The sequence below is a fragment of the Schistocerca serialis genome, chromosome 9, assembly GCF_023864345.2.
Source record: "Schistocerca serialis cubense isolate TAMUIC-IGC-003099 chromosome 9, iqSchSeri2.2, whole genome shotgun sequence".
Lineage (NCBI taxonomy): Eukaryota > Metazoa > Arthropoda > Insecta > Orthoptera > Acrididae > Schistocerca > Schistocerca serialis.
The window spans coordinates 293,022,426-293,083,373 of NC_064646.1; the positions used below are offsets into that span (position 1 = coordinate 293,022,426).

General features: G+C 41.1%; 1 long non-coding RNA gene across 1 annotated transcript; it reads right to left on the reverse strand.

Annotated features, from left to right (window-relative positions):
- Positions 1-49,455: 49,455 nt before the first annotated feature.
- LOC126419287 (uncharacterized) lies at positions 49,456-49,794 on the reverse strand. Its single transcript, XR_007575957.1, has 2 exons — positions 49,679-49,794; positions 49,456-49,583 (listed from the first exon to the last, which is right to left on the reverse strand). It is a non-coding gene; the product is annotated as an uncharacterized LOC126419287 (long non-coding RNA).
- Positions 49,795-60,948: the final 11,154 nt, after the last annotated feature.

A 60,948-nucleotide genomic window follows, 5' to 3' on the forward strand; every position in this document is an offset into this window, starting at 1 on the left:
TGCGGCCCCCCCCCCCCCCCCCATGAACCATGGACCTTGCCGTTGGTGGGGAGGCTTGCGTGCCTCAGCGATATAGATAGCCGTACCGTAGGTGCAACCACAACGGAGGGGTATCTGTTGAGAGGCCAGACAAACGTGTGGTTCCTGAAGAGGGGCAGCAGCCTTTTCAGTAGTTGCAAGGGCAACAGTCTGGATGATTGACAGATCTGGCCTTGTAACAATAACCAAAACGGCCTTGCTGTGCTGGTACTGCGAACGGCTGAAAGCAAGGGGAAACTACAGCCGTAATTTTTCCCGAGGGCATGCAGCTTTACTGTATGATTACATGATGATGGCGTCCTCTTGGGTAAAATATTCCGGAGGTAAAATAGTCCCCCATTCGGATCTCCGGGCGGGGACTACTCAAGAGGATGTCGTTATCAGGAGAAAGAAAACTGGCGTTCTACGGATCGGCGCGTGGAATGTCAGATCCCTTAATCGGGCAGGTAGGTTAGAAAATTTAAAAAGGGAACTGGATAGGTTGAAGTTAGATATAGTGGGAATTAGTGAAGTTCGGTGGCAGGAGGAACAAGACTTCTGGTCAGGTGACTACAGGGTTATAAACACACAATCAAATAGGGGTAATGCAGGAGTAGGTTTAATAATGAATAGGAAAATAGGAATGCGGGTAAGCTACTACAAACAGCATAGTGAACGCATTATTGTGGCCAAGATAGATACGAAGCCCACACCTACTACAGTAGTACAAGTTTATATGCCAACTAGCTCTGCAGATGACGAAGAAATTGAAGAAATGTATGATGAAATAAAAGAAATTATTCAGATTGTGAAGGGAGACGAAAATTTAATAGTCATGGGTGACTGGAATTCGAGTGTAGGAAAAGGGAGAGAAGGAAACATAGTAGGTGAATATGGATTGGGGGACATAAATGAAAGAGGAAGCCGCCTTGTAGAATTTTGCACAGAGCACAACATAATCATAACTGACACTTGGTTTAAGAATCATGAAAGAAGGTTGTATACATGGAAGAACCCTGGAGATACTAAAAGGTATCAGATAGATTATATAATGGTAAGACAGAGATTTAGGAACCAGGTTTTAAATTGTGAGACATTTCCAGGGGCAGATGTGGACTCCGACCACAATCTATTGGTTATGACCTGTAGATTAAAATTGAAGAAACTGCAAAAAGGTGGGAATTTAAGGAGATGGGACCTGGATAAACTAAAAGAACCAGAGGTTGTACAGAGATTCAGGGAGAGCATAAGGGAGCAATTGACAGGAATGGGGGAAATAAATACAGTAGAAGAAGAATGGGTAGCTTTGAGGGATGAAGTAGTGAAGGCAGCAGAGGATCAAGTAGGTAAAAAGACGAGGGCTAGTAGAAATCCTTGGGTAACAGAAGAAATATTGAATTTAATTGATGAAAGGAGAAAATATAAAAATGCAGTAAGTGAAACAGGCAAAAAGGAATACAAACGTCTCAAAAATGAGATTGACAGGAAGTGCAAAATGGCTAAGCAAGGATGGCTAGAGGACAAATGTAAGGATGTAGAGGCCTATCTCACTAGGGGTAAGATAGATACCGCCTACAGGAAAATTAAAAAGACCTTTGGAGATAAGAGAACGACTTGTATGAATATCAAGAGCTCAGATGGAAACCCAGTTCTAAGCAAAGAAGGGAAAGCAGAAAGGTGGAAGGAGTATATAGAGGGTCTATACAAGGGCGATGTACTTGAGGACAATATTATGGAAATGGAAGAGGATGTAGATGAAGATGAAATGGGAGATATGATACTGCGTGAAGAGTTTGACAGAGCACTGAAAGACCTGAGTCGAAACAAGGCCCCCGGAATAGACAATATTCCATTGGAACTACTGACGGCCGTGGGAGAGCCAGTCCTGACAAAAGTCTACCATCTGGTGAGCAAGATGTATGAAACAGGCGAAATACCCTCAGACTTCAAGAAGAATATAATAATTCCAATCCCAAAGAAAGCAGGTGTTGACAGATGTGAAAATTACCGAACTATCAGTTTAATAAGCCACGGCTGCAAAATACTAACACGAATTCTTTACAGACGAATGGAAAAACTAGTAGAAGCCAACCTTGGGGAAGATCAGTTTGGATTCCGTAGAAACACTGGAACACGTGAGGCAATACTGACCTTACGACTTTTCTTAGAAGAAAGATTAAGGAAAGGCAAACCTACGTTTCTAGCATTTGTAGACTTAGAGAAAGCTTTTGACAATGTTGACTGGAATACTCTCTTTCAAATTCTAAAGGTGGCAGGGGTAAAATACAGGGAGCGAAAGGCTATTTACAATTTGTACAGAAACCAGATGGCAGTTATAAGAGTCGAGGGACATGAAAGGGAAGCAGTGGTTGGGAAGGGAGTAAGACAGGGTTGTAGCCTCTCCCCGATGTTGTTCAATCTGTATATAGAGCAAGCAGTAAAGGAAACAAAAGAAAAATTCGGAGTAGGTATTAAAATTCATGGAGAAGAAATAAAAACTTTGAGGTTCGCCGATGACATTGTAATTCTGTCAGAGACAGCAAAGGACTTGGAAGAGCAGTTGAATGGAATGGACAGTGTCTTGAAAGGAGGATATAAGATGAACATCAACAAAAGCAAAACAAGGATAATGGAATGTAGTCGAATTAAGTCGGGTGATGCTGAGGGAATTAGGTTAGGAAACGAGGCACTTAAAGTAGTAAAGGAGTTTTGCTATTTGGGGAGCAAAATAACTGATGATGGTCGAAGTAGAGAGGATATAAAATGTAGGCTGGCAATGGCAAGGAAAGCGTTTCTGAAGAAGAGAAATTTGTTAACATCCAGTATTGATTTAAGTGTCAGGAAGTCATTTCTGAAAGTATTCGTATGGAGTGTAGCCATGTATGGAAGTGAAACATGGACGATAAATAGTTTGGACAAGAAGAGAATAGAAGCTTTCGAAATGTGGTGCTACAGAAGAATGCTGAAGATTAGATGGGTAGATCACATAACTAATGAGGAAGTATTGAATAGGATTGGGGAGAAGAGAAGTTTGTGGCACAACTTGACCAGAAGAAGGGATCGGTTGGTAGGACATGTTCTGAGGCATCAAGGGATCACCAATTTAGTATTGGAGGGCAGCGTGGAGGGTAAAAATCGTAGAGGGAGACCAAGAGATGAATACACTAAGCAGATTCAGAAGGATGTAGGTTGCAGTAGGTACTGGGAGATGAAAAAGCTTGCACAGGATAGAGTAGCATGGAGAGCTGCATCAAACCAGTCTCAGGACTGAAGACCACAACAACAACATCTTATGCGGAGAGGTATTTCAAATTTGTGACGCACTGTTTGTAATGGAAGTTTTATAAGCCTGTGTCCTTATTGATTGGACATGATAGTTTCCGTTTCGTGGACGATGGAGGAAATGTGCGTTTTAATAGAGCTAACGTGGGAATTTTACGCGCGACCGTTGAGTAAACAGTGTGATTTCCGAACTAGAAATATCCCTCAACCGCCACTGGAGTGCGTTGCGATCGAGTATACCACGTTGGGGCCCACGTACCGTGTGCACAAGTCGCATGGTTCCTGAGCGTTCAGCAGCACGTTGAACTAGGCACGCTCAACGTTAACGTTCGCCAGCACGGTCCGTGTGCCGACGGCTTAACCGCCGGAGCAGCAGACCCTTGCGCCGTAGTTGTAGGACCAAGGTGTGGAGGCGATGGATCTGCCATGTTAGTTAAAGTCAATCGCGCCTCACAAGTTAGTAACAAACGAAACAAAGATGAAAAGTTCTCCAGACTGCAAGCAGAAAAGTCTTCAACAAATAGAGTTAGACCCGGTTAGGCGCGAGCATTGAGGAAATGGTGCACGAAGTGGAGTATGATGAGGCGTGCAGGGGTGATGGCGGCGTCGGAGAGCGAAGTCCAATCGCGACACAGCAAAAGTGAAATAGCCTCGTCGCCACTTTTATGTCTGCCTGGAGTGGCAAACATAAGTTGGAATTGGTAGCAGGACTTGACCGGGGTGAGGCGCAAGATCTGATGGCTGAGAAAAGATTAGTCTCAAAGTAAGGCGCCAGTGATCAGGAAGGTTACTTATCTTTATTCTCCACACTGAAGCAGGCACCGTCTATTGCTCTCATAGCAAATAGCTACGTAATTAACTTCACAATACAATTCACAAATCCACAGTGCAATCCAAATCGTAACTAAGTTCTAAGCCCAAGGTTGTCATATAAGATCTGTACAATAACACTTCGATATTAACACAGCTAGCGAGCAAGAGCGAGTGGCCGTGACGTCAGTTCCGTGCTCCCGTTATATCTTGTGGCCATAGAGGGAGCTGCAGGCAAGAACTATTGAATGGCGCGACGTCTTCAGCCGGAGATAGCGCCATGAACCTCCGGCGGCTGCGACGTGAAGCTAAGGCCCGTCACACGTTCCGGTATACCTTTCAGGTAAATTTGCACAGGTATACCGGAAAGGTATACCTGTGCAGGCTGGAGCACACACACGCTGCGGTAAACCGGAAGATTTTAACTCAGTCAGTCGAGAAATGGCGAGCAGACAAGAAGACGACGCGATCGCGTTAGTTGGTTTGTTAGTGGCCACGTAGTGTAAAAGGAAGCAAAAACAAAAAACGTAGTGTAAAGAGTTGCTTGCAAAGAGAAATGAATACACTCATACGAAATTACTAAAAGAGTTATGTTCAGAACCTTCAGATTATCGTAATTATTTGCGGATGACTGAAGACGTCTACCAAAAACTATTGTCGCTTGTGACTCCTTTAATACAAAGGAAAAATACAGTTATGACAACTTCTATTTCTGCCCATGAAAGACTGAGAGCTACTCTGAGGTTTCTTGCAACAGGTACATTGTATGAATGTCTCAAATATTCTACTATAATATCACCCCAAGCTCTTGGCAAAATAATTCCAGAGACATGTGATGCCATCTACAATGTGCTGAAAGGAGTGTATCTTCAGGTATGTATAATAAATACACACATTTTTTAATTCTTTTATTCTTAGTAACTCTTTTTACAATTAAAAGACAAAATTTCAACTGAAGCATAGTAATGAATAATACATGAAATTCTAAAATAATTGAAAATTTGGTATTATTTGTCAATTAAAACCATAGAAAAATTAAAAATGCCCAAAAATCAAATATTATTATCGGTAACTAAGTAAGTAGCTGCTGAGTGTGGAAGTGGAAGCTCTTGATTGGTTACGAATTCTGCAGGCGTGGTTTGTTGCGTAAACTAATCATATGAAGTAGCTGCGGTAGGACTTGGTGAGCTCGTACTTGAGCTGGGACTGGTTACATATTCGGAGCTGTATGAACTCGTTGGCACTCTAAGCATTCCCATTTCAGCTTCATATAGGAGAGCATTGGTTCTTTTTTCAACAATCAGATGCTGGCGTTTTTCCAGTGTCCTCATTCTCATTGCAATAGATTTTCCCAGTAGATCATACCTATCCTCTTGGGGCGAAGGCTTTTTAAAATGATCTCTCACTGATAGCAGAATGTCATTGGTCAGTTCCACACTTTTCCTCTTTTTTACCAAATTTGTTCGTGATATCGGGAGTTCTTTGGAATTTTGAGGACTCTCGTTTGTCTCTGAGGGTTCTTCACTGCTGGGTGTCTGTGGGGCAACATCATCGATTCCATCATGAAAGAAGCATATTATTAGACCCTAAAAGTCATTTACTCTGGTTTTATTTTTTATATCAGGAATATAATTTAAAATAAGACAAAACTATAAGATAAAAGCAACAGAAACCTTATTTGTACTTCTTTTAAACAGATAGTTTCACTGTAGTATTTTAAAATTCTGTTTCTTATTTTCTTTATAACCAAACTTTTTAAACAAGCATTGGTTCTGTGTTATTTTAAATATTATTTTCATTTTGCTTATAACAGTAAATTTATAAAGCTTGTTGCAATCAACACCGCTATACATCCACATTGTAAAAAAAAATATTATTCATTTGCTATTGTTTCAGCTTCCTGACTCGACTGAGAAATGGAAAGTTATTGTTAAAACATTTGAAGATAGATGGAATTTCCCACATTGTCTTGGTGCCATGGACGGTAAACATATAGACATAGTTCCCCCGGCGAATTCCGGATCTTTTTACTTCAACTACTAAGGCAGACACAGTGTGGTACTTCTTGCTGGATGCTAACAATCGGTTCCTTCTCGTGAATTTTGGAACTAATGGACGTGTTTCTGATGGCGGCGTTCTTCAGAATACCAAATTTTATGAAAAGTTAGAGAGTAATGAGCTCAAACTTCCAGAGCCATGCAATGTTACAGAAAATTTCGAAAATGTCCCTTACGTTTTTGTAGCTGATGACGCCTTTCCTCTTACACTTAATATTATGAAGCTTTCACGACAAGCGCAACTAGATTCAGCTCTTAAAGAAATTTACAACTACCGCATCTGTACTTAAAACTGTACAGTTTGTTTTAGAATCTACACAGATCCACCAAAACACTATGAGCACTTCCCACTGTGATATTGGATGCAGTCTGGTGGCGTTGCAGGCACATGACGTTGTAACAAAAGTACGTAAGTGGAGCAGACACGGCCAAGGGAACGCCCTAGCGAAGATATGGGCTGCAAATGGAGAAATTCATTATGCGACTTTGACAATGGGCAGATTGTTATTACACTAAGCCTTGAATGATATCTCGAAAACGGCGAAGGTGGTCGAGTATTCACATACTACTGTCGTGATGAACATCTACGGAAAGAGGTAGAAGGACAGTTAAACTACCACTAGGCGCTAAGTGGCTACACGTCCACGACTCTTCACAGAACATGAGCCACACGGGGTAGCCGAGCGGTCTGAGGCACCTTGTCACAAGTCCTCCCTCGGGCATGGGTGTGTGTGTTGTCCTTAATGTAAGTTAGTTTAAGTTAAATTACGTAAAGTGTAAGCTTAGAAACCGATGACCTCAGCAGTTTGGTCCCGTAAGATCTTACCACAAATTTCCAGAACGTGAGACTTGGAGGCTTGTCTGCTCTGTAAAGGACAGGTGGTGACCCATGGCGCTGCTGCAGAAGGAGCACAATCCAGGTGCTTGCACAAGTGTTTTGCAGCACACTATTCATCGTACAATGTTGAACATGGAGCTCTATTGCAGCCCACCCTATGTGTTCATATATTGACCCAACAACATCGTCAATTACGATTGCAGTGGACATGAGCCATCGTGAATCGATAACCAATCTATGGAAACGTGCTGGCCTTTTTAGGAAATCATATCTTTGGACAATAGGTCGATGGTCGTCTCCACAAACGCTGTCATTGAGGTGAACAGTGGCTCAAAACGTGCAGCACGCCATGGACGCAGACAGGTAGGAACAGTATTATCCTATGGGAGACATTCTCCTGCACTTGCATGGGACCTGAGTAGGGAAACAAGGCCAGCATGAAGACAATTTGTTAGTGTGAGTTGCGTACATCAGGGGCAAGTATGCACTCAGGGGCAAACCTATTGTTCTCTTTTCATTGACAGGTCATTAATCTATTGTTAATCTAAGAGGATTAAGACCCCCTCAGGATAATCCTTCCTTTCGATTGACAGGTCCTTAACCTATCGTTCCCCCACCCCTCCCACTCCCCCTCCTCCTCCCACCCACTTAGGAAAACTCCAACCCAGTCCCCTCCCCCTTGCTGATACAGGTACACTTTCAGGTCTGAGTTATTTTAATAGCCCCCTCTCACTCTTATCAGTTTGTTTGCTACTTAATTAAATTGATCAATTAATTAATCCCTCTCCCTCTGGTAAATCGTACATCCCTCCCCCTCCCATCTCCACCTCCCCTCCTCTACCTGGAAATTGGCGGCTCTGTGGTGAAGGATCTCATGACAGGAAATCCAAGGGTATATTATTTATTTACAAAAATTCAGTTTGCCCACCATTCTCTGTTGTTTGGGAAGATGCAGGTCTTGTAACAAGTGATTAAATCAATCGCTTTTTTTTCATTCTGATAGCGCAATGAATACCATCATGAAACACCCATCACACTGTTAAAAATTTTCAATCGCGAAGCATGCGCCATCCACTGGACCGTAGAGAACGCCACCCGCACAGACTGCCGGCAGTTGGGGTGCATCGGTGGCTCCCGCAAGGCGACGATTCGGCCGTCAGCTGTCGGGTCACACGCAGGTGTCCGTCTGAGTGCCGCAACTGGTCAGGCGGCGGCATCCCTTTCGAACTTGACACCTGAGAAATTTCCATCGAATCACGTGATCTTTCTTTGTTTCTACTCGTGTCCTGCTGGGCCAGCACGCCTGTCGATCGCCGTCTGGCCGAAGCGCAAGCAAAACAGCGTTTACCCTTTAAACCTGATACGGGGTACTGACGCACACGAGAAGTCTGTCCTTCCAAGGCAAAAGTCTATTAAAGGATCGATTCCGCCATGGACTCTTAAGCTCCCCCGGCCTGCTGGTGCACTTTCATGGGTTGTATGTCACGAACTGCTTCAGGAATTATTACACCTGATGTTTCCGAATATTGTTACATGCATAACCTAGAGAGAGAGGAAGAGAGAGAGAGAGGAAGAGAGAGAGAGAGGAAGAGAGAGAGAGAGAGAGAGCGCGCGCTTTGCAGATGACGCGAGAATATTTAAACAGTTCCGAGGAATATCGCCACCGCCACACTCGAACACGAACTCGAAAAGAAAAAGACCACGACACAGTTGTGAAACCGTCCGACAGAAACTTCGCGCGCTTTTGTGGGAAATACACTTGCCTTCGAGCACGTGTTGGTTGGTTGTTTTGGGGAAGGAGACCAGACAGCGAGGTCATCGGTCTCATCGGATTAGGGAAGGAAGTCGGCCGTGCCCTTTGAAAGGAACCATCCCGGCATTTGCCTGGAGCGATTTAGGGAAATCACGGAAAACCTAAATCAGGATGGCCGGACGCGGGATTGAACCGTCGTCCTCCCGAGCACGTGTTAATTTACTAGTTACGAAATCCAACTGAATATGTCTCTAAATGCACTTTCAAGAAGATCGATGCACAGTAGTTTGCTTCAATTTTGCGATGTATACCGCCACAGACTCTAAAAAAAACTGTTGCACGCTTGTGAAACCTCTCAGTCTACGTCCACTACTCCAGAATATTTGCGCACTAAACAAATTCGGTAAAGTACTTAACGATCAAATACATTTGCAGTTGTTGCTGTAAACAATTTGTGTTAAGTACAATCACACACGTGAACGTGGAATGGAAATACATTAGGGCAAAATACATTCGAAAAAAATACATTTCTAAAATAAATGAAAACAAATCCACTGCGTCGAAACTCTCAAGATGATGCTGCAAAATATTAGTAGACACACTATCACAGTAGTTTGGTGCACGAAGCACAGTCTTAGCTGGGGACTGGCAAAGCGGCGGCACGTCCGTCCACGGGCGCAGCTCACGACAGAGAGTTGTGCAGCCCGGAAGCTGGGGCTTTCCCGACCGGATCCAAGAGCGCACGAAAACCGCAGCCGGCCAGACCAGCACCAACTTGTCATGCGAGCTCAGACCAGTATTCATCTTCAGGCGGGGTAAAATGTCGCACTCCTATTGGTTCCCTGGGTAAAATGGCGAGTGGAATGGTCAGAGGTTATACAAATCCTCGTGGTGGTACATTCGATAATCTGCTATCGTCCGCCGCGGGGTCGGCTCGACTGTGTTGTTCTCGCTTGTGCACATCAGTTTGCTCTTTCTTTTTGCGTGTGTGCTACCGTTTTAGCCGAAAAAAAGGAATGTTCAGCAGCAGATCAAGCACCGTTGGTAGTGTCAGTGATGGCAGACGCCCGACGCAACGAGAATTACCAGCTAAGCGTATACTTAATTTAATAGATCGAGGTCGGATTTCGCACTGTATATTTCCATAAAAAGTTTCGCAGTATTGGCTCAGATGGCTCTGAGCACTATGCGACTTAACTTCTGAGGCCATCAGTCGCCTAGAACTTAGAACTAATTAAACCTAACTAACCTAAGGACATTACACACATCCATGCCCGAGGCAGGATTCGAACCTGCGACCGTATCAGTCACGCGGTTCCAGACTGAAACGCCTAGAACCGCACGGCCACAACGGCCGGCTTCGCAGTATTAAGTTCAGGTTTAGTTGTTAATTTTTTTTTCTTTAGCATACATCCACCAAATCATAAAATACTTGGAGGCAGAGGTCCAACAGCGGCAGCAATATCATCGTATATATACACTACACTACACCCCGAAGATGACGTGCTACAGACGCGAAATTTAACCGACAGGAAGAAGATGCTGTGATATGCCAATGATTAGGTTTTCAGAGCATTCACACAAGGTTGGTGCCAGTGGCGACACCTACAACGTGCTGACATGGGGAAAGTTTCCAACCGATTTCTCATACACAAACAGCAGTTGACCGGCCTTGCCTGGTGAAACGTTGTTGTGATGTCTTGTGTACGGAGGAGAAATGCGTACCATCACGTTTCCGACTTTGATAAAGGTCGGATTGTAGCCTATCGCGATTGCGGTTTATCGTATCGCGACACTGCTGCTCGCGTTGGTCGAGATCCAATGACTGTTAGCAGAATATGGAATCGGTGGGTTCAGGAGGGTAATACGGAACGCCGTGCTGGATCCCAACGGCCTCGTATCACTAGCAGTCGAGATGACAGGCATATTATCCGCGTGGCTGTAACGGATCGTACAGCCACGTCTCGACCCCTGAGTCAACAGATGGGGACGTTTGCAAGACAACAACCACCTGCACGAACAGTTCGACGACGTTTGCAGCAGCATGGACTATCAGCTCGGAGACCATGGTTGCCGTTGCCCTTGACGCTGCATCACAGACAGGATTGCCTGCAATGGTGTACTCAACGACGAACCTGGGTGCACGAATGGCAAAACGTCATTTTTTCAGATGAATCCAGGTTCTGTTTACAGCATTATGTTGGTCGCATCCGTGTTTGGTGACATCGCGGTGAACACACATTGGAAGCGTGTATTCGTCATCGCCATACTGGCGTGTCACCCGGCGTGATGGTATGGGGTGCCATTGGTTACACGTCTCAGTCACCTCTTTTTCCCATTGACAGCACTTTGAACAGTAGACGTTACATTTCAGACGTGTTACGACCCGTGGCTCTGCGAAACCCTACATTTCAGCAGGATAATGCACGACCGCATGTTGCAGATCGTGCACGGGCCTTTCTGGATACAGAAAATGTTCGACTGCTGCCCTGGCCAGCACATTCTCCAGATCTCTCACCAATTGAAAACATCTGGTCCATGGTGGCCGAGCAACTGGCTCGTCACAATACGCCAGTCACTACTCTTGATGAACTGTGGTATCGTGTTGAAGCTGCATGGGCAGCTGTACCTGTATACGCCATCCAAGCTCTGTTTGACTCAATGCTCAGGCGTATCAAGGCCGTTATTACGGCCAGCGGTGACTGTTCTGGGTATCGATTTCTCAGGATCTATGCACCCAAATTGCGTGAAAATGTAATCACATGTCAGTTCTAGTATAATATATTTGTCCAATGAATACCCGTTTATATTCTGCATTTCTTCTTGGTGTAGCAATTGGCCAGTAGTGTATTTTTCATAATTTACTTAATACGTTGTTGTTGCTGTAGATGCTTTCGAGGACCAAAATCGATAAACGTTACTTCGTTTTTCATTTCACTAAGAATGTCGTATTGTTTGATTAAATTTCATTGTATTGTAATACGGTTTTTTTTGTGAGTGTATATTCTAAATAAATAAATAAATAAATAAATAAATAAATAAATATATATATATATATATATATATATATATATATATATATATATATATATATTCTTTGTTTCCTGTAGCTTCTTTGTGTATATGATTTTACTCGTATTATTAGATTATTGTGTTGCAGACGATATGGTGGAGATGAATAGATGGACCCTCCCCAATTCAGGTGAGGGCGAAATGCGACACTGGGTGGAGGAGATGGAGGAATACCTTTGTCGTAGTGAGGAGATGAGGGAGATGTCAAGGAGCAGAGTGAAACAGATAATACATACTAACTCTGCTTACAAATAATCAGTGTTCTTTCTTTCCCTGCAGCAGCAGCGACAGCAGGCAATGTCTAGAATGTTGTACTTTTTTTTCGTTATTCTACAGCGGCTGCGTCAGGGGAACAATTACCGCAATACGCCGTCAGTCGCTCTGCGAGAAGCAGCTGCCGCCGCCGCCGCCGACGACGACGACGAGCCTACCTCCGCCGCCTCTGCACCGCCCGATGCAGCACTGCTCTGGTATCCATGGACAGCCATCCCTCAGGCTACCAGGTCAGGGCTGCAGCAACCACGCTGCTCGCAGCGGCCCGATTTCGCAGCATCTCCTCCTCCTCCTTCACCTCCCCCTCCTCCTCCTCCGCCGTCACGCTCTCGCCGATCACGTGAAGTGCGGCACATACCCCTGTCCACCTCGCCAACTCCATTGACTAGTTGTAGTTACAATATCAGTGAATCTGGTTATCGTAAGTTCCCTCTCCAGTCTTTTAGTGAAGGACGTCAGGTCAGTGACACCATACGGCAGAATACTTAGTGATTGCAGACGCCTTTGAGGAGTGAATCTCGTTCACGAGGTTTGAGAATCCGGCAGGAGGGCACCGCGACCCTGTTGGTTTTCTAAGGATATGCCTTCCTCACGTTGAAAAGGAGGTCCTCAAAGAAGTCAATTATCCCCAATATCCCGCCATTAAATGCAGTGCAGTGCTGTGCATCAGACTGTCGCATCCCCCCTGAGTTGATTCTGGACTGAAGAGACAGCTCTTCATTATCTTTGGGGGGGGAAATGGTGTGATAACGCGAAGCACGTCAGTCGCCAAGTAGTTTCGTAAATCCAGCTTGAGTGCCACACTAGGCCGGTTTTCCATGATGGAAGTCAGAGGATCAGCTAAAGTACTCAGCCGAATACTAAACCTGGACGTTCATACACATGTTTATGACCGGTAAATGGAGGATCTAGCTATATCAAACAACCTAAAGATATAGCTACGGCAATAGGCAGGCATGTATTAATGTCAAAAATAAAACCGATCAGGCTTGTTTTGCGTGGTCAATCCTGGCTTGCGAGAGAAATTACGGTGTATATCCAGAGTGCACATCTCAATATGGTAGATACCTTGACGTTCATAAGTGTTATAACTTCGATGGTGTCGAGTTCCCCTTCAAGATCCAGGACAAACCTAAATTTGAGGCACAGAATACCGGTATAACGGTTCATATTTATGGCCTGGAGCAGAAAAGCAAGTCATATGAGCAGGACAAGCATATTGTCACCAACTCCCTCCATTTTGCAAAATTTTCTGGTGAGCATGAGTTGCATGTAAACGTGCTGCTCTTGGCTCTAAGCGCTATGAGACTTAACATCTGAGGTCATCAGTCCCCTAGACGTAGAACTACTTAAACCTAACTAACATAAGGACATCACACACAACCATGCCCGAGGCAGGATGCGAACCTGTGACCATAGCAGCAGCGCGGTTCCGGACTGAAGCGCCTACAACCGCTCGGCCACAACACCCGATGCTGCTCTTGTCTGAAGGTGATAATTATCAGTATGTTTGGATCAAAGACGGGTCCCACTTTCTCGCTTCCAAGATGAATCAACATGAACATAAACAGCATATTTGCTTAAGGTGTCTCAATTATTTTTCCACAGACAAATTATTAGCGGTGCACCTAGTAGATTGCACTTCCAAAGACCCAGTACACGTCATTATGCCTACTGAGGAACACAAATTCATACAGTTTAAAAATGCTCACCATCGGGAGCAATGCCCATCTGTAATGTGCTCCTCCTCGCTTCTGTGACCCACAGTGAAGGTGCCCCCATTGCCTCACAAGCCACCTTTACAGAAAAACATGTACTATATGTGTCAGCGTACCAAACTGTATCGTCCTATGATTCAAGTCTTAACCGCTCAAAATCTTATGTCAGGGATAATCCTGAGCTCACTGAGCTTTAGAAACTTTCATAGACATTGATAAGCTTTTAGCAACAACGTTCCCATGAGCAAATCGAAGAAGAATGAAGATTTGTATAATAACGCTGTTGGCTGTCATATTTGTGGGTTGCCATTAGACATAAAAACGGGTACTGCTCTTAGAGACCACTTTCATCATACGGGGGAGTCCTGTGGCACAGCTCACAATACGTGCAATTTGAAGTACCAGTTACCAAGGCATACACACGTTTTCTTCCATAACATAAGCGGGCATGATGCTCACATTCTAGTTGAGCATTTGGCTGATATCGGAATGGAGAAAACTCAGTGTCCTACCTGAGAGCATCGAGAAATACTAAGGAAAGACGCCAAGAATTACACTCGACATCCTTGATATGTTACGTTTTATCCAGGCACCACTCCAGAAACTCGTTGAACCTCTACCTCAGGAGGATATGCAAGTCACTCGAGCTGCATTTCCCGACGGGGAAATGTTTCAGCTTCTGATTAAGAAGGGGCTTTTCCATACGAGTAAGTGGATAATATGGCGAAACTAAACGAACCAGGCTACCTGACATAACTGCATTCTCCAGCAACCTTACAGGCAATGCCATAATGGATGCAGAGTATGAGCATGCCGTGAATGTCTGGCAGGAATTCAACATCTCCACTTCAGGAGAATATGCACAATTTTACATGGACATGTATGTGCACTTGCTTGCGGACGTTTCTGAGAAATTCGGTAGTCTGCGCATGGCCATATATTCTCTGGATCCTGCCTTTTATTACATGGCTCCTGGGTAACCTTTCGACGCAGTGCTCAAGAAAATGAAATGCAGTATCGAACTATTGACCAATCCTGACACGCTTCTTTTCTTTGTGCGAGGGATCCGTGGGGGACCTCGCCATTGTGACCATAGGCACACAAAGGCAAATAATCCACAGATGGAGACAGGCTCAAAGCATCCGTTGATTCGAGTTACGGACCTGGATGTTAATAACTTATAGGGCCATGCCATGCAGCAGTCACTGCCGATTGCTGAGTTTCGATGGGTGCCTGAAGACGAATGTAAGCGATTAGGAGGAAAAATCATGGGTGGTATGGCAGCTGATTCTGATGTAGGGTATGTGGTGGAGGAAGAACTCACGTAGCACAACGATTTGGTGCTTCATCCATGGCAACTAGTTTCACTAGAAGGCTTCATCACAGAACTGATAACAACACTGGGGAATAAGCTGAGATAGATTACTCATTATCTTAATCTCCAGGAGTGTGTCTGTTTGGGGATGGAGTTGGGTAGAACCTCCCAGGCTATCTCCTTCAAGCAGTCCTCCTGATTGAAGGAGTATATTGATTTGAATACGAGACAGAGAGCTTCTGCAACGTGTGACTTTGAGAAAGATTTATACATACTGATGAATAATTCAATTTTCGATAAAACAATGGAGAATTTGATGGAATGGGGGAATGGATGAGAGGGAGAGAATGAGAGAGAGAGGGATAGTGAGAGTGTGTCCTAAGAGTAGTAGTATGACCCTTTTATCATAGTGTAAGTAATTTTGAGTACATGTGTGTGTGTGTGTGTGTGTGTGTGTGTGTGTGTGTGTGTACACATAAGTATTTATGCATACTATGTACACATGTACGAGGTGCGACAAATTAACGAGACTGATTTTCTTCGCAAGATGTTGCAACCCTGCAGGCTTGTGTAGGCACAATATCTTTGACCTTGGTCTACAAGCTGCTTCTAGTCCAAGGTGGTACATCGATGCAACTGCTCAGTCGTGAGTTGTGCTGTAATAAGTTAACACGTGTTTGTGTCTCTCGTCACGAAAATGGAACCGCATAATATTGCGCAATGGTATGCCATTTCTTTTTGCGTTAAATTGGGTGAAAACGCGACAACTTACGGTAAGCTTCAGAAAGCTTTTGGAAACGGGGTTATGTCAAGAGATCAAGTTTTCCATTGGCATAAAATGTTTAGTGAAGGCAGAACGAATGTTGAAGATGAAGACCGCCGTGGACGACCATCAACCTCACGGATGGATGTCAACTTTTCCAGGGTGCATGAACTCGTATGATTGCAGAATTACTGAACATCAATCGAGAAACGGTTCATCTAATAATAACTGAAGGTCTTGGTATGAGAAAGATTTGTGCAAAAATTGTCCCCAAAAATCTCACACCACAACAGCGAGAAACGCGGAAAAATGTGGCAGCCAATCTGTTAGAGCAAACGGAAATCAATCCAGAATTGTTGAGCTGTGTTATCACTGGTGATGAAAGTTGGTTTTTTCAGTACGATCCAGAGACAAAACGCCAAAGTTCGCAATGATGCTCAAAGGGATCACCCAGACCAAGAAAAGCTCGCACGTCGAAGTCAAAAATGCGTGCTTGTGTGCTTCTTTGATTCCAAGGGAATTGTTCGTAAAGAGTGGGTGCCTCCTGAACAAATAGTTAACCAATATTACTACAAAGAAATTTTAGACGGACTTCATAAAAGAGTTCTTTGTGTCCATGCCAATATTGCTGATAATTGGATTCTCTATCACGATAATGCGCCATCGCCTACTGTTCTGTCACTACAGCAATTTTTAACCTCAAAACAAATTTCAGTACTACCACAGCCACCTTATTCACCAGATATCGCTCCGTGCGACTTTTTTCTATTTCCTTCAGTCAAAACGGCGGTCAAGGGACACGATTTTCAAACAACACAAGATTTCCAAAAAGCTGTGATGAGGGTCTTGGAGGATATTACAGAAGATGAGTTCCAGAAATGTTACCATAAATGGCAGAAGCGCTGGAAAAAGTGTGTGCAATCAGAAGGGAACTACTTTGAAGGAGACAACAATAAACTTGACTAAAACAGTAAGCAACATTCTTTTTCACATCAGTCTCATTACTTTATTGTCGCACCTCATATATACACACATGCACGCACACATAGCCATGTGTGGAAAATAAAGAGAAAAAAAGAAAAAGAAATACACTCCTGGAAATGGAAAAAAGAACACATTGACACCGGTGTGTCAGACCCACCATACTTGTTCGGACACTGCGAGAGGGCTGTACAAGCAATGATCACACGCACGGCACACCGGACACACCAGGAACCGCGGTGTTGGCCGTCGAATGGCGCTAGCTGCGCAGCATTTGTGCACCGCCGCCGTCAGTATCAGCCAGTTTGCCGTGGCATACGGAGCTCCATCGCAGTCCTTAACAATGGTAGCATGCCGCGACAGCGTGGACGTGAACCGTATGTGCAGTTGACGGACTTTGAGCGAGGGCGTATAGTGGGCATGCGGGAGGCCGGGTGGACGTACCGCCGAATTGCTCAACACGTGGGGCGTGAGGTCTCCACAGTACATCGATGTTGTCACCAGTGGTCGGCGGAAGGTACACGTGCCCGACGACCTGGGACTGGACCGCAGCGACGCACGGATGCACGCCAAGACCGTAGGATCCTACGCAGTGCCGTAGGGGACCGCACCGCCACTTCCCAGCAAATTAGGGACACTGTTGCTCCTGGGGTATCGGCGAGGACCATTCGCAACCGTCTCCATGAAGCTGGGCTACGGTCCCGCACATCGTTAGGCCGTCTTCCGCTCACGCCCCAACGTCGTGCAGCCCGCCTCCAGTGGTGTCGCGACAGGCGTGAATGGAGGGACGAATGGAGACGTGTCGTCTTCAGCGATGAGAGTCGCTTCTGCCTTGGTGCCAATGATGGTCGTATGCGTGTTTGGCGCCGTGCAGGTGAGCGCCACAATCAGGACTGCATACGACCGAGGCACACAGGGCCAACACCCGGCATCATGGTGTGGGGAGCGATCTCCTACACTGGCCGTACACCACTGGTGATCGTCTCCATGGGAGAATAGCAGCCTGCATTGCTGCGAAAGGTGGATATACACTGTACTAGTGCCGACATTGTGCATGCTCTGTTGCCTGTGTCTATGTGCCTGTGGTTCTGTCAGTGTGATCATGTGATGTATCTGACCCCAGGAATGTGTCAATAAAGTTTCCCCTTCCTGGGACAATGAATTCACGGTGTTCTTATTTCAATTTCCAGGAGTGTATATGTATATACACACCATGTGTGGCAAAGAAAAAAAGTTTTAAAAATATTAACATATTAACAAAGCATAAATAGAAAAATATATTTGTATTTCTATTTATTCACATGTAACGTATGTTCTACCCATAAAAATATATATCTTTGCACCATGTGCATCTTGTAAATAGAATAGTTTTTAAGTTTCTCACCTGCCACTAGCCATCCAAGTCTGAATAGTTTTTCAGTGTGTGTGTATATATACACTATATACAGTCACACACAGTCCATCAGAATTATTATTATTATTGTAAAAATATTTGCTATTGGAGCTGTTGAAATTAGATTCTAAGTTCGCACAGTTCATCAGAATTATTGAGAAAGCTATGCTACTGCGACTGTGAAATTTAGTTCACGTAGATGATAATACCTGCGTGGTTGAATGATTGAAGTGACGTCACCATATCTTTGTAGGGTATGCCAGGATCATCCTAGTGAATTCCATGGTAGAAATAGAGTTAACCACTTTGCACTCTTCGTTGTCTTAGCACACTTCACATCCTTGAAAGACCTTGGTGATTCAATATTTGCTGAGAGTGCCTCTATTATTCCTGCATCTTCTCTGTATGCTATGAATGCAACATCTTTGAATATGAACTGTCTATGCTCATTATCACAGAAACTCTGAACGTCTGTAATGATGTTCACGCCTTGAGATGCCATTGTGGAATGCTCTAGGTATGGCGCAGCACCCGTTCATTTATACAGCTCGTTGCAAAACACCAGTGAGTGGGCAGTAGTTGATCACACAGTCATGTAGAACTAGAGCATACGCAGAAGTGTGTTCTGGGACATTTGTCGAAGATTCAAATTCAATTTGTACATCTATAGGTCCAGACTTAATTACTTCATTCTGTTTCCAGCAGTCTATTACGATGATCGGTGATAGCTCCTTGAACTTCCGTGGACTGAGTAGACACCCTCCTCCTTCCTCTTCAGCACTTTCATAGTAAGAAGCACGAAGCCTCGCATACATGTCATATGCTAGACTGTATATATTTTCATCCCACTGCAGGTGTAAATTGCCACATGCTTAGAATTCTGAATTCAGGTAGATTCTGGCGTTAGTCATGTTGCAATTGTCGAGTACAGTGGAATCATTTGCTATATTCCCTCTTCTACCAGTCTGAAATGCAAGTATGATGAATCTAGGCGTCTCTAGATGTGAAGAGGTTTTAATAGCCCATGTCTGTCTGCTCACAGTCGGTAACACTGGGTACTCGAAAACCTTCCACGAGCGAAATGTCAGTGACAGAAATGAACCGGAATTAAAGACTTTTAAATGCTTCAAATGCACCTCGTCTGATACACTGACGTGAGACATTTTCCATATTATCTTGCTGATTGTGATCATATTCTCCTCTTGAGCTCCTTGAATGTATGAGTTACTAGCCACCCCAATCCGTATCAGAATGGGTTCCTGTTTAGCATTCATAATAATCTGCCTCATGTCCTCAGATTAGCACTTAAGCATTTTAGAGGTATTCATGCCGTAAATCGCTTCTACTCTGCAACTGTTCTATCTGTCGGATTGTCTATGAACCATCCCACATTTTCTATACAATTCAAATCCGTGGGCAAAGCAGAGACGTATGTTTTAAGGGTTGATGTTATGCCGACAATGCGTGTATGGTCGATCTCAGACCCATTGAGTTCATAGCATATATCTTGAAACAGAAATGCTAGAGTGTTACTTGTAATCTTGGATCCCAATGTAGTGTTGCCATATGTTTTCTTGAATGATCCCTCCAAATATATGAAACTCTTGCATGGAAGCATCAGTGCGACTTGATGCTGCACGACAATCCTAATTTCATCATTCTTGTTAAATGTGGCTAAAGCGTAAGGTTTATGCGAGAAGCATTCCTGTCATATAGTTCTCTCATCATACTCTACCGGACTGGTTATATTGAGTGAAGACGTCATTGCGCAGTTTCAAGCCAACTGATTTAAGAGACTCGTAGTTCGCAAGTGTTATCACTTTGCTGTTCGGTAGCGAAGTGACATGTTGTGGATTGCATACACTTGTTTTATACTGTACACCCATCCCGCCTTAGATGTAATCATACAATGATCTCCTCACCACGAAAGTCAACAAGTTGGTTATTCTGGTCCACAATATGCAAACCCAATTACTCTAATGCCTGAACTGTCACTGGAAGGTACATTGCATTGGTAGGACTCTCAACAATCTTACACCCTGTTGCAACCAAGGGTAAGAATCCGCAAATAGTATGAATCAGACTCTCATTGAGATAGGAGTCCGTTGCAGTGTTACACACGACTCAGATTGTGCTGACAGTCAGTATGTCCACATCACATCTGACTTGTAAAATTTACTTGGATCCTTCTTCAAAACCTGCCCTTTTGTGAACCCCAGTAGGCGCCCTATTGAACCTTTCTAGTTAAAGTCAATCGTTGCATTTACAGTCCTTATCTCATATTTAAGTGTACTGATTTTTGCACGTAGCTCAATACATTTTCAAGACTGTTTTAAGACTTTGTTTAAATCGTCGATATTGTAGGCATCAGGTTCTACTTCCACATGTCATTTTCATCACTGATATCCAGATGCAGTTTGTTATTAGTTTCGGTGATATTCTGGATGCTGTTGTATGTCTCCAGTCCAATCAATGCAATACTCCATTCACCAATGCTCAAATCAATTGTTGTTGTTGTTGTTGTTGTGGTCTTCAGTCCTGAGACTGGTTTGATGCAGCTCTCCAAGCTACTCTATCATGTGCAAGCTTCTTCATCTCCCAGTACCTACTGCAACCTACATCCTTCTGAATCTGCTTAGTGTATTCATCTCTTGGTCTCCCTCTACGACTTTTACCCTCCACGCTGCCCTCCAATGCTAAATTTGTGATCCCTTGATGCCTCAAAACATGTCCTACCAACCGATCCCCTCTTCTAGTCAAGTTGTGCCACAAACTTCTCTTCTCCCAATCCTATTCAGTACCTCCTCATTAGTTACGTGATCTACCCACCTTATCTTCAGCATTCTTCTGTAGCACCACATTTCGAAAGCTTCTATTCTCTTCTTGTCCAAACTAGTTATCGTCCATGTTTCACTTCCATACATGGCTACACTCCATACAAATACTTTCAGAAACGACTTCCTGACACTTAAATCTATACTCGATGTTAACAAATTTCTCTTCTTCAGAAACGATTGCCTTGCCATTGCCAGTCTACATTTTATATCCTCTCTACTTCGACCATCATCAGTTATTTTACTCCCTAAATAGCAAAACTCCTTTACTACTTTAAGTGTCTCATTTCCTAATCTAATTCTAATTTCCTAATCTAAAAAAAATAGTAGAAGGTATCTCCGTTTTTCATAACATAAGACCCACAGTGGAGTCCGGGACCTCCAGCAATATCTAAATTCACAATACCACATTCACTAGTTTTCCACATAATCTTCGGTAATCAAATCAATTAGCAGAACGTAATTTGCACGCAATGCAGATGTTCATTCTTTTAAAGTCAAAGAGTATGACATTGCATCTGAACTTCAACAAACAAAGGAAGGTTTAATGCTCCTCCTTATATATTCTGCTTCTTCTTTGTAAACGTTAAGCCCGGTCCACACGCAACGATCTGTCTGCGCAGACATTGGCGCAGATGTCTGTACATGCAAAAGATCGCTGCAAATTTGGTGTGTTCACACGACACAAACCCCAATCTACTACTCGCCCGCCATCTGTCGGTGTAGAAAAGAAAAATCCGTGGCAAGCGACTACGCTCCCCGTAAACGTCAAAAATTTAATTCAGTTATTTTGAAATATAGAAATGGAGGAAGTACTGTTGTGGTCTGTGTTCGCAACTTGTGTTGCAAAAAACATACAGACCAACCGCAGGAAACAGAGAAGGCGGTCAAAATGGTGTAGACAGTGGTTGCTAAAGCGAAAGCAGTTTTCTCACGTACATTTACTGCGAGAGTTGCAGGGCGAACCTGTTTTGTTTTACATTACCTCGTGTTCCATTTCCTGGCACATTGACACTCCAAATTCAACTTCAATTGTACTCCTGCTTGGTCTCGGCGTTTCTTGATCACTAAGAAAGCCAAGCAGATCAAAATACCATAACGTTGGCTGGTATACTTGATCTACTCTTACACCAGATCTTCTAGATTTCTGAACTTTGGATAACTCTTTTCGGTAAACAGTTCGCTGACAGACTTAATTTACTTAGCTTTCCTTCATGAACTCATCCTTCAGGACAGCGTAAATAGCTTCACATGTGTTGGGTATTATTTTACTCAACGCTTGTTTCGATATTGCAGTTGAAAATTCCAAATCCTTGTAGCTCCTTCCTGTTGCTAGGAATCTTAATGTTACCGCCAGCCGTTCATGAGGAGAAATTGCCCTTCTCATACAAGTATTTTTTCTCATAATATGAGGGGTTACAAGCTTTAAGAGATAATTATAAGTTTCGACATCCATCCGCAAATAATTTCGCCAGTTCGCAACGAATTTTTTTTATTTTTTTTATTACCGTTTCTCTGTTTGCCGAGGCGTCAACTGCCCGCAATTTTTCAATTACAGCATTGTATGCTGCTGCCTTTTTGTCTCGGTCACTATATTCTTTACTTTTAATCTTTCACAAACATGGGTGGTTTCTATATATTTCAATGAATTCACTTACAAACTCTCGAGAACACTGACGAGTATCAGCCATTTTAATGCCCTATGCGCACAAATACAAACACTAGACTGAGCAAACAGCTGTTTCGTGCCAGATTTGCGGCGATCTCCTGTCCACACGCTCCAACTTGTCTGCGCAGATGTGGTTTGAACCCACAGATTTGAAAGGTTTCGCTCAAACCTCCAACTCCAACTTCCAGGTTTGCACACACCTCAGGTTGGTGCAAATCTTCTGTCCACACGCAACGATCTGTCCGCGCAGATGTAATGTGCACAGACATTTGCGCAGACAGATCGTTGCGTGTGGACGGGCCTTTAGAGAAACGTGATGCATAGATGTCCGCAGAGGTGTGTATTAAAGTCCTGATAGCGACGAAAATTGTAGATCATACGTCTTCTGCGACTGAAATATCGTTGTAATTCATCTGGCGGTTGCAGGTCACCAAATGAGTCGAAATAGTAGAAAGTATCTCCGTTTTTCATAACATAAGACACACAGTGGAGTCCGGGACCTCCAGCAATATCTAAATTCACAGTGCCACATTCACTAGTTTTCCACATAATCTTCGGTAATATATCCCGCATAAGCACACCACGGAATCTTGGAATGTTGAATTTTTCTTCTAACAAACTTAAGAAGATCAGTATTTGTGAGTGGCCGATCTGGTAGCACTGTTAATGGACTTTTTTGTATTTATGAATAGACGAAGCCATTTCCTGTACCGTTTCAAGTATAGTCCTTTTCCAGTGGCTGTGGCCTGTGGCTTCCATCATGCGGTTATGTCTTCTTGCCTCTTTTAACTGCGCTTGGCAGTTTACCGCTTTCTTGACTGTTTTGGCAATAGCCGCAGCACCATCAGTGAGGGACCCTACCGCCAAGAGCGCAGAGAGGGCTGGAATGAGGAATGGAAGAAAACCACCAATCGCCTTGGGTATTGGTAGAACTCGAGGTGCTTTCACCGATCATCTTCTTCTTTCCGCAACTTTCTGCTTCAGAGTGTTTTCAGCTTCATACATCTCTGTCAGGATAGAGTTTCATGACTCGCTTGAAATTCATCACCCCTAAACTCAGCTTAATTTTTCCATGTATGGTTGTTGTTGTTGTTGTGGTCTTCAGTCCTGAGACTGGTTTGATGCAGCTCTCCATGCTACTCTATCCTCTGCAAGCTTCTTCATCTCCCAGTACCTACTGCAACCTACATCCTTCTGAATCTGCTTAGTGTATTCATCTCTTGGTCTCCCTCTACGATTTTTACCCTCCACGCTGCCCTCCAATGCTAAATTTGTGATCCCTTGATGCCTCAAAACATGTCCTACCAACCGATCCCTCCTTCTAGTCAAGTTGTGCCACAAACTTCTCTTCTCCCCAATCCTATTCAATACCTCCTCATTAGTTACGTGATCTACCCACCTTATCTTCAGCATTCTTCTGTAGCACCACATTTCAAAAGCTTCTATTCTCTTCTTGTCCAAACTGGTTATCGTCCTTGTTTCACTTCCATACATGGCTACACTCCATACAAATACTTTCAGAAACGACTTCCTGACACTTAAATCTATACTCGATGTTAACAAATTTCTCTTCTTCAGAAACGATTTCCTTGCCATTGCCAGTCTACATTTTATATCCTCTCTACTTCGACCATCATCAGTTATTTTACTCCCCAAATAGCAAAACTCCTTTACTACTTTAAGTGTCTCATTTCCTAATCTAATCCCCTCAGCATCACCCGATTTAATTTGACTACATTCCATTATCCTCGTTTTGCTTTTGTTGATGTTCATCTTATATCCTCCTTTCAAGACACTGCCATTCCGTTCAACTGCTCTTCCAAGTCCTTTGCTGTCTCTGACAGAATTACAATGTCATCGGCGAACCTCAAAGTTTTTACTTCTTCTCCATGAATTTTAATACCTACTCCGAATTTTTCTTTTGTTTCCTTTACTGCTTGCTCAATATACAGATTGAATAACATCGGGGAGAGGCTACAACCCTGTCTCACTCCTTTCCCAACCACTGCTTCCCTTTCATGCACCTCCACTCTTATAACTGCCATCTGGTTTCTGTACAAATTGTAAATAGCCTTTCGCTCCCTGTATTTTACCCCTGCCACCTTCAGAATTTGAAAGAGAGTATTCCAATTAACGTTGTCAAAAGCTTTCTCTAAGTCTACAAATGCTAGAAATGTAGGTTTGCCTTTTCTTAATCTTTCTTCTAAGATAAGTCGTAAGGTTAGTATTGCCTCACGTGTTCCAACATTTCTACGGAATCCAAACTGATCTTCCCCGAGGTCCGCTTCTACCAGTTTTTCCATTCGTCTATAAAGAATTCGCGTTAGTATTTTGCAGCTGTGACTTATTAAACTGATAGTTCGGTAATTTTCACATCTGTCAACACCTGCTTTCTTTGGGATTGGAATTATTATATTCTTCTTGAAGTCTGTGGGTATTTCGCCTGTCTCATACATCTTGCTCACCAGATGGTAGAGTTTTGTCATGACTCGCTCTCCCAAGGCCATCAGTAGTTCTAATGGAATGTTGTCTACTCCCGGGGCCTTGTTTCGACTCAGGTCTTTCAGTGCTCTGTCAAACTCTTCACGCAGTATCTTATCTCTCATTTCATCTTCATCTACATTCTCTTCCATTTCCATAATATTGTCCTCAAGTACATCGCCCTTGTATAAACCCTCTATATACTCCTTCCACCTTTCTGCCTTCCCTTCTTTGCTTAGAACTGGGTTGCCATCTGAGCTCTTGATATTCATACAAGTGGTTCTCTTCTCTCCAAAGGTCTCTTTAATTTTCCTGTAGGCAGTATCTATCTTACCCCTAGTGAGACAAGCCTCTACATCCTTACATTTGTCCTCTAGCCATCCCTGCTTAGCCATTTTGCACTTCCTGTCGATCTCATTTTTGAGACGTTTGTATTCCCTTTTGCCTGCTTCATTTACTGCATTTTTATATTTTCTCCTTTCATCAATTAAATTCAATATTTCTTCTGTTACCCAAGGATTTCTATTAGCCCTCGTCTTTTTACCTACTTGATCCTCTGCTGCCTTCACTACTTCATCCCTCAGAGCTACCCATTCTTCTTCTACTGTATTTCTTTCCCCCATTCCTGTCAATTGTTCCCTTATGCTCTCCCTGAAACTCTCTACAACCTCTGGTTCTTTCAGTTTATCCAGGTCCCATCTCCTTAAATTCCCACCTTTTTGCAGTTTCTTCAGTTTCAATCTGCAGTTCATAACCAATAGATTGTGGTCAGAATCCACATCTGCCCCTGGAAATGTCTTACAATTTAAAACCTGGTTCCTAAATCTCTGTCTTACCATTATATAATCTATTTGATACCTATTAGTATCTCCAGGATTCTTCCAGGTATACAACCTTCTTTTATGATTCTTGAACCAAGTGTTAGCTATGATTAAGTTATGCTCTGTGCAAAATTCTACAAGGCGGCTTCCTCTTTCATTTCTTCCCCCCAATCCATATTCACCTACTATGTTTTCTTCTCTCCCTTTTCCTACTGACGAATTCCAGTCACCCATGACTATTAAATTTTCGTCTCCCTTCACTACCTGAATAATTTCTTTTATCTCGTCATACATTTCATCAATTTCTTCATCATCTGCAGAGCTAGTTGGCATATAAACTTGTACTACTGTAGTAGGCATGGGCTTTGTGTCTATCTTGGCCACAATAATGCGTTCACTATGCTGTTTGTAGTAGCTAACCCGCACTCCTATTTTTTATTCATTATTAAACCTACTCCTGCATTACCCCTATTTGATTTTGTATTTATAACCTGTATTCACCTGACCAAAAGTCTTGTTCCTCCTGCCACCGAACTTCACTAATTCCCACTATATCTAACTTTAACCTATCCATTTCCCTTTTTAAATTTTCTAACCGACCTGCCCGATTAAGGGATCTGACATTCCACGCTCCGATCCGTAGAATGCCAGTTTTCTTTCTCCTGATAACGACGTCCTCTTGAGTAGTCCCCGCCCGGAGATCCGAATGGGGGAATACCAATACCCTTTCTCCCACTGTGTATTGCATCAGCCGTATCAGCTAAAATCCTGTCTGCAATGTGACTAAGTGAGAGATCTTTATTTGCAGTGTATGCAATGTCGTGTTCCATACACACTTCATCGAACAGATTAACCCCCTTGTCACCTCGTACCAAGAGTTTCTGAAGCTTTGTTCCACGTCTACATCAGGTACTAATATACGAAAAGTGTAACTCCATTGTCAATTTGCCTAGAATACCACCACTTCCTCTAATGCGTCTCCTAACACTCATTTTATGCTACTGTACCGGTTGTGCTCTATGCCTTCAGATGGATGAATGTTGAGTAGTGATATATTCCATACAGCTGCATCATGTTCTTCAAATATCTATCGTAAAACACTCCACCATGATCGGTTGGGTGATTGTCCGGGTATCGATTTGTTCCTGTCTGTAGCAAAAACTCAAACACATCTGCGGAATTTCTTCCCGTTTTTGTTTTAACAGGTAATGCCCAGGCAAATTTAAAGTATGTATCAGTAACCATTGACAAATGTTTCAATCCATATTTCTCATGTGAATATTCCATCTTATCTACAATATCAGCCTGCCATAAGTCATGAAACCTTTAATGTGCCTACAAGGTTATGTTTTGCGTGCTGGTTTGCGCAGTTCTCGAGCTACTGTCTCCATACTTATTCCATGATACCTCTCTCTCTAAGCTCAGAGATTACTTGAACAACCTCATTCAAATGAGCCATATTACCTGCAGCAGCTGATGCCATGAGCAACCATAGCCGATCTATATATGTACTAATATATATACCGCAGGATTCGATTGTTCACTGGTTCATGTTTTTACCATCAAGTACTGGTTTTATAATGTTTTTATATTTCTTGTTGCTTAGGCTTATATAGGTCTTATGTACATCAGTCAAATGCAGTATTTCACGGTACGTTTCCTATAATTAACTGAATGATTTACAGGTGTTTAGGTGGGTCTTAGGAAAATAAGATTCATTAAGTCAAGTGTTCTCTTAAACCGCATACCACCTATCTGTATTGTGTCATCAGTTACATTTATAGGCTGCGTGCTCGGTGTGTACAGTCTTTCTCTGCTACTACTGAATGTCCTATCTGTCTGACCAGAGATCATTAATTCGTCGCCGGCCAGGGTGGCCGAGCGGTTCTAGGCGCTGCAGTCTGGAACCGCGCGACCGCTACGGTCGCAGGTTCTAATCCTGCCTCGGGCATGGATGTGTGTGACGTCCTTAGGTTAGTTAGGTTTAAGTAGTTCTAAGTTCTAGGGGACTGATGAACTTAGAAGTTAAGTCCCATAGTGCTCAGAGCCATTTGAACCATTTTTGAATGAATTCGTCAATGGCAACACTATCGTTCTCGTGTGGTTTTGTTTTTCCTGAGATTTGCCTGAGAAATTCATCAATCGGCTTAAAGGTCGCCCTTAATGTTTTCTGTAGATCTACATACCCTAACCTTAGCAACTATAATTTCTCTCGAACGACTTTCCGCGTTTGAATGACTTCCTGCTTCGTTGACATCTCGGTGTATGCTAATCAGACGTCTCCGAAACGTGAGGCTTTATATATCCGCTCTTCCTCCTCTGATTATGTCCCTGGTCCCCCTTCTCAACAACAAGGGTCTCTGCATCTATTTCTCCTCAATAGCCTCGACCTTTTCAGTTAAGTTGGATACTTTCTTACCGATTTCATTAACTAACTCATTTAATGCATTGATCATTCTCAAAAGGGTCTGATAATACGTCTCTTCCTCCCAGCGCGTACCTCCAATGTTATGCACAATAGCCTGAATCTTCGCATTGACATACAAACGAATGTTCTCTCTGTGTACGCCCATTCTGTCGTGTTGAGAGCTAGACATGTGCGCGAATTTGTCCATGGCGCAGTGTATACTGGTGTACTCACCTCTCTTATTCTTGTTTCACCAATAACGAGAAACCCAGACTGTGAATGATTCCAGCAATCGGCACATATCTTTACAAAATCATTGAACAACATGTCAGTTCCTACATGTGCTTGTTAAATGTGTTTTAAATTCAGATTGTCTTGTTTGAAGGCTATAATGAGGTTTGGATTATCCCTAACCAACTATTGCGGGATTCTGGAATTTGTTTGTCTTAGATTAAATACATCAGCAGACATATAACGAGCGCAGCAGAAATATTTTCGAATTTGGTCTTGGTTTTCCACAGCAACATCGTCAGCTTTTTCAGGTGGGGGGGATACCATCGCTTTCACCGAATGTCGTGTATGTAATGCCTTTTACACCGTGTAGTATCTCCTGTAATAGCTGATACTTGGGTTGAAACAGTGTTTTTGAAAATACACAAACATGTTCAAATCGGACTTCTTCTTCATGTGTTAGCAGTGTCATGAAGACATTAGTCTTGTCACAATTGCATGTACCTACAGTAATTGCTCGTATACTATCAGGAAGGAGTATTCCATTCTTCTTCTTCTTCAGGTCTTCTTTTGCATCTTCACAGCACCAGTCACCGACAACAAAGTCCTGATGCTTCATCCATCCAGCCATGATACCGATTACGTCGTTTTGGTGTGCAATGGGCTTTTATAGAAAAAATGAACGCTTGTAATAATAATAATAATAATAATATATGTAGCCACTATAGCGCAATCATCGTACTGAGTGATCTACAATGGCTACATCTTCCTTTATATAATATTGTGGTTGTTTAATAATAAAAACAACAAAGACCTAGTAGATAGTGTTGGAAGTTCCATGCGGCTTTTTGCGGATGATGCTGTAGTATATAGAGAAGTTGCAGCATTAGAAAATTGTAGCGAAATGCAGGAAGATCTGCAGCGGATAGGCACTTGGTGCAGGGAGTGGCAACTGACCCTTAACATAGACAAATGTAATGTATTGCAAATACATAGAAAGAAGGATCCTTTATTGTATGATTATATGATAGCGGAACAAACACTGGTAGCAGTTACTTCTGTAAAATATCTGGGAGTATGCGTGCGGAACGATTTGAAGTGGAATGATCATATAAAATTAATTGTTGGTAAGGCGGGTACCAGGTTGAGATTCATTGGGAGAGTGCTTAGAAAATGTAGTCCATCAACAAAGGAGGTGGCTTACAAAACACTCGTTCGACCTATACTTGAGTATTGCTCATCAGTGTGGGATCCGTACCAGATCGGTTTGACAGAGGAGATAGAGAAGATCCAAAGAAGAGCGGCGCGTTTCGTCACAGGGTTATTTGGTAACCGTGATAGCGTTACGGAGATGTTTAATAAACTCAAGTGGCAGACTCTGCAAGAGAGGCGCTCTGCATCGCGGTGTAGCTTGCTCGCCAGGTTTCGAGAGGGTGCGTTTCTGGATGAGGTATCGAATATATTGCTTCCCCCTACTTATACCTCCCGAGGAGATCACGAATGTAAAATTAGAGAGATTAGAGCGCGCACGGAGGCTTTCAGACAGTCGTTCTTCCCGCGAACCATAGGCGACTGGAACAGGAAAGGGAGGTAATGACAGTGGCACGTAAAATGCCCTCCGTCACACACCTTTGGGTGGCTTGCGGAGTATAAATGTAGATGTAGATGTAGATAATATCTATTTGATTTATATTTGAGCAATGATACATAGGCGGCATTACATCATCAACAACAAAAAGAACAACTGATTCATTTTTACAGTATTTCCCAAATAACTGTCTCTTGTATGCAGTAAATTCATCTTGTATTTCTCTCAAACTGATGGGAGTTTCTTTAGCTTCTTCTTTTGACAACTTACTGATGTACTGTTCTATATCACTTGCATGCACGCTATGCATATGGGAATAGTTCAAGATGTCTTTATACACCGTTTGAACACAAGGCAGCCCACTGTTCAGTCTTTCCAGAACAAGGGATAGCGCCGTCCGCAGACCAAACACGTTTGTAATGGTGGAGTGTTGCAGATAAATAGATCAATCTCCAGATCTCCCATGACTGCTGCGCCATCGTACAGTGATGTTGCAGAAAGTGTCAGACCCACACAGTAAATGTCCACAGATGGAGAATGCTCAGAGGTTATCTGATCGTTGATGTAATGTTCATGCCACAGTTCATCCCATTAAACCACACTTTAACGCTTCTCGATGCATTTTCAGTCTTTAACGCAACATGCCAGTCAATTTCAACTGATGCTTCTATACAAATATTTAAGCGATTTGACCAACTAGCTGTTAAATTATACGTTGAAATGTAAAGCAGTATAGCACTGGGAGTAATCGGTAGCTTCTCATCAAACACGTCAACACTCTGTCTTTGCAGTAACACTGGAATGTTCTGGGACAGTGCATACATTGGAGACTAGTACTGGACTTCACCGTGTGGTATAGAGGCCCAGCACAGTTCTTATGAAAGTTAGGGGTTTGCTGGGTGTCTAAACTGATGAGCAGGAGAGACAGTAGGAGCTTATTGGCCTGCCTCAGCAGGTGGGCTATGTACGCTACAGGATCCCACAGTGCTGCTAGCGATGCTGATCCTGACAGGACAGAGTTCGCCGCTAGTCCCGACGAGGCGATGATGGCTACTACTGGTCCAGACACCCCAGAGATCTCTGAACAAAGAAGAAGAAGAAACAATAAGAAACCACAGACAATGACGTTGAGTTTAACAAAGAAAGGGAACTGCTAGATGCAGGAATGGTAGAACGACATGTAATGAATACTTTTATGCCTCTTCTGCGATGGAGCGGCAGATGAGGACATCGACTGCTGGCAACGCTTCATGGTTCTTCCTCTTCTTCTAGAGATTGACTGTGGCTGGGAGCGGTGAGCTATCGCACTTGCCTTAGATCCCTTACATCACGATCATGTGACCATAAATTAATTATTTAATGACTTCAGCAGTATTTCTGGAACAATTCTCAAACAGGCATTTGCCTTGGATGGACGGAGTTCTCGCATGTGTCGGTATTCCACATCGGGTTTGCAGGGTAAATACTGTCTTGTCTGCACTTTGTCCTGCCGCAACTGATGGCGCATGTAAGACCGGCAGGACATGAGGAGAAACTGGGGCACAGGTTTCAACAGGACTTTCGCAGATGTCAAGTCTGAAAGGGATGCCGCCGCTTGATGCTTTTCTGCGGGGATTAGTGTCACATCCAGTCTGTCAGTCGCAGCACCCAAATGGACACCTGTGCGTGACTCGGCAGCTGACGGCCGCATCGTCGCTTTGTGGGAGCCGCCGATGTACTCCAACTCCTGGCAGCCTGTGTGCACCCACACAGTTAGGTGTGGTCCAGTGGATGGCGCAAGCTTCGCGATTGAAAGATTTTTAACAATGTGATAGGTGTTTTATGGTAGTATTCCTTGCACCATCAAAATGAAAAAAAGAGATAGATTTAATTACTTCTTACAAGACCTGCATCTTACCAATCAGCAGAGAATGACGGGCAAGAGAAATCCAACCCCTGCAAATTGATTTTTTTGTAAATAAACAATATACCTTTGAATTTCCTGTCATGAGACCCTTCCTCTTCACCAAAGAGCCGCCATTTTTAAGGTAGGGCGGGGGTATGGGAGAGGGGAGGGAGAGGGATGAAGGTTTTACCAAAGGAGAGTTAATTAATAGAGCAGTTTAATTAAGTAGTCAATCAAATTGATAAGAATGAGAGGTGCTATTAAAATAACTCAGACCTGAAAGTGTACCTGTATCAGCGAGGGGGAGGTCGGTGGGTTGGAGTTTTCCTGAGGTGTTGGGAGGAGGAGAAAGAAGAGGAGGTTAAGGACCTGTCAATTGAAGGGAACGATTATCCCCAGGAGTCTTAATCCTGTCAGTAGAACAATAGGTTTATGACCTATCAATCAAAAGAGAAAAATAGGTTTGCCCCTGAGTGCATACTTGCCCCTGATGTTTGCACTAACAAATTTATTTTGTGCCAGTCTTGTCCCTGTACTGACCTGTGGTAGTAATTGAAGACACACTAACAGCTGCGAACCACCTGCATCCCTTCATGATTCATGTCTTCCCTGACGGCGATGCCATCTTTCAGCAGTATAATTGTCTGTATCTCGGAGTCATAATCGTGCTATAGTGGTATGAGGACCATTATAGTGAACTCATGCTGATGTCTCTCTACCCCATCTGGGTGACTATTGCGCACCATCACCATGTGTAAAAGTCAGCGGCCCATTATTTACGCCAATTACATGACCTGTGCATAGACATTTAATGCCACATATCTCCATAAACCTACCAACAAACCGTCAGACCCCTGATATGCAGAATCAGTGATGTACTTCGTTCTTAAAGATGGACAAACAAGCTATTAAGTAGGTGGTCATAATGTTTTGCCTCATCAGTGTAAATAATTTTGGATTCTATAAGAATCATAAGTGGCATTTTAGGGGCACTTTCAAAGTGCTTCCGCAATCTTTCGTTGCCTGACTACGCTAAACCGCAATAAATAATCAAAAACAGCATTTGAATTTCTTTATCCTCTTACAGGTAAGTCACAAAACAATACGCAGGAAACAGCTGATTTCAATTTAATGCGATTAGATTGCACTAATTTCACAAGATTCTCATTGATAAGTTGTTTTCTTCATCATCAACAAAATGAAGTGATTTTGGAACTGCATCTTTATGCCATTCGGAATTCAAACGCATTTTTGCAGGTTTGTGAAACTACCTGAAATTGGTGAAAGGACGAATTATGAGTGCACCATAATGTCAGCAAATGATGGAAAAGTACACAACTTGTAATATGCACCTCCAGCCGCTTTATAATAAACCAACGAAGGATATAATGACAACCAGTCAAATCGAAGTGTTCCCTAAAAGCTTCTATATCATTCTGAAAACTATTGTATAATTCATATTAACAAAATCTTCCGTCGGTTCTTGGTAGAACAACATTATAATAAACGAAAAGCACCAGTTTGCTTTTGTTCTACAATATTACTTTTATTGTTAACCGGTTTTCGGCTTACAAGGCCATCTTCAGACTTTTACTGAGTATTATCACCAAAGAAGTTAAATGTTAGCAGACAACATCAGAAGAGAAGTAACACATCTAGACTGAAATAGAAACATACAGTAAGTAACATCTTTGCAATGAAAAAGTAAAAGCTGAACAGTACATAAATAACAATGAAGTAGACAGGAAAACCTTTAGCACAAAATAGTAATAGCATACCTACATAACAGTTTCTATTAATAAACAAAACTAATAAAATAAAAAAAATTAGTACTAGACAAGGCTGCATCAGGAGGTATGAAACATGGAGAGTGATACACAACCAATTAAAAGAAGAGACAGTTATCAATGTAAATACACAATACATAAGGAACTTAAGCAATATCGACAAGATAAACAGAAATTAATAAATGCAGGAAAATGGAGGTGTTTGAGGGAACATACAGTTTGAGAGTGTGGTGGTACTGCATTTTAACATTAACATTATAATCAAAGCAGTGGCTGTATACCAGTTTTCTTTAAATAAATGAGCAAAGTAAAATATGAACAGTATTTGATGAGACAACTACAAGGGGTGTTAAACATGGACAGTAATACAAGTACCAGTTAAAAGAAAGCCTTACTAATGAAACTACAGTCTATGTGGAATACAAAGACAACTTCAACAAACAAAACAACTTAATGAATACAGGAAAATGGGAAGAAGATTATATAGGAAGAAGATTATATGAAGTTTAGGAGAGGGAAAGTGTTGAGCTGTGTCTGCTCATTTAGGATGAGACCTGGACTGTGAGCAAGATGTTTTTTAATTTCCAGGGCTTCCAGCAGGTTGAGCTTATGGCCTTTGTTTGCTAAGTGAAGTACATGGGACACTGGCTGGTAGTTGTGACCCTCACTCAGTACATGCTCAGCAAATGCAGAGTCTGAATTCTGCAACCTCCAGCTGAGTTCATGTTCAGCCAGCCTAGTTGATATGTCTCTGCCTGACTAACCAATGTAAAATTTGTCACAGTCAGAACAGGTGATTTTGTATATCCCACTGTTGGTTAATAACTGGATCTTGTACTTGCTATTAAAAACACACTGGGCTGTCGTGTTCCTGACATAGTAGGAAAGTCTATACTTGCAGGATTTCAGTGCTTTGGCTATAATCTGTGATACCTGACCTAGAAATGGTAGTGTACACCATTTCTTGCAGACAGTGGATGGGGAAGCAGATGGGGCATAGAGGAGGGGTATAATTTTCAGTTTTTGTTTCCTGTGCAAGATGTGGTCAATAAGAACTGGATTGTAGCCATTGGCTGTGGCAATAAATTTTATTGTATCTAACTCTGCTTTAAAATCATCTCTGGACATGGGGATGGATATGAGACGGTGTACCATTAAGTGGAAAGCTGCATGTTTGTGAGCTATGGGGTATTGTGAGCAAGAAGATATTACTGTGTCTGTAATTGTTGTTTTTCTGAAAATTTTGAAACGATGTGTGTGTGTACTGATGTCAGTGGTGAGATGTAAGAAGTTTATGGATTTGTTGCCAATTTCCATAGTGAACTGGATATTTTTATGTTGACTGTTTAGGTTTTTCAAGAATGTGTTGAGTTGTCTTGTAGTACCAGTCCGCATACACAGGACATCATCTACATATCTAAACCAGTATTTGATGTTTGCATTCAAAGGTTCTTTTTTTAGAAAATTTTGTTCAAAATGGTCCATAAATATTTCAGCCAACAGTGGACTAAGAGGGGAGCCCATAGCTAAGCCATCTATTTGTTTACACAGCCACTGCTTTGATTATAATGTTAATGTTAAAATGCAGCACCACCACACTCTCAGACTGTAGGTTCCCTCAAACACCTCAATTTTCCTGCATTTATTAATTTCTGTTTATCTTATTGATATTGCTTAAGTTCCTTATGTATTGTGTATTTACATTGATAACTGTCTCTTCTTTTAATTGGCTGTGTATCACTCTCCATGTTTCATACCTCCTGATGCATCCTTGTCTAATACTAATTTTATTTTATTTTATTAGTTTTGTTTATTAATGGAAACTGTTATGTAGAAATGCTATTCCTGTTTTGTGCTAAAGGTTTTCCTGTCTACTTCATTGTTATTTATGTACTGTTCAGTTTTTACTTTTTCATTGCAAAGATGTTACTTACTGTATGTTTCTACTTCAGTCTAGATGTGTTACTTCTCTTCCAATGTTGTCTGCTAACATTTAACCTCTTTGATGATAATCAGGCTTGTGATATGTACGAGAAATCCCGTACGCATACGAGAATCTCATCATTTGCATGATGTACGAGGCAAAAGTGAATATCGTACACGAACATACGAGAATTTTGCCTAAAACTTTTTATTTTTTTTTTATTTTAGCGTTTAATCCGATCTATAACTGGATTCGTTACAGACGACTTACTCTACCCTATCATATCCTAACTTAGTCTACAGACATCACAGAAACATACATGCCCACGGGGGAACTCGAACCTTAGTAGTTGCAGGCTCGTGGCTCGTGACACCACACCCAGTCGTGTGGCTATGGAGGCGGGTCCAAATTTTTTACCAAATATACATTATACACATATGTTTGGAAAATAATCAATTCATCTGTTATATTTTAAAAATGATTAGTAACTGTTACGAATCCATGCAGTCTCTGTCAATCAACAAATTTCAGGCAGGAGAGAGAGCGCCAAACTACCAACATGACAAAACGATTGAAGTCGAGAATGAGACTTAGTTCAAAGCCTGGCCCTGGAAAATAAATTAAATAAGCTAACAATAACGAATCACTTTGCTTTGCATGACATATTTTACTCAGTTCGAATTGTTAAGTTTCAGAAATAGAGCGGCCAACGAATCTCAAAGCACTAAATGGAACTTTAATCGAATATTATTGGAAAGCAATTAACAGTAGACCTAATTACCCTACAATACTGTGGAATTGTTAAGCACAAACGAAAGACATTTCATCAGACGGTATTGTTTCGTCTTCAACAAACGATACTCTTAACAATGCGTATTTCGCGTATAGTCATTACGAGTACGTTTAGCTAAATTCATTTATTGTGTAGTTTCTATTTGTAAGCGTTTCGGGTTACTGTGTGTTACTGTGAGTGGAGAAATGGGAAGTGACAGTGAATACGAAAACACAGACACGAAACTTTCGTGCACGCCGGAGAAAAAACGTCTGAAAAAGTGGTGAAATCTCGAAGACAGAACGGCCTGTCCATCGACAACAAAAATTTCGTGATGTGTGGCTACATATGCCAGATTTAACTAATTGGCTGGTGCGCGATAGTGATCCGCTCAGGGCGCGATGCAGATATTGCAATACCAGCATTGTTTCCGAAATCCAGAATATTAAAAACCATTCCAGAAGTAAGAAGCACCTAAACATGGTGCAGTCTGCTACTGTGCGACAGCCTTCAGTTGCTCAATTTGTCACAAACGCACAACGAGTTAAGAGGAAGGTTGCTAAAGCTGAAATCAAATTATCAGCATTCTTAGCAGAACATAATGTGGCATTTTTAGCTGCTGACCGTTTATGCGGTTTGTTAAAGATATTTTTCCAGACTCGGTTATTGCAAGGGCAATGACTCTTAAATGGCACAAAGCACGTGCCATTGTTTCTAATGTTATTGGGACGTCACACAAAGAAGTGTTGGCGAAAAAACTACAACACGCCAAATTTAGCATAATGTCGGACGAATCCACCGGTATTGGAACTGTGAAAAATTCCTGCGTGGCGATCCGCTTTTATGACAAAGATTCAGGTGAGTAAGAGTAAGAGCTAGTTTTGAAATAATAACTAAATTAATTCTAAAATAAATTTTCCTGTTAAGTTACCACTTTGTATAACTTCTCCTTTTACAGGTTGTATTGAAAGTAAGTTTTGGGAGCTATATAAAGTTTATGAAGATGGAGACTTAAATGTTGAGAAAGCTTCTACTGCAGAAAATCTCTACAATGGTGTAGTAAAAACGTTTCAACAGCATAACATTCCATTTGCCAATATTATTGGCTTTGGAGCAGATGGTTGCATTACTATGATGGGAGTTCGTAATTATGTTGCAAGCAGATTCCGAGATAGCTGCCCGGGAATTTTTTTAATGAAGTGTGTCTGTCATTCGGTGCAATATGCGCAAGCGAGGCGTGCAAGAACCTTCCAAGAGCTTGTGAGGACCTCGCGAGGAATATTTATGGTTTTTTCAAACTCAGTGCGAAGAGGCAGGCAGAGTTCAAGGAATTTCAGGTATTGTAGCATTCAGGTGAGTAAGAGTAAGAGCTAGTTTTGAAATAATAACTAAATTAATTCTAAAATAAATTTTCCTGTTAAGTTACCACTTTGTATCACTTCTCCTTTTACAGGTTGTATTGAAAGTAAGTTTTGGGAGCTATATAAAGTTTATGAAGATGGAGACTTAAATGTTGAGAAAGCTTCTACTGCAGAAAATCTCTACAATGGTGTAGTAAAAACGTTTAAACAGCATAACATTCCATTTGCCAATATTATTGGCTTTGGAGCAGATGGTTGCATTACTATGATGGGAGTTCGTAATTCTGTTGCAAGCAGATTCCGAGATAGCTGCCTGGGAATTTTTTTAATGAAGTGTGTCTGTCATTCGGTGCAATATGCGCAAGCGAGGCGTGCAAGAACCTTCCAAGAGCTTGTGAGGACCTCGCGAGGAATATTTATGGTTTTTTCAAACTCAGTGCGAAGAGGCAGGCAGAGTTCAAGGAATTTCAGGTATTGTAGCATTTTATATATCATAGACTTTATTTTACGTCCGATCGTGTGGATATAGGCTAAACATTATGTTTTATTCCAGGTATTTTTAAACTTGGAACCACACAAATTACTACATCCTTCACAGACACGTTGGCTGTCAATGATCGCGGTTGTTAGGACAGTGCTGGAAAACTGGAATGCTCTAATGCTGTTTTTTTAACCAAAAATGGCTTTCTGAGCGAGTTCTAAGTGCTGAACAAGTTTTTAACTGTTTACATGACTCCTTTGCAAAAATGTATTATATGTTCTTAAAGTGGATTCTACCAAAATTTACTACTTTCAACGAGTATTTCCAGTCTAGAGCAGTAGTAATTGTTGACCTTCATGACAAGATTAGAGTTCTCTCTACAGAAATACTTCTGTATTTCATGAAACGCACTTCTGTCATGGGAAAAAATCTCAGTGATATCAAGGATTTTTATCATCGATGCAGGAACTTTCTTGTGATGAGTACACCTCGTTTGCCTGAAATCATATATAATTTGTGTTTTATTGTTTTCTATACATTTGTGTGTTTATGTGTGGCATACCTAATGAGAGCTATTAATTCTCAAATATTACAGACACTCAGACCTACAAATGTCCTGTCACAAAGTTTCCGAGATACAACACCTTCACTCATGCCTTTAATGGAACTGTTGCGATGTATAATTCCTCCCTCAGATCTCGATTTAGCACAAAGTACAGATGACCACTGGAGGCGTCTCCTCCTGGTTTTGGCTTCTCTCCCAGATTCACTACAAAAGGAACAATCACCAGATAAAATGTGGAATATATTAAGTAACGAATCTGAAGAATTTAAGGAATTGAGCGTTTTCGCTTTCTCAATTTTGAGTTTAGCTCGTTCAAATGCAGACTGCGAAAGAGTTTTTTTCTAAGGTATGTAAAGCAATGAACCTAATAACTAGTTAATAATATGATTTCATACTTGTCAGGTTCTTGAAGTTTCATGTTCAACTTCAGGTAAAGCTCATGAAAACCAAAATTAGGAACAGACTCCAAACCAGTACACTGAAGAGCACTTCTTGCCTCTGAATGCATTAAAGAACGACCAGGAAACAACGGAACATGTGTAACTTCTGAGCCAACACACGAAATGTACGAGAAAATGATGTCGGACACTCTTTATAAAACGAAACAGGAAGAAGGAGATGAAGACATCGAATTTGTTTCATAATTACAAATTCTTGTTCATAGTTTTATTTATTTGTAAATAAGGTTTTGTAAAACTATATATATATATATATATATATATATATATATATATATATATATATATATAAATTCTAGTATATCAAGGAAAAGGATAGTGACTGTTCCATAATGTATAACATTCTGTTGAATACGTGGCAACCTGATAAAAAATTATACAATAATAAATGAAAAGCACCAGTTTGCTTTTGTTCTACAATATTACTTTTATTGTTAACTGGTTTCCGGCTTACAAGGCCATCTTCAGACATTTACTGAGTATTATCACCAGGGTTGTGATATCCAGATAGTGCGATTCTCGTACCAACATCATGAAATTCTCGTATTTTAGTAAAAATTCTCGTACATTTTGAAATTTTTTTATTCGTAGTATATATATATATATATATATATATATATATATATATATATATATATATATATATATATATACTAGAATTTCATCATGTTGGTACAAGAATCGCGTTGTCTGGATATCACAACCCTGGTGATAATACTCAGTAAATGTCTGAAGATGGCCTTGTAAGCCGAAAACCAGTTAACAATAAAAGTAATATTGTAGAACAAAAGCAAACTGGTGCTTTTCATTTATTATTCTATAATTTTTTATCAGGTTACCACGTATTCATCAGAATCTTATACATTATGGAACAGTCACTACCCTTTTCCTTGATATAATTTCTGACATTGGAAATACTAACCAAGAGATTACAGTCCTTTTCAACAAAGCACTTCAATCCAGCAGAGGTACTGAGGTACTGGCTAGGTCGATATTTCCTCCACCAATACAATTACTGTTTTTTTAATAGACATATTTGAACTTGCCTAGCCCTTTTCTTGTGATACTGAATTGTAGATACTGTGTTTTATAATTTTCAGTAAACACACTTTCGGTTTTCATTCGTTTATGGGATGCAGATAACTTGGTAATATCTGTAATTTTTTTCACTCTATTTTCTACTCTATTACATCTCACAATGCACAATATTCTAAGTAAACTACATTCATGCGCCACTACTCACTTACAACTTGTTGTGACTATGGAAAAATTTAGAGATAACTTCATTAACTGCCACAACACTCTTACGTCGTACCAATCAGCTGAGTTTCGTAACAGCGTATTAAAGAGATGTACATGCTCAAATGCGTTTAATTTATGCAGTTTTGAAGGCTGTTGTAAAACAAGTACGCAATGAGCACCACCCAGTGTTTGGTCGCACAGGTTGGCAGTGGTTTCAATAACGAGGACTTCCTACTTTTACCGACAAGTACTGATCAGAGGCCACACAGCAAAGACTTACACAGGAATTTGTCAAATGGAAGGCCCTGTTTGTTACAGACAACCTTAGAAAGACTCGTTTTTGATTTTACTCTGAAAACAGAGACATTTACTTTTTAATTTTATGTGCATATTTCGGTTCACGAGGCCTAGATACAAATAGTTTTTGGTCTACAAAATTAAACAAAGAGAGCTTTTCTTAAGAAACGATAATACATTTTCTCAATTATGTAAAAAGAAATACTCAAATGCTGAATCAAATACATCTTTATTTGGTAATATAATAACTTCACTTTATTGCCAAATGAATTAAAATTCGAATATAATGTACTGTCTCTTTGCTAACAAACCAACTCAGTCTTCTAATAAAAGGTTCACTGCCACAGAACATAAGAATCTTAATGTTGGGTTGAATAATTTATAAAGCAAAGCTGGTTCAAATCTCTTTTGTCAACGGCTGTCTTTCTCCTACTACAATTTTAAATTTAAATTCACGATTTCTCTGGCACCAAGACAGAATTCCTTCAGTACTCAAAGCATCCCAAGTTCCTCAATTCAGCCTCAAATTTTATTAAAGTATCTCTCATTTCACTAAAATTCTTCACCTTCCTTAGGTGATCAAGAACTTTTTAAAATTATTATTTCAACGGTCAACTTGCAAGTTTAGCAACCACATTTATTTATAAAACAAAACGGAATACACAAATACTGTGTTCTACAGTTCCGATATCTCAACACTGATTAGAACCTTCATTTCAAATTGACTTCTCTTGTATGCAACCTCATAAATGGGTTCATGTTTCTCCATGATAATATGGTTACACAGTCTTTCGTGCTAATAAACTCCATTACAATGTACAACATATACTGACGTTTATATGAAGTTTATTTACAAATACGTTAGACCTGTGACATTTGAACTCACTATTCAAGGACATTATGAATAAGGTATTTCACAGTAGGACACCTACTTGTAGTAAAATCTGAGCCATCTTTATGCTCAAATACATGATACGAAATGACGATCGCTAGCCGTCTTGTCGCTATGGTTTTTAGTCTAGGAGTCTCCATAGAGTAAATATCTCTGGAGTGAGCATTCACATGCGCAGAACAGATTTTGTGTTGTCAACATACATTGCCATCCTGGTCACATGTTCTCGGGACGTCGTGTATATTTAGAATTTCACTACATCCCTAGTACAGACGGATTCTTTTCGTACGTGTCGTGGATTTTTATATATGTTGTGCAGACATTTTAACAGTATCCATTTGATACCGGGAATAAACCAGCTACGTAACTTTTAAGGGCAAGTGATATTACATTCTGCTTCTTTGCGATAGGTGTCACAGTTCAGATGCACTCGATTTTTGGTAGTTTTCGGTATGATACGGCACTTTATAGTATTACAGAGCCTGACGTACATTTTTGCAGTGATAGTCTTGCGAAACGACTTGATAGTACGCTAGTACTTTTGCAGGTGTCGGAAAAACACCGAATTCGTCCTTTTTTTCTCCATTTCTGCGTATTTATTTTCTCGTTTTTGCGACCTAAAGCACAATTTTTCTTACTGGCGACACTTTGAAGTATTTATTTAAAGCATTTTACGGACTTGCTCCCAGTTTATTAACTAAATAGTACACTGAGTAATCTATATACATAATCGAAAAGTCACTGATAAATGCATGGAGGATAGTATTTGGTGAAACAACTAATCATATTCTTTCCTGTTCCACTAGCGAATTTACGAAAGGAAGCGATTATTTGTAAGGTTTTGTACGAGCCGTAATATCTATTATATAGTCATAAAATCGTAGAAAAATAGGTCTACAGAATCAAGCCTTAATTATAATGCGTCTCGAAATTTTTAAACATACACAGAGTCTCTTACTAATACGATAACTATAATTAGAGCTACATGGTATGTACCCATGAAAAGTTACTGTCCCTCCTTTCACATATTTTTCTTTGCATCCGTAGCAACAACAGTAATTCACCATCGCTATTACACTATCAACAAATGGTGAAACACAACAAAAACTCTTGACATTATAAACTTCAAACGATGCAGAAAGCACACACGCACAACGTGGTGGTCGCATTTACGGCGCTTTGAACAGTGGACGTTACATTTCATATGTGTTACGACCCGTGGCTCTATCCTTCATTCGATCCCTGCGAAACCCTACATTTCAGCAGGATAATGCACGACCTGTACGGGCCTTTCTGGATACAGAAAATGTTCGACTGCTGCCCTGGCCAGCACATTCTCTAGATCTCTCACCAATTGAAAATGTCTGGTCAATGGTAGCCGAGCAACTGACTTGTCACAATACGCCAGTCACTACTGTTGATGAACTGTGGTATCGTGTTGAAGCTGCACACGCCATCAAGCTCTGTTTGACTCAATGCCCAGGCGTATCAAGGCCGTTTTTATGGCCAGAGGTGGTTGTTCTGGGTACTGATTTCTCAGAATCTATGCACCCAAATTGCGTGAAAATGTAATCACATGTCAGTTCTAGTATAATATAATTGTCCAATGAATACCCGTTTTTCATTTGCAGTTCTTCTTGGTGTAGCAATTTTAATGGCCAGTAGTGTAGTTATGCATGGAATTGTTGAGTTCAGTTATTATAGTACTACAAGAACATAAAAATACAGGGTGATTATAATAGCCGGCTGATATGGCCGAGAGGTTCTAGGCGCTTCAATCTGGAACCGCGCGACCACTACGGTAGCAGGTTCGAATCCTGCATCAGGCATGGATGTGTGTGATGTCCTTAGGTTGGTTAGGTTTAAGTAGAGGACTGATGACCTCAGATGTTAAGTCCCATAGTGCTCAGAGCCATTTTGATTATAACAAAAGTTAAACTTTCAAACCGCTGTATACATAACGCCACTGGTCAGAATGACGTCAAAATTGCAACGGAATATTATCAGAGAAGGGGGAAAACGTATGGCAAAAGAAAAATAAATAGTTACAAAATGTAGCAATAGATGGCGCTGTAAGCATCATAATTTAATAATGTTCGACTACAAATGACAAATGAATCATACAACAATGCCTAAGGTGTACGTTTGAAGTTAAACAAACTGTACCACTCAGTGTGCATGGGTGTACAGGTGTGATACTGTTACTTACGTAAGCCCATCCACCATGGCAAGGTCATATCACATCACACGGGAAAAATCGGTTTTTAATTGTCCTGAGGCCAAAAACCGCATAAAAAGCATCAGTTACATCGTATTTTAATTTTAAATCATCAAACAAAATCAAATCGTATTATTAATCTCCGTGTGACTGGCACAAAACATGTTCAATATGTTGTCCACTGTTTTCTGCAACAAGTTGAAATCGAGGAACAGCATGTCCCACAGCTGAACAAAGTGTTTCCCAGGTAAAGTTCCGAATATGTTGCACAATGCGTCTTTTCAGTGCAGCTAAGTTTGCAATCGGAACACTGGACACAATATCTTTCAGATAGCCCCACAGCCATAAGTCACAACGATCAAGATCAGGCGATCGGGACAGCCAGTCTATAGGGAAATTGCGGCTGATAATTTTAGCATTTCCGAAATGGCTCTTCTGCAACTGCTTAACTGGATTTGCAATGTGTGGAAGTGCGCCATCTTGCATAAAAATGATCCCATCCACACATCCACGGTGTTGGACAGCTGGTTGCGCAAAATAAATTCACAGTACTTACCAGTGACAGTACAGGTAACAGGACTGGAAGCACCTCTCTCTTCGAAAAAATATGGCCCTGATGCTGTAAACCCGCACCACTCAGTGACCTTTTCAGGATGAAGTGGTACTGGTTGATTTTTGTGTAGATTTTCCATTGCCCATATTCGACAATTCTGTATACTGACATATCCTGTCAGATGGAAATGGGATTTGTCTGTCTACAAAATCTTCCACGGCCAATCATTATCCATTTCCATGCGAGCAAGAAATTCTAAAGTAAAGGTCTCTCTTGCTGTCAGATCAACGGGAAGCAACTCGTGCACATAGGTAATTTTGAATGGATAGCAAAAAAGGATGTTTCATGGGATTTTACGCACCATGTTCACGGGCATGTCCAATGTTCGCGCAATTCTCCATGCACTACACGCTTGCACACCACCACTCATCTCCTGCAGCATTCCTGTGGCCACTGCTTCCACAGTTCGTTTTTTACCTCTACTGGGTTGCAAACCAAAAGAACCCATCTTTTTGAATGTTCGAATCATTTTCTCCAGACGCATGGCAGTCATCTGACCAACGCATTTTTCACACCCTCCATTGTCCGGAACTTCTGCAGAGTGACGCGTGCACAGTCATCATTCTTCTAATACAGCTTTACAAGCAGAGCACCATGCTGCATCGAGACAGTCATGGCGAACGCCACAGACGCGAAACGAGGAAAAGCCGTGTACCCGGCGTGTTTATACCAACTTCAATGGGTCGTGCGCATGAAAGTGTTCTCATTTATGTATTCTGAAACATACCGCGCCATCTACTGATCAATTTTCACACATTTTGTTTTTGATTCTGCCATACTTTTTCCTCCTCCTCTGATAACATTCCGTTGCAATTTGACGTCATTCTGACCAGTGGTGTTATTTCTACAGCGTTTTGGAAGTTTAACTTTAATTATAAGCACCCTGTATGTCCAACGAAATGGAGGTTGGGTTTAGGGGATGGATGTAGGGCGCAGCCGACTTGGACGAACTGATGCAGCACACTGAAAAAGAAATCAACGAACAACGGAATGTGCTGTCATCACATGTCCCTTCCCCTCTGCACAAACCCCTCGGCAACATTCTATATCGGAACTAGTTTCTTAATTGAGTACTGTCCAGGTGAGTAGATTTGGCGCTAGTTTGCCCTTTGGGCTATTAATGATAGAATTTTGAGCAATTTTTTTAAAGACATGTAACCACCGCCATTTGGGCGACATTTCTGTTGACCAATGCGATTTTTGGGCGACACTTGCAAATCCAAGTGTATTTTTATGCACTGATTTTAGCTTAATGTCATTTGTAATGATATTTGCCGCTACGCTGCCTCACAAAATAATGAAATATTTCAACCCTAGTGTTCTAACAGTCCTAAATAGCGACTCCAGTGTTAACATTAAACTGCTATAGACAGGTATTGGGCTATTGTAGTAGAGTGTACATATTCTTAACTTACCATATCGCTAAAGGAAGAATCATAATGGGTTTCCCTCTTCTTTCTTGTTACCAACATATCCACAAGCGAAACTATCACAACAGCACACAGCACAAAAACAACAAACGGCAGCACTTGCACTAGATTCAGTTGCAAGTAAGAACTGAACTATTTAATAAAATAACAAATGGCTCAAGTTAGGTCAACAATGTACAGTAGTTGATCTAAGTGTGAACGGACAATAGCCAATATTGCTATCGATATCTCGACAGTTAAATTCTATCGACGGCCTTGTTGACTACTGATAGTGCGTATTCCTTTTTCGTCGTATGACTGAAACTCAAAATATCTTTCAGTTGCTTTACATGCAACAAAAGGGCGTGTAATTTCACTTAGGTGATAAGGAGGGGGTCTGGACCCCCTGTACCTCCTCCTCCCTTTGGCTACGACCTTGCACACAGTACAAATTAATACACCTTCTACAAATGAAAATAAATGTAACATAATATTCTACTTTAAACTAGGGCCTGACAGTTGTTACCTATTACCCATTTAGTTCCATTATGATGGACATAGAGGCATTATGGGCAAAAATTTAAACGAATTGCAGATCGTGCCCTGGTAAAATAAGTTCGAATAAGTGGATTAAGAATGGAGAAGACCGACCGTGGTTTAACAGCGAAATTCGAAAAATACCGATGAAGCAAAGCCTCTTGCACTCTCGGATAAAAGAAAACGCGCAAATGACGACAGGCTACTGTATTTATTGTATGTTAACCAGGGTCCTAGAAACGACGGAGAGGCTCCATCCCCATCGTAGCTGCAGTGGTACACAACCCCGCGATGACTACCGCAGACCACTTCACCCCTCCACCGCCCCACACCGAATCCAGGGTTATTGTGCAGTTCGGCCCCCAGTGGACCCCCCAGGAAACGTCTCACACCAGACGAGTGTAGCCCCCATGTTTGCGTGGTAGAGTAATGGCGGCATATGCATACGTGGAGAAATTGTTTGCACAGCAATCGCCGACATAATGTAACTAGGGCGGAATAAGGGGAACCAGCTCGCATTCGCCGAGGCAGATGGAAAACCGCCTAAAAACCATCCACAGACTGGGCGGTTCACCAGACTTCGACACAAATCCGCCGGGGGGGATTCGTGCTGGGGACCAGGCGCTCCTTCCCACCCAGAAAGCCGTGCATTAGACCGCACGGTCAACCGGGCGGGCTACGACAGGCTATAGATAGTAGAGATTCATGCCTCTGTAAAAAGATTAATGCACGAAACGTACAGCTACCACCATCGTAACTTAGCAAACGAGTTTGCCGAGAACCCGAGAAAATACTGGTCATACTTAAAATCGCTAACAATGAGAAAGGTTTAATCCACTCACTCATTGACCAGTGCGGTATGGCAGTAGAAGACAGCGAAACGAAAGCCAAAGTTTTAAATTTCCCCTTTAGGAAATTGTTCACACAGAGAATCGCACAAACATACCGTCGTTTGACTATCACACAGACTCCCGTATGAAGACATAGTAATAGGTATCTCTGGCATAGAGAAACAACTGAAAGAGTTGGAAACAAAACAGTTGTAAGGTTCGGATGGAATCCCAATTTGGTTTTAGACAGAGTAATCTGCGGCATTGACCCCTTACTTTACTTGCATTTATAGTGAATCTCTAGTCCAGCGCAGAGTTCCACATGAATGGAAAAAGACGTATATGAGAAGGGTACAGCAACACACCCGCAAAATTACAGACCAATGCCATTAACATCGGTTTGCTGCATAATTCTTCAACATACTCTCAGTGTGAATATAATAAATTTCCTTGAGACGGAACAGCTTCTGTCCATGAATCAGCACGGTTGTAGAAAGCGTCGCATGTGCGATTCTCAGCATACCGTTTTCTTACATGATGTCCTGCGAAGGGTAACAGGGAGATCCCATATTCCTAGGGTCCTGAAAAGCAAGATGGCAGAAACAACAACTGTTGAAATTCTTCACAGTAAATGATGACAGCCAAAACAGTTGCAGGATAAAGATTTATTAAAATTCTTTTATTAAAAGCATCACGTAATTTGGTGTCAAATGGCGTTCATCACACTGTTTAGTGAAGTCAATAGCCATACCTGTTTTCAGGATTTTAAATGAGATGCCCATGTATTTCATAACAGCCTTTGAAACCTGGGCAGGTACATATTTCAAGATTTTAAACATGGCTGAAACAGCAACTGCTGAAATTCTTCTTCATTTACCGTTCCGAAAAGCATTTGACACCATGCCCAGTGCAGATTATTAACGAAGGTACGACCATACAGAAAAGGTTCCCAGTTGTGTGAATGGCTCGAAAGCCTCTTAAGTAACAGAACCCAATACATTATCCTCGACTGCGACTGTTCATCAGAGAACAGGAGAACCTCAGGGGAGTGTGATAGAAATGCTCTTATTTTCTGTATACATAACTGACTTGGCGGACAGGGTGAGCAGCAGCCTGTGATTGATTAATGATGACGCTGCAGTGTACGGGACAGTGACGTCGTTGAACTCTAGAGGAGGATGCAAGGTCACTTAGACAATATTTCTAGTTGGTGACCAATGGCAGCTAGTTCTAACTGCAGGAAAATCTAAGTCAATGCAGATGAGGAGGAAAAATAAACCCATAATGTTCGAATACAGCGTTAGTAGAGTTCTACTTGACAGAGTCATGTCAATTAAATATCTAGGCGTAATGCTACAAAGCGATAAGATATGGAAAGAGCATGTAAGGATTGTAGTATAGAAGGCGAATGGTTGACTTCAGTTTATTGGAAGAAGTTTAAGGAAAGTGTGGATCAACTGTGAAGGTGGCCACATGTAAAGCCCTATTATGACCCATTCTTGAGTATTGCTTGAGTGTTTGGGGATTCTAAGGTCGAATTAAAGGAAGACATCGAAGCAATTCAGAGGCAGGCTGCTAAATTTGTTACCAGAAGGTTCGATCAACACGCAGGTATACGGAGATGCCTCGAGAACTCAGATGGGAACCCCTGGAGGGGAGGCTATGCTTTTTTCGAGAACGCTATCAAGGAAATTTAGAGACAGGCATTTGAAGCTGACAGCAGAATGATTCTACTGCTATGAACGTAAAGTTCAAGTAAGCACGACGAAGATAAGAGAACTTAGGACTCTCATGGAGGCATACAGATAATCTTTTTCACTTGCTCTGTTTGCAAGAGGAACAGGAACTGGAATCATTGGAGGAATGAATTAAACAACGCCTTCAGTCACAAATTTTTCGTGTTTATTAACAATACGATGCATTTCGGACCCTGTGGGTCCATAGTCAGGTGTAATTTGTCTTAATACACGTTTTATTTCTTCTCCTGAATCAGGTGAAATGCATATTCCTATCACGAAAAGGTTTAATGTTAGGTTATGTATTTCGTAATTCGAATGCGGAAAATGTGCGCAAAATAGTGGAAAATGGACAGTGTTAACTTACCCCATAATCCAAGGAATGCATTTTTAACGTTTTAGCACCGGCAAATATTCTTTTCTCCGTCGTTTTAGTACATGTTACTTCATCCAAGAGGCACATTTGTACACACATGTTTATAAACACTTCACAGATGTTTATGTACATGGTGTTGTCAAAGATGAATTTATTTGTAGTGCTGAAGATATAATTATTAAACGATTGACATATGCAAGATATCACTTTAGAGCAGGTCTTTAAAATTACTGAAATAGCTATGGCTCACGAAATCTGTTTGTTCATTTAACATAGATTCTTGTTTTTTGATTTTGTGGCTTCGTTATGTAGTAGTATCAAATTGTTTTCTAGGCTGTTGATGACATGTTTCGTTTCCAACATATGTTGTGCAATGACTGATTTTTCGAAATTCTTGAGCCTGAAAACATTTACATGATCTTGAAAACGGGCCTTAAAGTTTTTGCCTGTTTTCCCTACATAGTAGGCAGGAGAACTGGGCCATGATACTTTGTAAACTCCGCTGTAGTTGTACGTTTGTGTATTTGAGTTTACGTTATGGATGGGTAAGTTTCCTAACTTATTATTGGTTGAGAATGCAACTGTTTCATTTGTTTTTCTGAAAAATTTGGCGATTTTTTGTGATATGGGGCCCAGGTATGCGATACTGGCGAATATTTTCTCTTCTTCACACTATGTCCATTCGTTGTCTTGCTTTTGTGTATTTGTCTGCTTATATTGTCAATTGTTTTTGCTGTGTAGCCATTACTTATGGCAATGCTCTGTATTCTATCTATCTCAAATCTTGGCGGTGTTTTCTTCTAAATCAAGGGAGTGTACTCTGTGTAGCATGGACATAAATGCAGCACGTTTCTGTATGGTGGGATGGCATGATGAGTTGTCCAGCCTTATGTCTGCGTATGTGCGTTTTCTGTGTATGCTTAACTTATGTTTTTGTTGGTGATTGGTGATTTTAAGATGCAGGAAGTTTATGCCTTTGTTGTCCTCAGGTTCTATTGTGAATTTTATATTTTTGTGGAAAGAATTGAAAACTGCTAGTAGTTCTTTGAGCTCATCTTTTGTTCCATCAAATAGCAGCAAGATGTCATCAACATATCTCCAGTAATATACAATTTTACTTTTGAGTCTATTGTCTTCATTAAAGAACTTTCTTTCCAGATGCTTGAGAAATATGCCCATGGCAAGACCCTCATTCTGTTTGTGAACTTTCCCATTAAGTGTACAGTAATTGTGAGACAATATTAGCTGTAACATGACCTTGACTTCTGATATTTACTATTTCTATCTAGAGCTTTTTGTCATGTGACTGTTTTGTTATACCAATAGCCATTTGAGGTCTATAAAGATCTGCACACCTTGTGACGTAGGAACTGGGAGGGTGACTTTTTCGGTCTCTAGGTAAGCAACATTTCCATAACGGAACTCTCACCATCAACATCCTTCTTAATAGGAAGGTGTACACATGTAGATGACTTGGCTCTGAGCACTATGCAACTTAACTTTGGAGGTCATCAGTCGCCTAGAACTTAGAACTAATTAAACCTAACTAACCTAAGGACATCACACACATCCATGCCCAAGGCAGGATTCGAACCTGCGACTGTAGCGGTCGCTCAGCTCCAGACTGTAGCGCCTAGAACCGCACGGCCACTCCGGCCGGCACACATGTAGATGTTTCGTCACTCAGTCCATTGGCAGCTTCATATCATTTTATTGTAATACTGAGTTTCTTGGCATGTAATCTTTCTGTCCTTCTGAGGTAGGCATTGTCCAGAATATTTTGACTGTCAAAGTCAGAGTAATCCAATACTCAGGAAATAAGCATAGGGGAGAGGCTGCAGGAATCCTGCTTCACCGTTCTAAGCCAAGTCCTTGCATTGCCTTTCTTTAATCTGTTATGAAGGGCCAAGTTGGTACCTGCGTCATGTGGATGACTGTGAAGAGTGTTTGTACAGTGTAGTGTTGAGTTTGTTTTCTTATGGATGAAAGAAAGGTATAGGATGAAACCCTGTGCCAGCACCTTTCCTGCTCCTCTAGAATAGCACCAGGGGAGCAGTCAAGCTTAATGTATCCTTCCACCACATGGATCATGACTAACAATCTCCCATGCTCTCACTTCACAAGACACTGATGAGAGGTTTGGAACTTAATCCAAGACATTGGCGCAAGGACAAATGGTCAGAAAGTTTATGTCACCCCTCTTTTCCCCTTGCCAGTCAAATACTGGAAGTGAAATTTTTCTAGCACTAGAAATCGAGCCAGCTCATCTTCAAATCCAGGATCACTGCACAATTGTTTGTTAATGACCTCGACTGCGAAGGTGAGTCATTCTGGCTGTAGAAATGTAAATTTAATTTATTATTTCTCATGGTATAGGTGGCACATAATATTTAATTTTTTAAGGATGATGCCACTTTTGGTCCGTCTCTGTAATCAACTGGCCAACACATCTAACTCTCACGTAGAGGACCATGGTTCAAATACTGGTATTGGCAGGGAACTTTCCGAAGTGGGAGTACTGGAACAGGCTGTAATCATGATGACAGTTGAAGATCTACTTGCATGAGAAGTGGTGGGTCTAAGGTCTGAAAAGTCAACAATGGCCAGGAGAGTGTTGTACTGACACCATGTCCCTCAACACCACATTCGCATGGTGCTGTAAGGCAGAGGTTGACATGGCGGCCAGTCGACATCACATAATCTTACGGAGTGTAGTTTTTAGATGTCATTTCTGAGATTTTACTTCATTTTTTACTCATTCATGCTTAACTTGCTTTTGACACACCAATTCATTATTTCAATGTCGGCAAGAATGGACAGTGCACATGCCTCTTGGAAAAATGCAACATCGTTGCTCAAGAAACTACATGTTGAAAATAAATTGATGATTCATCTGCTTACTGCCATTATCCAGTTACTTATTGTTATTGACTTGTTCCACATGTGTAGGGTGACCAGATGCAATTGTTTAAAAAGGAGGACAAACAGCTTCTAAAAGGAGGACAAAGGAAGAAAAAAGAGGACACATCAAACAGGTCAACTACAGATGAGGATAACACCCATCAGTTTTGGACAAGTCACGTGACTGCCGGGAACTACCAGTAAAACTAGTAGTTAATTGTTACTGGTGGTCAGGTGGTGATTCCCAGAGCAATATTTTTGTATTTTAAATTAAAAACATTGATTGTGGTGAGAGTGTGGCATCAATTGTTTTTATATTTATGCATAGTTTTAAGATTTAACAAAGACGGCTGCCTAAACGCCACTTCTGATTGGCTACTTTCATGTGATTTGTCCAAAGCTGATGGGTGTTATCCTCACCTGCAGTATTCTCCATCAAATATACGTTCAATTCTTACAAATGAATTTATTTTTTATAGACATAACATACATACATTCCTTAACAATTATTGATACTTCTCAGAGGAACCAACTTTTTCCAGAAGTTTAGGCATACTTAACAGATAATTGTAAAACGACAAACACGAAATTTCTTTTAAATTATATTGGACCATCAACAGACCTTTCACTGATTCAAGGTTTAATCTATTCCTCTCATCAGTCCACTGTGTTTATAGGTCGCTCCACGATAAAATCGACGATCCTGGTGCCACCTACTAACACCATCTTTGTGCGTGTTTATCATGAAGGCTGTGCCAATAGTTAAAGTATTTAACTATCCGCCCAGACCCCGGACAAAGAGCTAAAAAGGAGGACATGTCCAGATTAATCCGGACGTCTGGTCACCCTGCACATGTGGGTACTAGAAGAAAGATATAATGGAACAGACAGTGTACTAAATGCAATGCCCATTTGTGAAATATCAATATTCATGTATTGATTGTTTGGATTCGTTTTTTAAACTGAAGGTAAATATCTAAGGGTGTGTGCCAGTTGTTTCAGAAAACGTTGAAAATTATTTTCTAACTACAGGCACGTATCTTCTGACAACAGATGTTCCCTCATTTTCGAGGCCTTGCATATGATGAATGTCACACACTGCAATGTCCCTGAGACAATTACAAAAATATTTTCATCCATCTCCAAAGAATGAGGTTTCTTAACAAAAAAATGGGATTTTAAATTAATTAGCATTTTGTAACATCAGTTCCAGTCTACTATAAAGTTATTCATTACTCTTGCCGATTTTATAACTCATTTTACATATGTTTTACGCGAATTTTACGTCATATCGAAATAGTTCGTGGGTGAAGCGCCGGATGACAGGTGTGCTGACATTAACTACACCAGCAGAAGCTGAAGAATAACAATTTTACGTCATATTATCGATACTTGCAGGTGATTTTATTTATACCGTTCTCGGTATTTTGATCAGAAAAATTCGGACCCTGTTTTTACCTGACCTGTTTCATATTCAGATACTAAATGAATTCTCACTAGGGGTAGCAGCTCCCTCTGCAGGTGTTCCCTGGTATCCCACAGGGGAAACAGCTCTCTATGCTTCTTTATGTGCTGTTACTGGGGCCATTGCTATTGTTTTTAACGATGTGTTATCAGGTATTTCAATGTCTGATCAAACACTAGTTATAAGAGCGTATGCTGATGATGTCACGGTCCTAACAAGAAATTAAGACGAGGCTCTGCCCATCTCATGTGAGTACAGTGAAAGCTGATACAATTGGGAGATGGGAATATACTACGAATGGTCTACACCTGCATAGGAGACGGAAAGATAGGTTTGCTGAGCTTCTTGCAGATAATGTATGGGGGGCCAACCTGCAGTTACTGGTGTCAGAGTGGCACCTTTTTAGGTTACAATCAGGATTCAGACACCCTGTTTTGAAAGTAGTGAAAATAACAGAAGAGCCCACAAAATGTTTACAAATGCACAGAAAAGTAAAATTAGCTTATTTCATCAAAATATTAGAGAACTGAGTAATAAGGCAGAAGAGATTCTAGTCTGTTTGGAAAATTTTGAGCGCACTGAAAAGATTGACATCCAGTGCCTGTCTGTGCACTGCGTAACCACAGGGTTAGATAACTTATACTTAAAAGATCACACTATTGCAGCTTACTCATGCAGAAATAACATAAGAAAATGAGGAGTTATTACATACATTAAGACAGAACGAGAGTTCAAAAGCACTGGGACAAGTACATTTTGCAGTGAGCAGCACACAGAAATGTGTGCTTGTGAATTAAGGCTGAAAAATAGTTAACATTTAATTTTAACTGTATATCGACATCCACTCGGAAATTTTGAACTATTTGTGAGGTATCTGTATTCCTTACTGTGCTCTGTGCCCAACAGCAGAAAGCATTTAATAGTCCGTGGTGATTTCACAGATGGATAAAGACTCATTTACATTTACATTTGATAATGTTTTCTTAGATGAAAGTCAGAATAAGAAAATAACTGTTAACCCAGTAACATATGTTCTCTCTGATCATAATGCACAGTTAGTTAGGATAAACAACATAGTACCTTACAGTATGGGTACTCCTTAGTGAAAATCAGATTAATGACTACAGATTAATGACTACAGGGCACATATTTTTAAGAATAATCTGTTCCATGTTAAATCCCTATCATCATTTGAAAATAGCTTTCTCCATACGCTAATCATAAATGACACTAAACAACTATGTAAAAATCCATGGATCACTTGAGGAATTGATATATCTTGTCAAAAGAAAAGGGACATGTTTCTTTTGGCAAGAACATGTATGAATCAGGCAAATGTTGCACACTACAAAAATATCCGTGATTACTAAGAAAGCTTATTGAAAACTCAAAGGACATGTACACAATGTCAGAAATCAGTACTTCTGGCAACTGACGTAAGGCCATATAAAATGTACTGAAACTAGAGGCAGGACAACCCATCACAGAAGAAGACAGGACCACTACTGAACTGAGTGGATAGGCTACAAATGATGAGTCACAGGCAACAAATCCATTTAACAATGATTTCTTATATATAGTAAAAAGCTTAGGGACAAACAGTTAAAGAGCAATATCACAGCAGTATATTGAAAACTTAACTTTCTAAAAACTCAGTCACATGAATGTATCCTGAAATTAAGAAAATTATAGTTTCTCTCAAAAATAAAAGCTCATCTGATTTTGATACTGTTTCCAATAGAGTACTAAAAATTGTTCCTATGTAATAATCGCAGTCTTAACTGAAATATGTAATGCATCACTAACTCAAGACATTTTTCCAGAGAGACTGAAATGTGCTGTTGTTAAACCCTCTTTAAGAAAGGTGATAACAGAGATGTCAACAACTGCAGATCTGTTTCACTGTTGACACAATTCGCCAAAATTTTTGAGATGATGATGATTTTAAAATAGTATCTCCCCTTGGCAACAATAGTATCCTTAGCAAGTCACAGTTAAGGGTTTCAGAAGGGTTGCTCTACTGAGAATGCCATTTACTTGTTCAATCACCATATTTTACAAGCATTAAAAAAGGAAATAGCGCCAGTTGCTACTTCCTGCGATGTGTCTAAGGTATTAGACTGTGTGAATCACAGCATTCTCGTACATAAATTCGCGTTTCGTGGGACTGATCGTAAGCCAACCAATGGATAATGTTATATCTAATCAGAAGAACATAGAAAATAGTATTTAGTAATCAAACAGTATAGTGCAGGGACACAATTCTGACTGGGGAGAAGTCACATATGGGGTTCCCCACGGTTCAATCTTAGGTTCACTAGTTCAACATCTACATCTACATGGATACTCTGCAGATAATATTTAAGTGACTGGCGGAGGGTTCATCGAACCACCTTCACAATTCTCTATGATTAAAATCTCGTATAGTGCACGGAAAAAGCGAACACCTACATCATTCCACGTGAGCTCTTATTTCCCTTATTTTAGTATGGTAATTGTTTCTCCCTATTTAGGTCGGCGACAACGTAATATTTTCACATTGGGAGGAGAAAGTTGGTGATTGAAATTTCGTGAGAAGATTAGACCGCGACGAAAAACACCTTTCTTTTAGTGATGTCCACCCCAAATCCTTTACCATTTCAGCAACACTCTCCCCTGTTTTGCGACAGTAGAAAACGAGCTGCCCTTCTTTGAACTTTTTCAATGTACTCCATCAATCCAATCTGGTAAGGACCCCACACTGCACAGCAATATTCTGAAAGATGACGGACAAGTGTAGTGTAGGCAGTCTGTTTAGTAGATCTGTTACATTTTCTGTCATGCCAATAAAAGGCAGTCTCTGGTTAGCCTTCCCCACAACATTTTCTGTGTGTTCCTTCCAATTTAAGTTGTTTGTAACTGTAATTCCTAGATACTAAGTTGAATTTACGGCCTTTAGATTTGACTGATTTATCGTGTAACTGAAGTTTAATGAATTCCTTTTAGCACTCACGTGGATGACCGCACTTTTCGTTATTGAGAGTGAATTGCCAATTTTCGCACCATGTAAGTATCTTTTGTAAATCGTTTTGCAATTTGTTTTAATCTTCTGATGACTTTACTAGGCAATAAACGACAGCGTCATTTGCAAATAACTTAAGACGGCTGCTCATATTGTCTCCCAAATCGTTTGTATTGGATAAGGAACAGCAAAGGAACTATGATGCTACCTTGGGGAAGGCCAAAAATCACTTCTGTTTTACTCGATGACTTTCTGTTAGTTGCTACGAACTGTGACCTCTCTGACAGGAAATCACGAATCCCGTCACATAACTGAAATGATATTCCATAAGCACGCAATTTCACTACAAGCCGCTTGTGTGGTACAGTGTCAACAGCCTTCTGGAAATCCAGAAGTACTCAATCAATTTCAAATCCCTTGTCAAGAGCACTCGGCACTTCGTGCGAGTAAAGAGTTAATTGTGTTTCATAAGAACAATGTTTTCTTAATCCATGTTGACTGTGTGTCAATAGACTGTTTTCTTTAGGTAATTATTAGGTTCGACCCAATATATGATTCAAAATCCTGATGCATATCGATGTTAATGATATGGGCCTGTAATTTAGTAAATTACTCCTCCTACCTTTCTTCAATATTGGTGTGACCTATACACCTTTTCAGTCTTAGGGTACAGGTCTCTCGTCGAACGAACGGTTGTATATGATTGTTAAGTATGGAGCTATTGTGTCAGCATACTCTGAAAGGAATCTAACTGGTGCGCAATCTGGGCCGGAAGACTTGCTTTTGTTACGTGATTTAAGTTGCTTCGGTACTCTGAGGATATCTACTTCAATGTTACTCATGTTGGCAGCTGTTCTTGATTCGAATTCTAGAGTATCTACTTCGTCTTCTTTGGTGAAGGAATTTCGGAAGACTATGTTTAGTATGTCAGCTTTGGTAGCACTGTCTTCGACAGTATCTCCATTGCTACCACGCAGAGAAGGCTTCGATTGTGTCTTGCTGCTAGCATACTTGATATACGAGCAGGACCTCTTCGGATTTTCTGCCAGGTTTCGAGACAAAGTTTCGTTGTAGAAACTATTATAAGAATCTCGCATTGCAATCCGCTGTAAATTTCGAGTTTCTGTAAAAGATCGCCAATCTTAGAGATTTTGCGTCCGTTTAAATTTGGCACGTCTTTTTCGTTGTTTCTGAAACAGTGTTCTGACCCGTTTTGTGTACCAAGGAGGATCAGCTTCGTCGTTTGTTAATTTATTTGGTATAAATCTCTCAATTGCTGCCGATACTGTTTCTTTGAATTCAAGCCATATCTGGTCTACATTTACATCGTTAATTTGGAAGAGGTGGAGATTGTCTCTCAGGAAGGCGTCAAGTGAATTTTTATCTGCTTTTTTGAATAGGTATATTTTTCGTTTATTTTTGGAGGATTTGGAGGTTGCAGTATTCAATCTCACTACGTCAGCCCTGTGTTCATAATACCTGTACCCGTTTTGATGCTCGTTATTAGCTCAGGATTATTTGTTTTTAGAATGTCAGGTGTGTTCTCACAACTGTTTACCATTCGCTTGTGGTCATGAACGAACTGTTCGAAATAACTTTCAGAGAATGCGTGTGGCATAATTTTGGATGATGTTTTATGTGTACCTCCGGAATTAAACATGTATTTTCGCCAACATATTGAGGGTGAATTAAAGTCACCACCAACTATAATTGCATGAGTCGGGTAGGCCTACATATTTGAAATCAAACTTAAGTTTTCTTTGAACCTTCCAGCAACTGTATCATCTGAGTTAGGAGGTCGGTAAAATGATCCAATCAATATTTTATTCCAGTGTCCAAGAATGACCTTTGAACATACTAACTCACAGCTACTACCTACTTCAATTTCGCGACAAGGTAAACTGTTTCTAATAAATTGCTTCTAACAGCAACAAACATGCCACTGCCAACTGTGTTCCTTTCGGAACAACGTCAGGTTCTTCGCAAAAACTTCGACTGAACTTATTTCTGCCTTTAGCCAGCTTTCAGTGCCTATAATGATTTGAGCATCAGTGCTTTCTATTAGTGGTTGGAGCTCTGATACTTTCCCAACACAGCTAAGACAATTTACAACTGTTATACCGATGGTTCCTGTATCAACGTCTTTCCTGTGTTTGGCCTGCACCCTTTGTGACTGAAGCCCTTTTTGTGTTTTCCCGAGACCCTTTAACCCAAAAAAATATCCCAGTGCACGCCACACAGTTCCCGCTACCCATGTAGCCGCCTCTTGCGTGAAGTGGACTCCTCACCTATTCGGCAGAACCTGAAAACCAACTACTCCATGGTGCAAGTCAAGGAATCTGCAGCCTACATAGTCACAGAACCGTCTGAGGCTCTGATTCAGATCCTCCACTGAGCTCTGTGCCACAGGTCCACCATCGGTTCTGTTGACTATGCTGCAAATGGCCAGCTCTGCTTTCATGTCACAAGCAGACTGGCAGCCTTTACCACTTCTGTTACCAACATGAACAACCACCCGCAGTTGGCTGCACCCTGTTCTCTTCATGGCATCTGGAAGCACCTGTTCCACATCTGGAATGACTCCACCTGGTATGCACACATAGTGAACATTGGCTTTCTTCCCCTTCTTGGCAGCTGTGACCCTAAGGTGCCCCATAACGCACTTAGCATTGGATCTCCCTTCTGTCCCTTATACAATAAACGATCTTCCATCTAATATACAACAAACAAAATTAGTTCTTTTTGCAGATGAAACTAGTATTATAATCAATCGAACCATACAAAAACAGAGGAAATGGTAAACAAAATTTTTTAAACTATCATTGACAAGTTTTCGGTAAATGTGTTTTTTTGACATTTTTGAATATGGGTGGCGGGAGTGGTCGAGCGGTTAGAGACGCTTCAGTCTGGAACCGTGGGACCGCTACGGTCGCAGGTTCGAATCCTGCCTCGTGCATGGATGTGTGTGAGGTCCTTAGGTTAGTTAGGTTTAAGTAGTTCTAAGTTCTAGGGGACTGATGACCTCAGATGTTAAGGCTCATAGCGCTCAGAGCCATTTGAACCATTTTGAGCCATTTGGATATGTGACCCCTTCCCAAGTAAAAATATTCTGGCTGTTGAAGGATTGTAAATAATATTACAAGTTCGTATTTGTTTCTGTTACATGTGTGCAAGTATCTTTGATGTATTTGTTCTTTGTATTAGAGATCTGTGAAGTTTTAAAATAAAAATATACTTTTACTGTTTACGTTAAGTTCTGTCACTTTAACAAATCTTTTAACAATCATTTAGAGGTTGTATATATATATATATATATATATATATATATATATATATATATATATATATATATATATATATATTCCTAACATGGTAGCAGATGAGCGTGGTTACGATTAACATTGATTTGATATATAAATGGGACGTTTTTAATAGTGTCAGAATCGACTAATTCAAGCAGACGGCTTGTGTCGTGATCACCATGTTTGCAGACAGTTTACGAAGTTATTCGACATGTTTGTAAGCGTTAACAGAAAATAGGGGCAAAACATCATGACTGAAGAAAAACAACAGGTTGAAAAATTAAATGGAGAAGAAAATTGAGCTACCTGGCGTATTATCATGAAGGCTGTCTTGGAATGTGACGCTCTTTACGATGTTGTATGTGGATCTTTTGTGTAACCGGAAACAAATGTTGAAGATTATGTAACGAAATTAAGTGCTTGGACGAAAGCGAATTCAAAAGCGAAGAAACGTCTTGTTTTGTCACTGGAAACAAAACCGCTACTTCGAGTAGCTACATAAGAAACTGCTAAAGATGTTTGGGATAAATTACACCAGATTTATGATATTCAGTCTGCTGAAAATATCGACTTGTTGCTACATGAGTTTCAC